At 39.4% G+C, this 54,773-nt stretch overlaps 2 protein-coding genes across 2 annotated transcripts; both read left to right on the forward strand.

The window, feature by feature from the left end:
• Positions 1-10,381: 10,381 nt before the first annotated feature.
• Positions 10,382-26,385, forward strand: LOC117419835 (protein mono-ADP-ribosyltransferase PARP12-like). Its single transcript, XM_058986398.1, has 12 exons — positions 10,382-11,148; positions 15,114-15,249; positions 15,950-16,217; positions 17,475-17,525; positions 18,004-18,130; positions 18,883-19,048; positions 19,688-19,808; positions 20,205-20,301; positions 20,787-20,877; positions 22,048-22,178; positions 22,713-22,864; positions 23,196-26,385. Exons 1-12 carry the CDS (start codon positions 10,862-10,864, stop codon positions 23,657-23,659), a joined length of 2,091 nt encoding a protein of 696 aa, XP_058842381.1. The 5' UTR covers positions 10,382-10,861; the 3' UTR covers positions 23,660-26,385.
• Positions 26,386-27,361: 976 nt separating this feature from the next.
• On the forward strand, positions 27,362-53,810 carry LOC131697457 (protein mono-ADP-ribosyltransferase PARP12-like). Its single transcript, XM_058986399.1, has 12 exons — positions 27,362-27,761; positions 33,024-33,156; positions 35,760-36,036; positions 37,385-37,477; positions 38,196-38,322; positions 39,903-40,071; positions 41,852-41,972; positions 42,354-42,450; positions 42,702-42,771; positions 46,065-46,195; positions 46,809-46,960; positions 47,721-53,810. The coding sequence occupies exons 1-12, from the start codon at positions 27,442-27,444 to the stop codon at positions 48,116-48,118; spliced, it is 2,088 nt and encodes a 695-aa protein (XP_058842382.1). The 5' UTR covers positions 27,362-27,441; the 3' UTR covers positions 48,119-53,810.
• The last annotated feature ends 963 nt before the right edge of the window (positions 53,811-54,773 follow it).

The raw sequence follows: 54,773 nt of genomic DNA on the forward strand, positions 1-54,773 counted from the left end.
TTTAATTGCTGACTCACAAACTGCTGGTGAACTGGTAATGCGATTTCTCTGGGGTTGTACTGACTTAAAAATATTAATCGATTTTTCAGAAATGGGCAGTATGTATGCTGCATAGGTGAACTTTGCCTGTTTTCAGCTATCCTACTAAAAGCCCAGCAAAACTATATTTTCCATTCCCCCTTTGTCTCTAGTTCACATTGCACCCCCCTTTTACTGAGTTACAATCCTTAGATCTTTAAAAAATGGGCAGTATGTATGCTGCATTGGCGGATTTTGCCTGTTTTCAGCTCCCCGCTCCATAATAAAAGCCGAGCAACATTTACAATGGCTTAAATCTGATGTAACCAAAAGCCTTATCTATTCAGAAACTGTGTCTAGTTCACATTTAACTTCATGAATTGCATTTGCAAGCTCTATAATCTAAAGCATTTACTTTTTTCCTTTATATTTTTGGTGTTCAATAGGCTCCTTTGAACCATGTGCTGTACCTTGTCCCTTTAGTTTCTTCCAATTTATAAATTCACAGAATAAAAAATATGAACTACATGCTGCAGTATGTGTGTGTGGACTCACCTTGCTCCCTGTATTCAAACTGGTTTTAGAGTTTCTTTGCTGACCATTTCCCTTCTTGTCACCTTACCTTCTCTCAGTCCTTCTTCCTCCCCTGTCACTGTACCTTCTCTCAGTCCTTCCTCCTCCCCTGTCACTGTACCTGCTCTCATTTTAAATGTGCACAATGGTGAAGTGTAATCCTGGTTTGTTTGCTGGCTGTTTAGCTACAGCTCCCGCTACAGTTTAGTCTCCTATAAATGACAAACGTGACAGATTAATAGAGAGTCAAAACTAAACACCAAAAACTCACGGTTTCTTTTTATAAAAGTACGTGCTTTACATGTCTTCCCGTAACCATAACAAAGGAACAGATTGCTTGGCCACATCCCCTGATATACCTTCATTCATGCCCTCTTCGGTAGCGAGTGCAATCACGTCTCCTCCAATCCATGACTGACACATCGCCTACCGCATTAAGGCGATGACTTCTGGTATTGTGGCCCCGCCCCCTTCGGCCGACTTCCAACTGACCCTGGAACGAACTGTCAAACCATCCAGTCACTGTTCCTGTTATACCATTCCCTCACAGGTCAGGACGGAGATTGTTGACTAGGATTCATTCGCTCTCTGTCACAATGCCTGACTTATCTTATTAACTTTTTCCTTTCTTTTGTCTCTTTCTCCCATATTTCTGTTCTTGACTCTTCCCTCTCTTTCTGAACTGCTCCGTATTCCTCAGGGTAACACACGGCTGTTGACTCAAGGATGTGGTAAACACTACCACCACTCAAACCCTCAAATCTGGCAACAATACGTGAAGATAATATTCTTGAAATAGTAAAATACAAATATATATAAGAACAAAAAATACTTTAATATGAAAATGCATGGGTAGAAAGACACAAATGTGCACTTTAAAATGTAATCAGTCTGAAAAATTGGAAAAAAGCTATATTGCAAATTCTTTAGCACAGAGATCTGTACTTCAAATATATTTATTAAACGTATATTGTAACAGCGCAGTTTAAAATAATGAATGAATGTGTGTAGATACAGATACCAATTAAGAAATAATAATAAGATACATATTATATTTTAAAAGAATTGTCATGTATATTACCTGATACTGATTGCAAAAAAAAATCTTCCGCTATTCCGGAAGTTAGTATCAACAACTGGAAGTGAAATTGTTGCTCGCTTCACACAGCCGCTTTCCCTCACTGAAGCACTTCCACTTCCTGTCCAGCCCCAGTCTATCCTCCCCCATTTTTTTTACAGCTATACTTTTTGTAGTTGTGTGTCTTTCTATGTCTTTCCTACTTTTCCTACTTTTCCTGAAAAGGAAGTGACATTTTTTCAGATCTGAACTTCGGCACCTGCTTTCCTTACATTAGCTTAATATCATATTGCAGGATCTGCAGCCAAACCTGCTCAATATGTCACCCTTATTATCGCCACATTGAAATGACCCGGCCTGAATGGAATTGATGTCAATGGGCAGGTGGCACTAGCAAGTTTTTTTGTTTTTTTTTTAAACTAGACATGGTCCAGGAAATTAAACAGAATATTAATTATTAAACATAGTCATAATTAATAAACACACAATCCATGAAATTGATTTATGTAGTAGGATACAGTGGGATACAGGCTGCATGAGCTTAAACAGTCACATTGCTGCAGGGTTTCAGTCTGGGTGTGGATTAACCAGGGCAGACAGCCTCTGTTCTATTCAACTGGAGTTAAAGAAAACCTTTTATTATTATTATTATTATTGATCAACCTTGATCCTTATCTAGGGTCACAAGATTTTTTTCAATTAGTTGAAGCTTCAGCAAGTCCTGAAGCAATTAAATTAAGTATATATTGTGGTGAACCTGGCTTCCTGCAGGCAGGCGCTTCTGACAGGTAGAGGTGGGACGTGAACCCGAGACGTCCCGCTCTGAAGCACAACGTCGATACCGCTGTACAAAAGAGCCGGCTAATGTCTTTTTAGATTGCATCCCTGACCCCTGTCCCCATGCATGCTACCATATTAACATGATCATAATTAAACATTGGGTGTATATAAGTATATATTTTAAATGAGTTATGAAAATGGCTGTGTTAATCAAAACACAACAGGCACTAAATTTAAAGGCTAACTTGGACCCCATTTGCCTTTTCTCATATGTGAACGCTCCATATGTGAATTATTACACACATAAGCACAATTATTCAACAAGTAATCCATAAAAGTTTATTTTATTTTTGTATTATAAATGCCAAGTGCTTTCAGCTTGCTGAGCATACTGCTACAGTTTTGTGAATAGAAAATAGCAAAACCGGTCCTGCATTGGGTCGGGTTCGGGTCGGAATCGGTGTTAATTTAGTCAGCGTTTTTTATTTTAGTCATAGTCTTAGACTAGTCGATGACAACCTGTGGACTTTCAGTCTAGTCTAGTCTGAAGATTTCATTTAATCATTATCTTAGTCTAGTCAACTAACACAGGTTAGTGTGAGTCACTGTTTTAGCCGCATTCCTCATTCTTTTGTTTGTCAACCTTTCTTTTACAAATTGTTTGGTTTGTTTTGTTCATCAGAGAAGTACTGCCAAACAGTTTTTCTTCTCCCACTTGTTAGCACAATGCTTCATGATTTGATTTGGTGTTGATGTGCTCCATCAGTCGGAAAGCTTGAGTGCGACAGGCACGCAGTCCCGTGTCGTCCCCGCCAATATTAAATCAGTTCAGCCAATCAGCGAAATCAGTAAATATTTTTTAAACCAATTACCATTTCTGGTCTTCCTCCACACTACTGTGTGTGTCACACAGCCAGTCTCTCAGAATGTGTTACTAATTTATTAACTGCCAGTGCACACGGGGCACGGAGCTTGCCTGCTGTGTGTATTACTCAATCAAATCAATAGTTTGTTTTTTTTCTCGCTCCGTTTGCTTTGTGTGTGGATGTGGTTGAGTGAGAGGGTGGGTCGCTGTCGTCTCAGGCGCCGCCTCAATGTAACCGACAAATGGCGCAGGCTATGACCGGGCAGCTGCAGCTGTCGGCAGAGGTGAGAACATCTGCGACATTGGAGCGATGTCTGGTTCACCAGGGGGAGCATGACAAGAGTCTGGGCAAAGAACCGTGCCTGGTGATGCTGCAACCTGGGATGTCTGGTAATCCTAAAAAGGAAGGAATTCTTTTTTCTGTAAAAACGGGAAAATACAGGCTCCTCTGTGTGAAAAACACAGGTGGTGACACAAATTTCAATTTTCTTGGGCTAGTTGATCAACCTTGACCCTTAACTTGAACTCCATGAATTTTGGTAACCAGATGTTGATTATCATATTGGCTAATAAACATTTAAGAGATAACTAGAGTGGAGTGTGTGTCACAGGCAGGGTTGTGTGATGACGTTAAAAACCTTATAATAATACCAATTATATGCTTAATGCATATAATCAAACTCTTGTTTGAGTTATTATATGACAAATGTTTCATCTTTTCATATGCAATTTGGGTGATACTTGTGATTATGGCAATGCCACGGTAGCAAACCATGCCATGTGTTACTGTTTCAGGACCACAGTGCAATATTTCTACCAAAGCTATTGTGTTGCCATTGCTGGTAATGCTGAGGTCTGCTTGTGGTTCTTCTATAAAAGTCTCCCATAGTAAAAGCATGTCAAAGTGTAATTAAACACAGTGAAAGCATGGTTAAGCACAGGTAAGCATTGCAGAGCACAGAGAGGCATGCTAAAGCATATTAAAAAAAAAAAAAAAAAAACATGGTAAACTAGCCCTTACCCATAGTTAAAGCAAAGTGTAATAAAGCACAGTCCTAAGTTGAGCGTCCTGAACTCTCTTCACACAACAAAGCAAACTGGCAGACAAACCCACATCTGGACCTCCTGGACAGCGATTGTGACGTAAAAGAAAATGAATCACAAAATACACTACAAAACAAAGATGTTGCAAACATTAAAATCATCATACAAACTCAACTGACTCCTCCGAGAATTCTATGTCGCAGTGAGAAAGTCAGACGGACAGTTCTGTGCCAAAAAAAATGTAATAACTATGCGCTATGGACTTAAAAAACATGACTTTCTTGACTGATTCATAAAACAAATATGGACTGCAGACCTCAGCTCATAGCGGAAAACTCCAGGGGACAATGCCCTCAGTCAGCAGCTTCAGGCATTATAGTCCCCTGTTGGTAACTATAGTTCTTCCCTTGGGGACCATAGTTTCCCACTATTAGCCTCCTCTCCAGTCCATATTTACTATATATTGCCCCCTAGAGGTCAGCTTCTTACATTACATTACATTCCAATGAGAAATCCAGTCTATATTTATATTATGCCACTTTAAAAATCTCACCAGCACCTGTTGTCCACAAGGTCTTCTTGTCAGATTGGCCTTTTGTAATTCCAGTAACGTTGTAAATCATCTCTATCGATCGCCATTGCATTTTCTTTTTGGCACACCAGCATCTCTGAAGTCAAAATCTGAAGTTCTGCAAAACCAATAGATTGTTTTGAGTGAGCATTATTTTTTGAAGCATTAAGGTTTACATTACTGTTTCATTTAATTTGGGTGAGAGTTGTCTGCATGCCACGTTACATCTGGGGATGTATGGAGTCTGTCTGTCTGTCTGAAAGCCACTCTTCTTTTATCAAAATGCAGCTGCACGAATATTGATTGGTACAAAAAGGACTGAGCATATTGCACATCTTTTGGAAAAATTGCACTGCTGCTTCATAGTTTCATATTACATTTAAGATCTTACTCTTGACTGATAAGGCTGTTGGGGGAATATTTCTCTGAATTGCTGCATCCCTTTATCCCTTATTTAGGTGTGTCACTCTGGGAAGTCATTTTTCTACTAGCACTTCCTCCCTCTGGGATTCCCCACCTCCAGTTGTCAGAAACTCTGACACTGGAAGAATTTAAGTCTCTATTAAAAACCTACTGTTTTTTCCAAGCTTCTGGAAAATAGACATTTTTTTTATTTTAATTGTCAGTATTTTTATTGCAATTAATGTTTGATATTGTAGTTGAATTTGTGCTTGTTTTGTAAAGCGCTTTGCGGTGACTTGCCATGAAAGGCACTATATAAAAATAAATTGATTGATTGATCTAGAGAATCCTTTGACAAAGTGTGACGAGATATGTTAAGGCCCTTCGTTATAACAAGCTATGGGGTGTATCACAATCTGTGGTTCTGTGGAGGGTGTCTGCCTGTCCGATCGCATGTTTGCATGTCACACTGCCATTCTTTACATATATCTAGAGAACCACTTATCTAATGACGATGATTCTTGAAAAGGACATTCTTTAGCATAAGGTATACACAGTATCACAATCTGGAGTATATATAGGGACCCTGTCTGTCTGTCTGTGTCTGTACAAAGCATTTTTTCAGTTGAGATAAAACCATGTCTGGACATGCTTCAGCACAAGCTACAGTGTGAAGGCATCTGTTCCTCTGTCGGTCTGTCAAACTAACATTTTTGAGCATACAGTGGACATTTGATTTAGAGCAAGACTACTGGTGGTGATTGTATTGACCAGTTTAACTCATTCAAACCTTTAAGTTACTAATATCTGGGTATACAGAATAGATAGCTGTCTCCTCTTTAAAAATGTGCTGAATACCTTAATGAGCAAGACGTCTCACAAGTAGAATGGTACCCTGAAATATGATTAATTTACTAACAATCCTGAATGACTGGGTGGAGCATTTGTTCTCTATTTTACCCTAACATGATATTCCTGGGTGGTGACTACCAAGACTGGTACAATATTCAATGCAGTTCTGTCCTTGGCAGGCCTTAGCCAGTAACCCATTTTTTAGGGTAAAATGAAGAGAAAATGTCACACCGAGTCATTTTGTAAGTGGATCATATTTGGGGTACCACAACACTTGTGGGAGAGACTGTTCATTAAAATGGTATATTTTACACTTATGCCTATTTAATGTAAATAAATAAACATTGAGACTACACCACCCACTCGATATATCGCGGGTGTCGGGGTCCAATACAAATCCGCTATATTATATCGAGGGCCGCGATATAACCAGCCATAAAAAAAAACAGGCTAACAAATACTGCACAACCACTCCCCTCGTTTTATCGGAGGCGTCGGGGTCCAATATAAATCTTCTACGCATCCTCCTTTTCCTAAAAATTTTTTGCTTTGTGTTATTGTGCAGTGCGTGTGTATATGATAACAGTAGAAAGTTGTAGAACAGTAGAGTTGTTTTTTGGCCAGAGCGCTACCCTTTCACAGTCATATTGCACGTTTAGCAACTGCATTGTTGTGTACACGGAATGTACACATTCCAAATAAATGATTTAACACTGCCCTCTAGTGAGAACTTTTTAAATTACATTTAATGTGTACAAAACTCCAATAACACAAAAAGGTGACATAACCTGGGATTCCAAAAACTGTTTCCCACCCTCATTAACATGATAACATTTGATGCCTCTATGCAAAGTGGAGGAAGCTGGTTTGGTAAATCAATGAAATGTATAGAAAGAAAGCTGAAACGTTTTAGCTCTGAAAGTATTGAAGCTACCACTACAGACAAGTTTGAAATCAGTAACTTTACTGATCTCCAGAAGAAGATTGTGAAAGTTTTTTTCCAAAAAATGTGTCAAACAGCCATCTTGGTTCATGCACAAACACCATTTTAGAAAAAGTAAATTGTACTGATTCAGGCATGATGGTTTTCAGGTTTGGAGTTAATCAAGTAAACCGTTATAAACTGAAGTAGTTTTAAATTTAAGAAAATGTAGTTCTGGCGGCCATCTTGTTTTACAAAAGAACGCAATTTTTCCTTATTTGAATTCCATTGCCCCCAGGATGATGCTTACCAAGTTCAGAGTTAGTTGGTTGAACGGTTTGTAAACAGAAGCAGTTTGATGTTTGGTGCGCGTTTTGGTGAATTTGGCGGCAGCCATTTTAATAGTAAAATTTATTGCAGCAACTTCTGCTTTGCAAACTTGAAGAGGGTGTGGTTGCTGATGACGTATGCAAAGTTTCAGATCAATCGGTTCACAGCTTCCTCAGAAGAAGATTTTGAAAGGTCAGGCCGTCATCTTGGTTGACGCAGGACCGCAATTTTTTTTTGTATCTGAACTGTAATCTACACGGGATGATACCTGCCAAGCTTCATGTTGATTGGTTACACTGCGTGCAAACAGGAGCTGTTTGAAGTTGATAAAAGAGGAGGAAGAAGAAGAAGAAGAAGAAGAAGAAGAAGAAGAAGAAGAAGAAGAAGAAAAGTCCTAACAATAACAATAGGCTCCCCAGCCATTCTGACTTGGAAGCCTAATAATACCATAAAGCAAGAACTATGTAAGAGTGATACAAGGATAAGGATGGGTTTAATGCCTTATATATAAACATGCAGAAAGGGTTAAGTAATGCTAGTGATGCACAGATTACACAAGACATTTGCAAGATTTGAACTAAGAAAAAAATGGCTGCAGGGATTATACATGTTTTGTGCAATGCATGCATAAAATACTTTCTTTATCTTTTATCTTGGATGAGCTGTGTGGTCCAGTGGTTAAAGAAAAGGGCTTGTAACCAGGAGGTCCCCGGTTTCAAATCCCACATCAGCCACTGCCTCATTGTGTGACCCTGAGCAAGTCACTTAACCTCCTTGTGTTCCGTCTTTCAGGTGAGACGTAATTGTAAGTGACTCTTCAGCTGATGCATAGTTCACACACTCTAGTCTCTGTAAGTCGCCTTGGATAAAGGTGTCTGCTAAATAAACAAATAATAATCATACTTGCATATGGAGTTGTGATCCATCACTATTAAACACTTGGTGGTGGATGTTTCAGTACCATTATCAGAAGAGTATGTCTGCTTTGGTTTTGTTTGGCTCAGTTAAGTGTTGTTCTTAAATACACACAACACGTAATTTACTTATAACATAGATTCGCTCAACATAAATCAGCATAACAAATCTAAATAGTCAGGGATATCAAGTAAGCAAATGGTTTGAATGTGTTTCAGTGGTACACCATGGGCTGAATGGCCTCCTCTCGTTTGTAAACTTTCTTAACAAATGCCCCACCTACACTCATTCTACAAGTCTTCTGTCCCAGTAAGTGTTGGATGGTAATCCTTTCTATTAGTACAGTTTTCCTTCTCTCATTTACACCCATATGTGTTTTTTTCATACCTTCACAGTTCTATGTACAAAGGTAGCACAATGTGAATATGTCATACCTTGGCAATTCTCCTGTATTGAAGGTACCAGAATTTGATGGGTGCTTCTGTGATGTCACAATATCACACCTTTTCCACCTGGAGCTGCGTTAGTGACAGGTTATCATTAAGTGGGGTGGAGTTTCTAAAATATTTGCAGTCACTATGGATGCATTTTTCTCTTTTGCTTTTTTTATTTCAAAGAAATGTACACTTTAACGTTCGTTAACAGCAGCTGCCTGTATTTACTATAAAAGGAATTTGTTACATGCGGAGTAAAATGCAACATACTTCCACATCCAAGGACTTAGGTATTAGCTTTTGGCGAGATAATGTCATAGTTTTGTTAGGAATGTATGTCAAAAACTACCAAGCCTATTTATAATGTCAAGCTGTTTAGAATGTCAGGCATTTCCATCTGTGGACGATTAGAAGTATGCACTGCAACACAGTATCAATCTAGACAGTTATTAAAAGGCACAGGTTGATACATTTAACATGTGGCATTCTATCAGTATCTGGACTGCCTATGGGTTGTCAGAAGTATCAACTACAACAAAGTATCAATCTAGGCAGTATGTAGGTCACACAGGTTGATACAATTAACTTGTGTCATTCTATCACTCTTGCAGTTAACCCTTTTATGGCCAGTGTAGATGTTTCCAAGTGGGAAGGACTGCACAGTAAATGCACATACATTTACACGTTACTTGTACTTTCCACACAATGTCTGTAATCTCTCACTAGATGTAATCATTAGTATTTTACAATGTATTATGGCTTGGAGTATTATTTGTTTCCATTATATTTGCATAGTCCAACTGTTTAAACACTATTATAGCCTACAGTTTAAACTGATTGGATAAGGACTATTTGACCAATACAATACGATAATATTCATGTTAAGTTGCTGAAGGGCATTGGACTCTTAAAACCCATAAGTGAAATACCTGATATAGGTCTTTATTGTTGTTTTTTTTTGTTTGTTTTTTGTTTGTTTTTTTGCGTGTGATAGGTCAATAAAATATGTTGAATTCCGCCTTCTATCATGTTGACGTTTGATAAACCCCTACGCAGAATGTGGGGCGTTATCGAAAACCAAATCGGCCCAGAATGGGACATTAACTGAAAAGCAAAGCGTCCCAGAATTTGGGACGTAGCTTGAGAACGAGCAGTCTATATGTGAAACTACTGTGAATACATTAGAGAAAAACTAATGCATCCTGTAGCAAAACTGTAATAGTGGGCAAGATATATATTTGCAATTAAAATAAATCATGCAAACGACTATAGATATATGCTATTTGAAAGAAAAAAGTTGATCACCACTAAATGCCAATTCTTACATTTGTGCATAACATGAAAATGTATATAAACTAATAGTCACCCATCGTACAGCAAAACACCACATTATATTTAATTGAAAGGTTCTGGAAAGCAAAAATTTCTCTCCTCTCTCCGATCACGGTGTTGCATTGCCTCCAACTTGGAGTCCAAGCGTTCCCACTCGTGTTGACGTCATATTCCTCGGACAGACAAGGACCAATTAAAACGCGAGAATTTTATGCGGTTCCATCCCCAAAACCCAATACGTCTTGCATTTATACCCTTCTCCAAAAACCGTCTCTGAGTCATACTTCGAGGTCGAGGTGAATACTAGGCAAGCGCAGTACGCAAAATATGAAGCCTAACACATACACTTAGGAAACCTTTACTGAACTATAATATAGGGCCTATTTATTGAATTGTAAATTATTGTTGCAGCCTAATTTTAAAAAAAGTACAGATTTCGAAACGACACTCTACATTGCTGGGTTAATAGTATTTTCTATCGTCTTATTTACCCCTTACATCGTATTGTTAACCCCGATTTTATTCTCGCATAACGCAGTTGGATGAAAAGCCCACACCACGAGTGAGTGATGTATCTATCGACTGAGCCATATAGCTGAGGGAGGCAATTGCGCATGATATTTAATACAGGGCATAAGTTTCAGTTTCGTTTCATCAGAAAAAGGTTCGTGTTTACTCCATAGGGCAGAGTGACCAAGGGAGGTACTGTTGGCAATCAGATTGTTTCGAACAGTGTAGGCTAAACATGACTGCTTCCACGGTTACGAAAATTCTGTGCTCCAATAATGGGGCTCTGGACTACAACGAATTAGTCGCCAATATCGGGTCTTGTGGTATCTTTGGTTCAAACAGTCATTTGGAACAAAGTCTGCGAGACCGGCAGAAGTTCGCAGTAGTTCAAATCAACGGTGGCAACAAAATTATTGCTAAAACCTCCGTCAGGCTCTGTAAAGCAAAGGAATGCGAGAACTGCAATAATTTGCATCTTTGCAAATTTTATCTGTTTGGGGAGTGCCAATATAACAGGGGCAGGTAAGTGACATTTTGTTTACCAGCAAAATGGATACAAGATATCGCCATGCATAGTAAATAATAAATATCTAAAGATCTTGGATTGGTTTTTGTGTTTTTTTTTTTTTTTTTTTTAATTAAATGCACAAGTTGTCGTTTTTTGTATGCATTTAAACGTCAGTAATCATGACATTTCGTCTTTTTTAATAAATAGTTTCAAATTTGACTGTGGAACAAAACGCTGCCCTACTCGAAAAGAAAGGGGGGGTTCAGTAGAACTTCATTTAAGCCGAGTTAGCTCCAATAAGAAAAGCGAATTGCTGTATAAAATAACCAAGTCAGAGCTTGTGAACTTCATTGGAAAATATAATTCATGTTTTCCAGTGTTCCAAAAAGTAATTTTTGATTGCAAAACGCAGTTGGTCGTCTGTTATTTTCTCGGACTGTCTTATCAGTCGTAGTTTAGTTCATCGCACATTTCACTTAAAACGAATTATCACAGTTAATTTGGTAATGAGCAGCAAACCTGAAAATGACGTTAAAAATTTAAATGACATACATTTTATAAATAGGAATAATAATGTACCCACGATACATCTCTGTTCATTGATGTCTGTATGCATTCATGGGATACATCGCTATGGTAAAGAAAATACTTAAGTTGTCGGGTTATTTCCAAAAAAGCGAGAGTGAATACTCAAGACACAGTACTAAAAATATACAGAGTATACAGGTGGGACTTTAAGCATTGGTGAGCACAGGTGGTCTGCTGGTTTCCAGCAGGTTAAGGAAAAGGTGCTGTTCCTGGCAAAAATACGTTAATTACAAAAATGTCTTTAACAATAAAATTATTATTATTATTTATTTCTTAGCAGACGCCCTTATCCAGGGCGACTTACAATTGTTACAAGATATCACATTATTTTGTACATTCAATTACATTATTTTTTACACATTATTTTTTACATACAATTATCCATTTATACAGCTGGGTTTTTACTAGAGCAATCTGGGTAAAGTACTTTGCTCAAGGGTACAGCAGCAGTGTCCTCCACCGGGGATTGAACCCACGACCCCCCGGTCAAGAGTCCAGAGCCCTAACCACTACTCCACACTGCTGCCCCTAAAATTCTTAAGTCAGCTGTCCAAAATTAATCTATTAGCTGTAAATTGTGTCTGATTTTACATGCTGGGTGCCCAGGCACAGGAAGAGACCACAGGGATGGTAATAAGACTCCTATTGCATACCAGTCTCACCCATTCCAGGTTTTACTGCCATCTTGATTAGCCACAGAGCATAGGTAATAAGCTCAGGCTCTATTTACAAAGCTTCTTAATTTAATAGTCGTGAATACGTTAATTGTATTGTCTTTACATATAAATATTAACCAAAATGTTCCTTTAGCACTCTGTGTACTGTTTTTAGTCAGAAAGCAGGCCACTTTGTTTACATTTGGTCGAGATAGTTTTAACTGTGTCACTTCCTGCTCCTTTGAACCCTGCTTGCGTGTCAGCCACTGTGTTATCCAGACAAGCAGGCAGCTGATTAAGCCCTTCCCACAAAGACTACAGTGCATTAAAAAAGAATAGCAATACTCTGTTGGAAATTCCAGCAACTGCTGGGGGCTGGTAACAAGCTAACTGTTGGGAAAAATCCCAAGCAACATTCACAGCAAATATATTTGTCAGTTTTCTGTTAAGATTATGGAAAACTACAACGCTGTATGTAATTCAATATGTTAATGTAATATTATTCAGCAGGTTTCATTGGACTTTATGAAGCAAAAATATTTGTTTACAAGTGATGCAAAACTTTTGGCCATAGCTGCAAGCAACAAAGAGTTGACTGTAGAATACTACATGAAAGGGATTCTTATGTAATCTTTCAATGGACCAGTTTAACCATCTCCCACACCCAGCACCAAGTCTCCTGAACAAGCCCTGACCAGCTTTGACTAGCCCTGAGCAGCCCTGACCAGCTTTGTCCAGCTTTGACTGGCCTTGACCATCCCTGACCAGCTCTGCCCAACCCTGACCTGCTTTGACTTGCCCCGACCAGCCCCGAGTGGCCCTGATCAGCTCTGCACAGCTCTGCCCAGCCCTGACCAGCTCTGCCTAGGCTTGAGCAGCCCTGAGCAGCTCTGCCCAACCCTGAACAGCTCCGCCCAACTCTGAGCAGCTCTGCACAACTCTGAGGAGCTTGGACCAGCTCCGAGCAGCCCTGACCAGTGACCAGCTATGCCCAGCACTGTGCAGCCCTGAGTGGCCCCGAGTAACTCTGAGCAGCTCTGCACAGCTCTGAGGAGCTCGGACCAGCTCTGAGGAGCTCGGACCAGCTCCGAGCAGCCCTGGCCAGTGACCAGCACTGCTCAGCTCTGCCCAGCACTGTGCAGCCCTGAGTGGCCCCGAGTAACTCTGAGCAGCTCTGCACAGCTCTGAGGAGCTCGGACCAGCTCCGAGCAGTCCTGGCCAGAGACCAGCACTGCTCAGCTCTGCCCAGCCCTGAGCAGCCTTGAGTGGCCCCCGAGTAACTCTGAGCAGCTCTGCACAGCTCTGAGGAGCTCGGACCAGCTCTGTGCAGCTCGGACCAGCTCCTAGTAGCCCTGACCAGTGCTAACAAGCTCTGACCAGCATACAGTTAGGATTGTGTACACTAAATGAAGTTAGCATGCACTAAATGAAACAAAACGAAGGATTGTTGTCTCCCAGGTATATTGAAAAATAAGAAACTAGGCTTTCAGTGAGTTGGCATCTTGACAAATCCACAATCATAGCAATCTCTATTTTGTAGTCAGTCTACAAAGGCTTAATTTTTTTTTTTTTTACAAAAATAGAATATCTTGCGTTATATTAAAGACAGGTATTGTAATGTATGGGTCATGTTGACCCACGTGGCGGTTCTAGGTAGAACTGTTTATAACTTTATAATTTTTGTGATTCTGGCTATCAAACGCCGTCAGTATATTTAATTAATATATTTAGGAAAAGTCAAAAACTGACACACATACGATTTACAACGGAAGAGTAATTAACATTTTAAATGCAAAATGGGTCACAGTTGACCCGCATGGCGGTTCTAGTGTTAATACGCTTTACCATACCCCTGTGTGCTTTGCAATGCTTTCACTGTGCTTTAATACACTTTGATGTGCTTTTACTATGGGAAACCTTTATAAGCGTTAGTTTAGCATGGCTTGTTAATATGCTTTACCATACGTACCTGTGCTTTACAGTGCTGTATTACACTTTACTGTGCTTTTATTATGGGAAGTTAGCCAGCTGCTCGTCATCGAGCTAACTAATACTAACTAACCCTATCTGTAGATTGTTAAGCTTGTGAAATTATTCATTATTCTGCAATGACTGTTTGGAGGTTTCATAGAGCTGTTCACCACATTGTACATTTATCACATAATTAAAAAAACTACAATATTACTCCCCAAAAGGTGCAGTACACTGCATGGCACAGTAAACATTCACTAAGATGCATTCTTTGTGTTGCTTCATGTCCTCGTGTGAAAGTTCAATAACCTGAGTAAAAGACTAGGCGTATCCAGGTACTGCAGGTACCCAGTAATGTTTCCTTTAAAATGTCCCCGTGGCAGATAGAAGCATGGCACTACATGGAACCATTCCAAATGACTCATGGGACAGACATGTTGAACAAGCACAGCTTGAAATGGAGGAGGGAAACTGACCTTCTTTGTGTTAGTTCCTAAAGCAGATGTTCCATGTGCAGAGGAAACCACTGCATACATGACATCCAAAATAAATAATGCACGTTCTACAGCACCGATGAGTGCTTCTCTGTTTTTGATAGGACGCAGGGTTTATTAGTTACAATGGTATAATTAATACATAAAAGAATATTGAAAAATGTGTGTTTTTTTTTTTTTTTTAAATATTACTTTAACACGAGAAACCAGTGCTGGTCTCAGGATGGGATTTCATACAAAATTGACGCAGCGTTTTTTTTCTGATTGCAGACGAAGATGCCGCTTCTGCCACGACTTGACCACGCAGCACAATGCTCAAGTCCTGAGAGACCACGACCTCCAGGATCTGGACAGGAAGGAACTCTGCCTGCTTCTGCTTCAGAACGACCAAACGCTGCTGCCACCGGTAACGTCTTCCCAAACTATAAGACTATCAGTCCAGTGAAACCAGTACAGGGACCAGCAAAATGTGGCCTTACTCTCTTGTAACAAATTAATACCATACAGGGACTCGTATTGCACAGCAGCTTCTTCCATTCCAGGTTTTAATCCAAGCTTGATTAGCCCCAGTGTCTGGGTACAGTAACAAGCTCAGGTGTGTATTATTATGCAATAGGAGTCTTATTTCCATCCCTGGGATACATAATAAAAGTTTTATTAGGCACAGTGGCTAGGTAGCCAGCTTAGGTGTGTCTTACTAAACTCTGATTTTCATCCCTGCTATAGTTTAGATTATTTAAGTAATTAGCCACTTTATTTTACATGTTACCACTATTGAAAGGTAGATATTATTTATTTTATAAAGATAATTTACTGTTTTAGTTTGTAATGTACAGAGTATTAATGAGGCGGTAAATGAGTACCCATAAGTTTACCACTGTTTTTTTGCATGGTATTTTTTGCTATTTTCCCCTGCTTTTCCCATGGTTATACTGGGCATTTACTACAGTTTTTCATGTGGTGTGTTATTTTTTTAAATATACTATACCATACCTCTCTGTGCTTTACAATGCTTACCTATGCTTTACCATTCTTTCAGTGTGCTTTATTACACTTTACTATGCAAGGGTGAACCAGGTCCAGTATTGACTCCCGTTTTCCTGCAGGTGTGTTATTCATTCAATAAAGGCAGCGGTCAGTATGGCTCCTGTCCCGACCAGGCGAACTGCACCCGGCTGCATATCTGCGAACAATACATCAGGGGGCACTGCAGACAGGGGGTCTCGTGCAGCAGGTCCCACAGCTTCCACGACCCCGCCATGCTGAGAATCCTGACGGACCGGGGGCTAACCGAACAGCTGATCAGCACTCTGCCGTCGGTCTATCTGAACATCCTCAACATGAAGAACAGCAGTTCAACTGCCAGTGATCAGGGTGAGACGCAGATCCGCACTGTGCTTGAAGGGTTCATTCAGCAAGGCCATTTGCACCAGTCCATTCCTATTAGGCCCTATTCACAACATTGGGAGATATTTAAGTACTTTTTTTATGAACTATATGAAATCAAGTTATCAAGCTGTTATGGACTTTTTTGGTTTCTTTTAAAAACAAACAAAATATCAACATTTTATTTAATAAAAAGACGGTGAAAAAAAACATTTTAAAATAGCTTAAATAAGTTAAAGCCCCTTGAATTGGGCCCTGTCAAGGGGGGTTGTGGGTGTCTGCTAACAAACGGGAGAAACACAGGAACTTTGAAATGCCACCCAGGAACACATGATTTATTTACAAATATTTACAGTTGCAAAAATAGGTTGCTGCCACTATGGTACTAGCAGTAGTAACAAAATAAGAACGAAAATACTAAATAAAATACAGTGGGAAAACAGAGCTACCATATAAAAGTTGCTCCCACTATAAAGAGAGGCCCTGCTTTAGGAACCTAATGCCCTCTTTGGTGAGGTATAAAATCTGCTAACTAAATACTATGCTGCTGTACGAGCAAGCGGCCCAGGTCACAAATGCGGTCGTCGCTCGTTTTCACTCATCTAAGAGTTCCTAAGAGGTTTCTGGGACAATGCTGCCTTTCATACTGCTGCTCAGCACGGGGGAAGGTGTCAGCGGCTCCCTTTTATAGTGAAAAGCTCTGCCGGGACATGCCCACCAGCCTGTCAAAGATCTGCAACCAACCAATCCTTGGCTCAGATTCCTTCTAAACAAACACAGTAGTCAGCGTGTCACAGACGGACTGTCTGTCTCTCTCCTGCAGACACACGCATGCGTCCAGGAAGCCAGTGACAAGACACCGTCCCCATTACAGGCCCAATAAAGAAAAACAGAACAAAAACAATTTTGGAACGCTTTGGAGTCCTTTTAAATTGACCCTCTGTGCTGTTAGTTTTGTTGTTATTGCATGCAATGTTGCTAATTTCCCTTTGGGACAAAAACCTTGATAAATCGGTCATTGTGTTGGTTTTCATCCAGTGAAATTGTCATTTTCTTAGCTAACATGCAGTTTCTGTGGTATTATTTTAATGAACCTAGTTATATTGCTACCCTTGCTAAAGCACCACGGTGGCACCTTTCACATGACATACTTGCCTGTGCAATGAAGGAGGACTGTATTAGCATACCTGGCTGGAGAATGATGCTTTATAAATAAATGAATATATAATATATCTTTTTTTACAGATAAAACTGAGATATGCATCTACTTTGTCAGGAAAGACTGCAAACATGGAGGTAAGAAATGTGTTCACCACTAAAAACAAACTTAGTGCCTTCTTTTAAATAATGTTTACAAAACAAGCTTAACCGGATAAATGTTCCTAGAAACTAGATCTCTTATTTTCAGTGAGGCAGTTTCAGCACGTACGCATTGTTTAAAAATAATAATAATAATAATAATAATAATAATAATAATAATAATAATAATAATAATAATAATAATATATTGTCCATCAAATCAGTACGAAGGTCACTCTTGAAATCAGGACTTAAAGGATGTGTTGCAATAAGAATACCTCTGTTAAGAAAGGGGAACAAGACTAAAAGGCTAAAATATGCACAAGAACACAGAAATTGGACTATGGAACAATGGTCAAAGGTGCTTTGGACTGTTGATGGATGGACAACGACATCTGTGCCTGTTGCAATTGGTTTATACAGTTTAGTGTAGCTGTTGCAAAAGTTTGGCATGTAATTTGGCCTCTCTTTGCAGCCCGGTGTTTCAAGGCCCATTTCGACATGCCCTACAAGTGGGAGGTGTGGGCGGGGCTGAGCTGGTCAGCTCTGCCCAACAATGAAAAGATTGAAAAGGAGTTCTGTGACCCGGCCAACACATGCAGGTATGTTCGGCTGGGAGACCCCAGCATCAGTGCACCAGTGCTGGGGGCTGAATCTCTAGTATTGTATTTCTCTCGCGCTTTGTGCAGGATTATAATCATTTAAATATACTGGCACAAGATATGCTGAGAGTAACAGTAGTTAGACCCACACCTAGAGTAACCACAGCACAGCACTGTTTAACACAGGTTCCACTCGCCTACACACCAATCTCAAACAAAGGATTTGTGGCTGGAGCCTAATTAACCATGAATCATTCAATTAAGGCTCCAGCCACATTCTCACATGTATTTATGGCAGAGAGGATTTTAACACCCTCCCTGCCAACCCTATATTTCCAACTATTTACATTTAAAGCTTTTGCCCTGCCACAGTCTGGAATCCAGACTCTAGATAATGTTAACCTAAGACACTACTTCAGGTTTAGCACAGAGAGAAGAGCAAGGGGGCATAAGTGGAAGTGGAGTAAAAGTAAGTTTACAATGGAAGGTAGGAAGCACTTTTTTACACAGATGCACGGAATAGCCTACCAGGTGACATAGTAGGATCTAAAACACTGGGAACATTTCAATTCTGTCTTACTAAATTAAATCACCTTAGAATGGCCTTTTCCCGTTCCCAAACTTTTCTTATGTGTCTTTCTTCTCATCCTTGCATAAGATTGGTCGACCTTGACAAGTTTTCTAATGCAGGAAATATTCCAAGCCTGGTGTCTAATCAGACCAGTACAGTAAACTCTCTATTGCTACTGCAGCAGCAGCTATCCACCTGTAGACTTCCTGACAATGACTCAGGGAGCAGCTAAAGTGCGGCGCCTCTCCACTGTCTCCTCCGTCACCAGACCTGACTTCATCCTGACCACAGCCTGGACCTGGTACTGGCAGGATGAGTTTTCACAGTGGATGGAATACGCAGCCTCAGTAAGTTCCAAACATGAACATTCTGGAACAGGTCCCTGCTTTGTGGCAATGGGAGCACAGGGGTATCCCCTATATCACGGTCAAGTAGCACATGCTGACTTTGCAATGTTTTAACCAATCTGAACTTGTATACGCAGCAGTGTGGAGTGTGGAGTAGTGGTTAGGGCTCTGGACTCTTGACCGGAGGGTTGTGGGTTCAATCCCCAGTGGAGGACACTGCTGTTGTACCCTTGAGCAAGGTACTTTACCTAGATTGCTCCAGTAAAAACCCAACTGTATAAATGGGGAATTGTATGTAAAAATAATGTGTGATATCTGTATGATGTGAAATAATGTATAATGTGATATCTTGTAACAATTGTAAGTCGCCCTGGATAAGGGCGTCTGCTAAGAAATAAATAATAATAATAATATCCTTTTGCTTTTCCCATGGTTATTCTATGCATTTTGCCCTAGTTTACATTGGTTTGCCATGTTTATTAATATGCTTTACTATACTTTGCTGGTGTTTACAACTCTTACCCATGCTTTCACTTTGTGTTAACTCCCATACCAGTATCCCGCTCCCTTTTAAAAAGAAAGCAGTGTATCTGACTGGCAAGCATAATTCAAGACAAAAGTTTGCTTTTCAATCAATAGAGTGACGTTCACCATGCTTCATCCATCACAAGTGAAGACCTGGAGAAGAAATACATGGAAGACAGCAGCTCAGTGCTTCAGTTCACAGCAGGCCATCAGGAGTATGTGATCTCATTTAAAGGTAATGTAACATCACTGTAAAGCATTCCAACCTCCTGCAGTACAAGGGAGAAATGTAAGCGTGCCTGAAAGTGAATGAACAACCACTGTACCCCGTCCGATTTGTAATGATTACCTCCATGACACATTCGAAAAACACTGGTGTTTGGTCAATAGCCCTGTAAATAACGCATCGAGGAAACTGTGATTTGTGTTTAGTTGACAACCCCTGATCATGGTGTGACCCAGACATTGGTTTGGATTAGCTGATCTGCCAATGGAATGACCTGATGGGTCGCATTGGTGTGGGTCGGTATTCAGACTACAGTGTTTTTATATCGGCTGCAGTCTGTTTTAGGCCCACCAGGGGAGCAGTAGTATTTTTTTATTTTTTATTTTAACAGCATTTGTTTTTCAGACATGATCCAGATCAACAAACGGTATAAGACCGTGAAACACGTCCGAAGGCGACCGGTGTTTGTCTCCAGAAGCGATGCAGAGGCCATAAAAAAACGGTAACGAGGAACTGCAAAACTTAATTGGAACACATTGAGAATATTATAGATTTTCCAATCTGTTAATTGCGTGGGCAGTTTGTCAATTTATCTTATGAACAATAATTATATACCCAGTCATTCAGCATTGTTAGTAAATTAATTATACTGACCTTGAGACGGATTGCTCATTAAAATCCTTAGCATATTTTAAAAGAGGAGTCAGTTCTCTATTCCAGGGTGTTTAGTAAGTAAGGGGTCTGAGGCAGGAAACATTGGCAATACAATTCCCACCCCTAGTCTTGCTGTAAATCGGCTGTCATTTCCAAACTTTTGAAAACTACTGTATATGTGGTAGGGGTGTAACAATTCATTAGTACACCACCCTGTGCACATGGGGAGGATGGAGGTCATTCCTGAGACAGAGAGCTCTGGTTTAGTATACACAGCTGTGGAGAAGGATATGTATGTTAATGACGTTATCTTTTTTTTATTATTATTTCTAGCAAAAGTGGACCCAATAGGTCGTTTACTCCCAATTTCAAAGCTGTTCCGACCTACTGGGATAAATCCCAGTTGCCCGAGACAGGATACAAGGTAAAGGATTTTAACTCTTCAATAAACAGCCTTTTATCTTGGGAGCCACATGTCTGCTGCCTTCTATTCCACATGCTGGAGTCTGCTGTTCTGAACTTGAAACGAATCAAGCTGTGGTCCTTCCCATGGCCTGGTATATAGACACACTTTACATAGAATAAAAATCCACTGAATCAGGTTTATAGATTGTCGGACATCAGTATTAAAAGATCCACTACTGTTTTTTACACCATTTGGGTTATAGAGAAAGTAGCATTAACTACATACAATAAATAGTGCTGGGACAATATCTGAGTATTTTAACAGAACCCTGCTTAAAATGAATTGAGGCGAACATGACCCCGTTCATACTGCATTCATTTATATAACAGCAATTGTAAGATATTGTGCAAAAATGATGTCTGAAATAAATAACACACATTCTACTGTACAGACAAGTGTTTACCCTCCTTTCTTTATCAGATGATGGGTTGCCACTGGCTTTCTTTTACTCCCAACCAGACCTCCTCTTTTTTTTATAGTACAAACTGTACTTTAGCTTTCCAAGTATTTAAAAATGAAAGAGTATTCAAATATCTGTTTACATTTTGAAGGAATATTCAAACATGAAAAACCATGTTCGTCCCAGCACTAAAAAAAATAAATACACTTCATCAATTGGGCTTATAAGTTGCATAACAGCGGTATTCAGACCGAACACTGTTTAAGGTCATTAGAATTGGTACATGAAATGGTAACACATTTTTTTGTGGTGTCTAAATGATTTAAACAGCTAAGCACCGACCATGCAGATCTTTTGCTTTTGTTAAAATAACATGCAGATACAATGGGATGTCTGTCACTGCCGTACTTGTGAATCTTAAATTCATCCTTAACTTTAAAACACTCACTAGTGCCGGATTCACAAGTACTGAAAAGAAACGGCAATCAATTCAATGCCAAGTGTTTTGACTAGAAGTCTTTTTGAATGAATGTCTTCCAGGTTTGCAGTGCAAAGTTTCTTTTAGAATTTCTAAACTTACTGTCGGTTCCCTTGTGGTGTGGAGATCTGCCACCTGAGTGTTTCTGTTTTACCTGTTGTTGATGTGATGCTTTACTCGGTCATTCCGAGGCACTGGATTGAAGTTCTATCGGATTTCAGCGCTCTGTTCCTGTGTAATGTTTTTGCAGAGGATTGAGGTGCTGGAGTCTACAGAGGAACATAACAAGGTGAAGAATCTCTTCAGGAAGACCATGTTTGGATTCACCATTAAGAAAATTGAAAGAATCCAAAACAAGTCTCTCTGGGAGATCTTTCAATGGTATGTTAAGGCTCTGCACAGTCTGTTTCCTAAATGAGATGTCCTGGGGACAGATAGTGCACATGTACAGAGGGTACTACACAGATGTGGGTCACAGAGTTAGGTAGAGTGGTGCATCAATTACTACCCCTCGTGAGGAATCTGTACATGACAAAGTGCTAGACTGTTTGGGTGAAATCTGCAAACTTGCATACTATCAGGTATGAAAATGTGGAGATCTAGTATAAATATAAAAAATCATATGTCACATATTTTAAATGGTCATTTGTATTTGGAAAGATTAAAACATAATGCCCCCCAAGAAAATAAGCTTCCCTGTTCTGCATGTTGTTTTGATCATGTACCAACCAAGATAAGTGAAGAGCTTACCCCAACCACTCTGCATCCATCCATCAGTCACTACAGAGGTTTCTAAGGACGAGGTTGTCTGATCTTGATACAGTATGCTGTGCCGTACAGGATGTTTCAGTTCACACAAGAACCTAAAAAGTATCGTTTTAAATAAGAAATCCTGCAAAACTTTTTTCGTTCCAGGCAAGCAGAGCAGATGAAAAAGCACAACCGAGGGAGGAATGTCAATGAGAAACTGCTGTTCCATGGCACAGACTCTGCTTACGTCGACGCTATCTGCAAGCAGAACTTTGACTGGAGGATCTGTGGAACACACGGAACCGCCTATGGAAAAGGTAATGAGGCTGACCGCTGTGCCATACTGAAAGCATGGCCAGCTTCCTCATTTACACCCAGGAACACAAGCGGATGTGAGTTACCGACCTCTGGAGGACAAAGGCCAGCCCTGTAGGTGTCTGCTTGAGCTCACTAGGCCCCTGGACAGCAGGGTCCACTGTAGCACGATGAAAAGAAACAGATGACTTTGCAATGCCAGAGTTGGTTTTTAAAGTCATCAAAGATACACATTTCCATTTTACTTTACGTTTTATAAAGCATTAGATGTGATGTCACATAACCTTCATATTATGCTGTGTGTGGTCTATATTAATAATTCTGTTTTCACAGGGAGCTACTTTGCACGGGATGCCAAGTATTCTCACAGCTACACCGGCTCCTCCTCCTCTTCCAGAACCATGTTTGTGACCCGGGTTCTGGTGGGCGAGTCCATCAAGGGAAACTCCGGATACCTGCGCCCTCCCTCCAAAGACGGCGGGGATACTAACTTCTACGATAGCTGCGTAGACGATACCCTCAACCCATCCATTTACGTGGTGTTTGAGAAACAGCAGGTGTACCCAGAGTATGTTATACAGTATCAGGAAGACAGTCCACTACAGGCTCCAACACCTAGTTATGTCATGCAGCCAACGCCAGCTCCACAGCCTAAGCCAGTCTATACATACGTGAACACCCCAAGAGTGTCAGTTCCTCCAGCCACCACTTCATTTACGTCTAAGCCAACTACATACCGCTATTCACAACCTCCTCCCCCACCACCAAAACCAAAAGATTCATGCACCATCTCTTAGTCATTTCTCCCTGTATGAATTAAAGAAAGAAACAAACATTTTGGAGAGCTTTGTATCATCAGGATCTTCATTGTATCCCTGATATGTTTCCTATTTTGTGTTCCCAATCATACTTGTTTTATTATTTACCAGTTGACTAACTATTCCAGCAAAAAAAAATTGTATTCGACCACTGGGTCTCATTATTAAAAGCTGGATTTGTGAAGTGAACTGTTTTGATAGAAACGTCTCTAGTGGGGTGTACAGCTGTGGTTTGATTCCCCTGTGTAACTAATTTAAACCACCTTACTGCAGAAATTCAGCTTTTAGGAGTCTTTTCAGAAGCAGGCCCCTGAGGTTGAAAAAATACATTAGTTAGTGAGCCTGGTAAATGTAAGAAATAGAGAATTACTTAATTAGTAGGATAGTAATTAGGGGAGGGGGTAAATGTATGCAATGTAGTTAATTGGTGATTTGATCACATCCATCAACACAAGGCTCTCAGGGCTGTCTGTACCCATGTCTTTACACACACATAGTTTGTCAGGACTCAGGTTTGCAGTTGTCTGCATCTGTGTGTTTTTTTTTTTGTTGTTGTTTTTTTTTAAATCATGCAGGTAATATAGCTGCGTTGTGTGAGGTGTAAGCTTTGTAAGGGTTCGGCCGTACTTCTGTCGCAGATGAATGCGATACATCAGGCACAGACAGCTATAAAAGCTGTGCAGCTTCGCTCCGACCATGCAGCAAATGTTATTAACATTATCTGACCTTATGCGATTTCAGGTCGCAGACGCATGAGAAAAGGCTGAACGACTTTCCAAAAAAGACGCATGTCACAAAGAGTGTGGATGACGTAATTCCACTGTATTGCACCTGTACTGTAGTAATACTGCTAGGTTTAAGGGTCTACTGGTTGATTGTTAATTCTTGCCAGAATTATGGTAGTTTATTTTTCAAATGACTGTCGCTAGATATATAGAGAAAAAGAAAGAAATGCGATCTTAAATCTTCCTACTACTCGCAGACTGTATTAAATATGTTAAAGAGAGCTCCCCTTTGTACTGTCTCCCCCAATTCCCTGTTCCCAAAGGGTGGGGGAAAAGAAAAAAAAGAAAATCAATAAAAATAATTGTTCCCAAAAAAGAGTTCCCCTTGATTTTAAGTTTGATATTAATTATGTTGATGCAGTTTTAAGAACTGTAATGAAAGCAGGATTTCACTTCCCACTTTTCTAGAGTTTTAGTGTTTTCTGGACATGCAATATTGAAGAGCAAGTTGAAATTTTGCTTTTGTGGATTCTACTGCTATGCCGGTTTGTTCTTCGTTCTTTTAGACAAAAAAAATATATGTTTGTGGCTTTTAGTGTTTTGTTTCTTATTAAAAAAAGTCAAAACTGTAATGAATTAAGAAAGGAAAAAAAAGTGTGTACCATTATATTAAGACTTTATACTTCATTGAACCCCCAACATTTTCAATGGGACCCCCAAAATTTACTGTGGAACCTTCAGTTTTTTTAGTGGAGTCCTGGACCCTTGATGGGAAAAGGTTTTGGAGAGCCGTGCATCAACATGGCCTCAGCTTACGTGAACCTTTCAGTTGAAGGTTTTCAGCCTTTTTGCAGCGACATAATGTGCTAATCTGAAGGAAATAGGGGTTGCAATGCAGTGTGTTGTGCTGTCTGTGTTTATTGTACAAGTATATAACAGTCTGTTCATTTTAGTTACGCTAGTTATAATTCACCTACCCGTTGAAAAGCACCTATAACATGTGTACATGTAACCTGTTCTTGTTTTTGTAAAGTCTTGCTTTGTAATACCTCTCTGTAAAATGTTTTAATGATTGTTTTAATCAATAATCTACAGATAATATATTTAGAAAAATACTCTGTAATCCAGGGCTCTATTTCACTTGACTTGGTAATTGTCAACTCTTCAGGTTCCAGTCCAATATGTATTTTATTTGACAGTAGTTATTGTACAGTTAACTATTCGAAAAGGCTTTTGCAAGTATTGACAGTGTCTAGGGTATTAATGAATTAGGCTAGGACCGCGTGACGTGTTGAAAGAATGAGAATTACAGTGAAGAGAGATCATTGGTAGTTCAGTACTGGGTGGATCATCATATCATTGTGTGAAAAACCACAATTGAAAAACCACGTGTGAATTGTATCATGTGCCTATACACATTTAGGGGAAAAAACGGTATTCCTTGTTATACAGCTACTGGTCTGTACTTTTAACATTTCATTTTCAGATTATTTATTTATATATATATATATATATATATATATATATATATATATATATATATATATATATATATATATATATATATACACACCTGTATTTCTCTTTGTGTTTTAATAAAACAAAATTTAAAATAACATTTTTAAAAAAACAGCCACAATTAAAAGATTTCTCTATCCATGGGCGGCACTTTGCAAATTTGACACAGTACATGTGGCGTGTTCATGAAAGGCTACATTTATATTGCAGCTTACCAGTACCTTTTAACTCCAGTGACCTCAGGAACAAATGAATCCTTTTCAGAAGCTGCAAGCCTTAGTTTAGGGTGCTAAATAAAATTGCAAAGCATCTGACAATCTAGCTGTTTGCTGCAAGGAGGCAGCATGTTCTAACACTGCTCATATTTACTGTATTAAACCTGTGTGCCCTTTCCATGACTTTTCTGTAAAAACTCTTTTAAAAAAATACGGAGTAATAAAGATAAGTGAAGATTATCGAGAATCATCGTGTTGCAGGTGTCCTTTATTGGAGTTACGTGAACCTTTGAATGTTGGACTTTACTACTCAGTCGCTCTACATATCAACCAGCCCTCTGTCAAAGTCTTTCAGATATGCAGAGAACTGGCCTATCTTGAAAAGGGGAGATACATCTCGTATACTGCATGCCTGTGGAAACGGTGCCCATCCAGTCCATCTTTCAATGCTTTAAACATGTTATACATGGTTTTCTGTGGGAAGAAAATCAGAATCCGATACATTAAGCTGTTGCGTTATAACACTATTCAAGAACTCACACAGCGATCACTCGTAAGACAGAACACAAATGCCTTCTCCTAAGGAAATCCTTTCAGGCTACGAAGGCTGAAAATAATAAGTCTGATAATTCACAATCAGACACTTATTAATTTTACTAATTATAAATCTTATACAATACATCTTTAATATATTTTGTGATGTTTTATTTTGCAAGTTACATTTTCTGTTATTAGTGTTGCACAGGCTTCAGAGCACAGGGCTTCATGTGTGGGCTTCAGTGTCCAGTGCATCTCATAGGATGGTAACCAGATTAAAAATTAAAAGAAAAATAGGAAATTGGCTCTGATTGTGTTGTAAAATTGGCATTCTCTGCAATACGTCGACTGTATATGAACGCATGAGAGGTCCGCAGCACATTCATTACTATTAAGTATTGACTAAGTTATTCTACTCCCAGTATTGGGGTGTAACACATTACTGTAATCTGATTACATTTTCAGTAATTTGTAACTGTAATTGAAACTAAATGTGGTAACAGATTACATTTTATGTTAAGAAAATAACGTAGTTACATTCTTAAAAAAAGGCTGTCAACTACAGCGTGATCACAGCACTTCGGTGTTCTATATAGAAGAATTTAACTACAGCTTGTGGTGCTGGTTAGCAATAACATGAAGGTAAAGCAAACCGTCCTGCACGCCAGCAGTGTCATTCCAAACAGTTTCAGTTTCGTTTCTCCTGAACTACAGCTGGCTGGCGAATCTCTCATACACAGAGCGAAGCAGGAGTCAAATTGACAGCATGTCTGAAGCCAACATTACCTTCCACACCACCAAGCAAATATGCTCCAATGGCGGGTGTTTGCAGTACAAACAACTTAAAAACATTTTCAGACGCCTCAACATTCCAGACACGTTTTTCTGCGAGATCTTGAAGAACGGCAGCAGGTTTGTTATAGTTCACGGTAGCGAGGATAAGCTCCCCGGGTGTGGGGTCAGCCCCGACAGCACAGTGATTGCTAAAACCTCCGTGCGGCTGTGCAAGGACTACCCCAAAGACTGTGGTGACTGTGAAGGGCTTCATCTCTGTAGGGATTTTGTTCAGGGGATCTGCAAGCAAAGGTAAGGGCTAACCTCGCTTCCCATCGGTTCTGGTGTGTGGAACAGGATCTAGCAAGAGGTTTAATTGCTCGGTAAAGGGATATCTGTCTAATTTTCTCCCTGAGATTCCAGTAAATCAAAATCCAGTTTCATTAAAGTAAAATATATATGTAATTTGTTTCGTGTATTCAGTTCCATAATGCAGGCGATATTATTACCCTTATAAAAAGTTTACCGTAGGGAAAGCACAGCAAAGTGTAATTAAGCATGGTAAAAGCATTGAGCACAGAGAGGTATGGCTAGCGAATTAAAAAACGTGGCAAACCATGATACATTATTATTTATTTCTTAGCAGACGCCCTTATCCAGGGCGACTTACAATTGTTACAAGATATCACATTATTTTTACATACAATTACCCATTTTACAGTTGGGTTTTTACTGGAGCAATCTAGGTAAAGTACCTTGCTCAAGGGTACAACAGCAGTGTCCACCACTGGGGATTGAACCCACAACCCTCCGTCCGTCCAGAGCCCTAACCACTACTCCACACTGCTGCACAGCATAACTATGGGAAAAACATACGACAACTGCAAAAGTACCATAATAAACTAATGGGTGTACTCCGTCCGTAGACGGAATTCCGTCAAAATGGCCTCTCACAGGTCCATTCCTATGATTCATGTAGAAATGGCAAAATCAATCTAGGGATGGAGGAAAGCTGTAATGTTTTCGCACGTACTTAATTAAGTTGTGACCTCTTAGTATATTTTTCTCCTGTTGAACTGTAACTTAATTGAGACCATATGGCACCTAACCCATAGAGCACAGGGGAGGCAAACGATATATTTTGCCAGTCTACTTTTTCTGCTCCGTGTAAACACTATTTTTCTATGGTTTGTTATGGTTTTGCCTATAAACAGTTTAAAATGTTAAAAAAAAACAAAAAAAAACAAAAAAACAAACAAACAATTAAAGTCATTCATAAGACGCCATCAGTCGAAAATTAAAAAAATAAATAAATAAAAACCCACAATAAAATGCCGCCAACACAAACATTGGATCATGATTAATTAAATATAGGCTAGATAATTGTTAGTTTAGTTTGTTTTATTCTCTATTAATTAAATGATATTCAGAGGTTATGTATGTATTTTTCTAAACAACGTTAGTTGGTTCGTGTTGTTGCAGGGCCATAAACAGGTTAGTTCAACAACAACTCTAAATAAAATGTTACTGCTATTAAGCACTGGCAATATTCTGAAGCCTTGGTATTGCAAAATAACACAAGCCCGGTTTTACTTTAGAAATGTTTTGTTTTGTTTTTTTTTTAACATTAAAAACTTGTTCTTTATTACAATTTATTTTCAGCTTTCACATTGAAACTTGTTGCGTACTACTCATTAAGGCAAACCAAGTAGGAATTTGCTTAAGACGTTTTTCAAGGCACGTAAGCTTATGTGTGTATAAATAATTACAATAGTTTAATCTTACTTTAAAGGCACGCACCTGAATTGTAAGGTAATTAAAATGTTTGCTTATACTCTCCCTGCCGTTCTGCGCACTGTCAGCCCTGCTTAAAGATATACATAATGTACCCGATCCGAAGCAAGTGTAAAACTTGCCTAAATATTAAAGTAAAAAATATAAATATTTTAAAACTAGCAAGAAATGACTTGTTGCACTAGCAGCGGTTACATTATTGTTGTGCCCTCTGACTCAATGGATCATATTTAGAAGCAAACATAAAGGGAAAGACACAATTTCTTAGAGGAATAAGACCATTTTAATGTTATAAAACAAGAAACAACTCTTGACTGGTCCTTCCTGCAGCTAAGTTTATACTGTTGAAATTGTTTTATTCAGCAAAAAAAAAAGTCTTCACATTTGCTTCAGAGTGAAGTCTTTTTTTTTTTGACATGGCAAGTATTTTGAACTCCCTTATTGGGGAATAATTACCTTCTAAAGAACAGGACTTGCTTTTCTTTGTTCAACACTTTCCTTTAATAAACTACATGTGGGAATTCTAGGTGTATCTCTGTGCAGAGACTTGCATGTATTTGTATTTAATGTGTGCTCAGTAAGTACATATTGTACTTTTTATGCAGAAACATCTGGCCATTTTTGTAGGTATTACAATATAGCTAAGCGATTACAATACTGCTTTTTTTGTTTGGGGATTTTTTTAGTTTCTGTTTGCACTGTTTTTTGTCAAGTGAAACGGTTTTTGCAATTATTGTGCGCAGTGTGTTTGTTTCTGTAGGTTGTATGCATATGTGTTTTGTATTTGTAGTGTCTATGTGCAACTACTGTTACAAACTGCAAAAAATGCTTGCCTTGCTTCACTCGGCACCATACATTTTCAGACTTGGCTACTTTGCTCTGCTCAAACCCCGGGGAGATATTTGATGTATTCAGAGTTTTAATTGCTTTAAATCATGTTTGTAATGTAAATATTAACTGTGACGTCAGGCCTTTTGCTCGTCCACCCGAAGTTGAGGCCCACCCAAGTTTCCATTCCTAGCTACGCCCCTGGACTGCATGCGATTTGATTGCATGCAGTCACGCAATCGGATTGCAATTGCATAGTGTATCATGGCTATAGAGCTTCTTAATTGTACCCCCCCCCCCCCAAAATAAATAAATAAATATTTGCTTCTCTACACTCAGCAGCAGTTACTGGTCCAGAGCTTATCTATATCTGTTATTATACAGTTAAATAAACTCTTAATGCAAAAAACAAAAAACTGTTTTTTACAGCTTAGTTATCAACATAGAAACTGATGTAAAACTCAGGCAAACTGTATGAACCCTGTAATTACGATATCTAATTGAGTTAGGCAGAGATTGTATCTGATTTTTGCGGGTGAGGTTTTATAAAATTAACATGAATTGGGCATACATGTAAAAGGTTTGATCAGTAACATTTCAAAAACTGTGTATGTTAACTAGCCTCATGTGAGATTTATCAGGTTGATCCATCTGGTCAAATGACAAGTTGTAAGTGAATTAATTTCTGAATTTCTTTTTCTGCAAAGTCAAGTTCAAATTTGCTTCTGAAAGTGGTCCAAAATGTCTCAGAATGCATCTGAGAGCATGTAGAACCCCAGAGCTTGGGTGGGGGGGGGGGGGGGGGTTTCAACAACAACTCTAAATAAAATGTTACTGCTATTCAGCACTGGCAATAATCTGAAGCCTTGGTATTGCAAAATAACAGAATCCCGGTTTTACTTTAGAACTTTTTATATATTTTTTTTACAAACTGTCAGCTGCAATTATGTGACTTTCCAGTTGTTACTTTGTTGTCCCAGCAGCAGCTGCAAGATTTACGTCACAGCAGAGCATAGACTGCAACTCCCAGAGTGCATTACAAAACAACTGCAACTCCCAGAGTGCATTACAAAACTGCAACTCCCAGAGTGCATTGCAAAATAACTGCAACTCCCAGAGTGCATTGCAAAACAGAGCGGGTGAATTTATTTTGAATGGTCCAGGTCAAGTTGTGATTAGGCGCAGTACTGATTAGTTGAGATGAGCTGGACAGGGAGAGAGGAAAGTGAGACAGCTGGACAGGATGCCTGAGAGAGAGCTGGACAGGGAGACACATAGAGATGGAACGGGAGACAGAGAGAGAGTTGGCCAGGGAGACATAGATAGAGGTGGAAAGGGAGCCTGAGAGTACTGTGAGTACCACCACTTCTTTTTTTTTTCCATTTCAAGCACTGGTCCAGAGCTTATCTATAAAAGTGAGTATAATTTCAGGCAAAATGATCATTGGCCACTTTCACCCATGTAAACTATTATAGTGCACTCAAAAAACGATTTTATTTTATGTATTTATTTATTAAAAAAATTCAGGATAGACCTGTGTTTTTAATAAATTAATAATAAATAAATAAATACAGTCATATCAACTTAAAATAATAATAATAACTGTTGAATAAGAAGATATACAAAAGTAATAAACATGAGGAATTACATGACTTCCACCTTACACTTAATTTTTTAAGGGCGTGGTATTGTAAAACCTGCCAAATGCGTAGTGTAAGCATATGTAATGTAACAGCAATACCTGCCCAAGTTACCTTGTTAAACAGTGAGAAGCAGACATGAGTTCAAAAAGGAGTGGTTCTCATCCTAGACACAGTCTTCTGCTCATAACCTACAAAGCTTTACATGATCTGGCTCCTTCTTACCTGAATGATCTTCTAATTCCATATGTTCCCAGGCGGCCTCTCCGATCCCAGGATGCCAGGCTGCTCACTATTCTCAAAATTTTAAAAACTATTATTGGTAGCAGAGCTTTCAGTTACAGGGCCCCTAAATTATGGAAAGATTTTCCCATTTCTGTAAGGGAATCACCAACGGTTGCAGACTGAAGACACATTTTTATAATCTATATTTTTTATCTTAATTTTCTTTTATCGTCTATGGTTTTATTGTTTCGCTGATCTTGTTTTTATATGTATGTTTAATCTACATATTTATGCATTTAATTTCATTGCATTCTTTTGTTCTATTGATCTTGTTTTTATTTGCTTCTCTTTTATCTATTTATTGATACATTTACTGACCTGCTCATGTATTTTCATTTACTGTGATTATTGTATTTCCTGCTTGTGTTTTCTGTTTTAGCCATGTAAAGCGCTTTGAGGCATTGCTTTTGTGAAAGGCGCTATATTAAATAAAGTCTGATTGAGTGCATCCAGTAAAGGCTCTCCGCGTGGAGTGCAGGATGCACCCTATAGCCTGGAGATTGCAGGTTCGAATCCAGGCTATGTCACTGCCGACCGTGTCCTGGGGTTCCTAGGGGGCGGCACACAATTGGCTGAGCGCCGCCCGGGTAGAGAGGGCTTAGGTCGGCAGGGGAATCCATGGTTCACCGTACACCAGTGACTCCTGTGGCCGATAGGGCGGCTGCGGTTCTGCAGTGGAGCCATCAGATCTGTGTTGTCCTCCAGCACTATGGGTGTGGTGGCCTCGCTGTGGATCGCGTGTTCCAGCCGCCGTTTCCCGAGTCGCCAGGGGGTTGCAGCGGTGAACCGGGATACAAATAACAATTGGGCATTCCAAATTGGGGAGAAAACCGGGGTAAAAACCATTGGCAATGACTAAATTAAAAAAATAAATAAATAAAAATAAATAAATAAATAAAGGTTGATTGATTGAATAAATAAATGAAATAAACACAGTATAACTTATTTATTTCAGTTTCTTAAATCATTGAGCAATGTTACTTGTATTTTAATAATGCAAACATATATTTACATTTTTCTCCAACAGCAGATGCAGATATTCACATGACCTTCGTTCAGGTCACAACAATCAGGTGCTGAAAGCCAATCAGCTTCAGGGTCTGGAGGAGGCGGAGCTATTCCTGTTACTGACTCAGAATGACCCTTCCCTTCTGCCCAAGGTGAGAACCTCCCATCTCCTGATCAATCGAGCTTCCACATTTTTTATTCATTTTTTGCAGCCTTTGTAATTTCACTGGCTTCAGACTTGTAGGACTCGAGTCGCATTTTCCGTGACTCAGACTCGAGTCATGGCCGCAAAAGACTCAGACTTGACCTTGTGTGACTCGGGCTCGGACTTGAATATTTTGGCTCTGTGACTCTTGAGATATTATTGACGAGTTCTCTTTTATTTTCTATTACACAAGTACTATTACAGTTACTAGGAAACTGTGCACAATAAAAACCCACCCAACAAAACATTATCCAATCACTGGTTAGCCCTGTTGTCTTTGCAGCCAATCATCGTAAGAATAAAAAATTGGAAGCAAGTTAGGTTGTAGAGTAAACACACACCCACACAAATCCAACTGGTTGTAAACACACACCCACACAAACCAACTGGTTGTAAACCCAACTGCAACTTTCGCAGTCCACGTTTTTTTCTCATTTGCCTTTAGTTTTATAAGGAATAAATAATGTCAGCATGGTAAACAAGTAAGTAATTATTTGACTTTTAACGAGCCTTTCTCTTTACTACTTTAAACACTGCAGAAATCCATTTCTAAAACTGCATTCTTGAAAAATACGTAATTTGATTTTGCTGAGCTCCCTGAATCTCTGGAATATAATGTATTTGTTTGCACTGAAAACAATAGAACATTGGTCACCTTAATAATTTTACTGAAAACAAAAATGAATGAAAAAAGAATAATCATATGTTATAATCATACTTTTAGAGCGTCTTAATTCATATCAGAAAGTCGCAATTAAATATTCTGTGTTTTGCTTCTAATCTCCACTCGTTCCCAGCACACGCCATCACTGTTTGCAAGTAACGTCAATGGTAAATTCAGTGTAAAACTAGGTACTAAAGTTTCAAATTGAAAATTGCCTACTTTCAAACAGTTAGATATATCAGACTGATTGAAAAATAAGAACGACAGAATAACTTATACCACTTCATTTACCAAAATAAAAGTAATTTATTATGGATGCAGGAAAAACACATTAACAGTACGCTGTGCAGCGTCGGCCTAGAAATCTGTCTGTGTGTTACTTCATGTTTTCATTTCATTTCATCAAAGAGGAAATACAGAAAAATAATGTGTTTGTGTAAAAGAGAAAAGATAAAAAAGACATTATCTGAAATCTAATGAACTGAAGCACAATCTCGTAAGTGCATCATTGTATTACAGACTTAATAAAAGTGCAAATGCAATGAAAGTGAAACATAACGTTTCTGTTTTGCAAAACAAATAATACTAAATGTACTATTGAAGAACACAGTATATATACATTTCCGGCAATGTCTAAATCAGATTGGCAGGTGAAAGTAACTTTCATTTCTTACCGGTGTAGTGTTATTTTCCGGTACGTGTTAAAAAGTGGTACTCAGCACACTGCACTACACAACTTCCGCTAAGAAAGCAGGAAAGCACCCATTCAAATCTGGTACATTATGCTGTTTTCGTGCTTCACATCTTTTTAAATTGGATTTATCATATTTTCCAGTCTTTTACGTTGTTGTTAATGTAATTTATCGTATTTTTCTACCATTATAAAAATAGTGTATTATGCGAATATTTATCATATGCAATACATTGGGTTTTAAACAAGTAAAAAAAAAAAAAAAAAGAAGCACAGTTTTGCGGTGGCCTTCTCGTGAATTGTTTTTTTTTTCTTTTTAGAGAAATTGATTGTCTATTTCCAGCTTAAGTTTACAAAAAAATAATGTTTGATTAATGGTAAATGTACCTCTTTTTGACAATAGGAAAACACCCATCAGATCGTACCTGTACCAAAATTTAAATCAAGAGAAGTAATGTTAAAACTTTACAATGCATTAGTAAGACCTCATCTGGAATATTGTGGTCAGTTCTGGTCACCTCGCTACAAAAAGGATATTGCTGCTCTAGAAAGAGTGCAAAGAAGAGTGACCAGAATTATTCCGGGTTTAAAAGGCATGTCATATGCAGACAGGCTGAAAGAACTGAATCTATTCAGTCTTGAACAAAGAAGACGACACGGCGATGTGATTCAAGCATATTATTATTATTACTGAGAACAAAAATGCTGAAGCAGTGTGTAGATAAAAAATGCTGAACATTGCGCTGACATTTTTACTGCTGTACCAAGGCCGTAAACTGACAATAAAAATATGTTGTAAAACTATCAAATGCAACTGATTCGTCATGTAAATGTGACCTTTCCTTAAACCTAAAGAGCTACAGCTATGGATCCTGGGATACGTATTTCTTTGTGGAGTTTAATCAGAGATAACACCCTTCCCAGTACTACAATCCCACAATTCACTGCAGAGATCACACGTTCCTATGAAAGGTGAATTTTAGTTAGTTTGATCATGACAGGAAGAGGTATTAAACAACCCTGTCAGATTGTTATTGGTTGATACTCAATAATTGTGCAAGCCAGGGAAACCGAGGGGCCGCATTGTTTTGTGTTGAATAATGAACACGTTTTATTCTTCCATTTAGTTTCTTAAAGGTAATTACTCAGACAATGCAAGTAGCGGCACACCCCTACTAAATACTTCTCTTTTTAGTTCCCGGTGTGTGCCCATTACAATAAGGGCCGTGGAGAGCATGGGAGCTGCACCTTCAAAACAAGCTGCAAGAAACTCCACATGTGCCAGCACTTCCTGCAGGGGGACTGCAGATTCATGAGCAGCTGCAAGAGGTCCCACAAGATCACTGCACATGCTGAGGGGATCCTGCTGGGCCGGGGGCTGAGTGATGACTTTATCTACCACCTACCGTCAATATACATCAACAGCAACAACATTAACTACAGAGCCAGCTGCAGAGAAGAGGCTGCACAGGGTGGGGTATTCATTCCTAAATCCATTCTGCAACCACATGGGAAAGAGGAGCACAGCTCCCTAGTGCCACAATCACTCACCGATTAGATTGTTATTCATAAATCCAGAAAGGTTTCCCGTTGTGCACTTCTATTAATTAAGTCTCAAGTGTCCAGTTTTGAAAGTTCTAGTTATCAGAGTGTATTTGTATTTTAAAACATGGTAGATGGTGCTACACTTCCCCTGTTGACTGGCATGCTTACACCCAGTAAAATGCTTTGACCCAGAAGACACTGTGTAAGGCTTGTGAATGAAGGTAAACATGGAATTAACTACTTTGTTATGCTGTAAGGCTAAGACCAGATCATGTTTCAAATCTGAACAATGTTTACCATTCACGTGTTCCAAATACCCACATTACATTCTACACTGAACGCTATTGTTTAGATACAATACGTGCCACTAGTATTTACAGAGTTAGGCAATTGATCAGATTACATGGACAGAACCCTCAGAATGACACACCGATGATCCATGAAGATCCTGGAGGTATTAGAGGCTTCTCTGGCTGTGTCGCCTCTATGCCTGGCACTTATAATACAGTGGGCTCAGCATATACAGAGGCTGTGTGGTCCAGTGGTTAAAGAAAAGGGCTTGTAACCAGGTGGTACCAGGTTCAATTCCCGCGTCACTCCCTGACTCATTGTGTGATCCTGAGTGAGTCACTTAACCTCCTTACACTCTGTTGTTGTTCTAAGTGACTCTGCAGCTGATGCATAGTTCACACACCCTAGTCTCTGTAAGTCACCTTGGATGAAGGCATCTGCTAAATAAACAAATAATACGTGACTACAGTTTGTTTCTGTTATATTATTAATTATCAGTATAAATTAGTTATTCAGCTGTTACTCCATTCAAGTGCAACCAACCACAAACTACTCTCTTTTAAAAGGTCACTGTGGTTAATTGTTTACCATATTTCCCTTCCCATACATTTCTGCACATGTCATATCTCCAGTCCTTTTAAACCTAAGTTACCTTAGCAACCCTACTTATGCCAAAGTCACCTCCAACAAACTGGTTTAACATAACCAACACACCTTTACTACGACTGCTGTGAAATGACCCAGGAAGTGCAAGTGTAGCACATAATGAGAATAAGGCATAGAAACTGAGAACTTTCTTTAAACTGAAGTAGTACCATATTTTAAACTGATAATGCATGTTTGCTAAAACGTGTTTTTTTCAAAACTGCACAGCTGACAGTTATGTATCTTATGGAAGTAAAAACATTAAATAAATATATTGGTACAATCGCCTGAATTAAATTAACGTTAATGATTCAGCTTGTTTGGTTTTGCTTTCCAAAGTAGTCGCAACAGAATCTTCTGCCAGTGCCAACAGTGACGTGGACACCAAGGAAATCTGTCTCTTTCACCTCAGAAAAAACTGCGGGTTTAAAGGTCAGTCCAGAGTAACGGCTGGAAATTGGGTGTAGGAACTTCTACTAGTCCTGCACTCCTGGGTTTCAGAACTATGAAGTATATATCATTGAAATGATCAGGCCCCTGTTGTATACATTGCTCCTCCGCTAACAGGAGCCTGATTGCTAAGATGAGGAGTTCTGAAACCCAGGAGTGGGTGCAGGACTAGTGTGAGTTTCCAATCCTGTATGTGTACTGTGCTTTAGCAGGGGCATTCCCTTTTGTAATGTACTGTACTGATTGATTTGTGTTCAAATATTAGGTTATAGTTCATAGTATATTTTCAATTTCCAGGCTTCTGTAAAGCAGGAGATAATCTCCATGGTTACCAGAAGCGTCTACTCAGTGTGCTCCTAGCAGCCATGACGGCTATTAAAAACTACTTAAAAAAACGTAAGGGATGGGATGTGATTTACAAGCACCTTTGAGACTTGCTGGATTTGAGAAGATAAAATGTCAGTAGAGACTCTTCTAGGATCAAATTGATCTGTGCAGAAACAACATCGTGGCATGTAAAATACTGTAAGACTGGAAATACCTTCTATTTAACACCCTGTGATCCTGTATATAGATTCGCTGTAGTTCTTCCCCTCTCTATTAAAAACAGGATTCCAGATGCCATGTATGCATTTTCCATACATGTGCATACAACATATATGGGATTTAACACATTGATGTTCTTCTACACTTATTCCAGACAAGTGTCTCCGAGTTCACTTCCATCTGCCCTACAAGTGGGAGATGTTGAATGGGTCAGCCTGGACCGACCTCCCAGACATGGAGGAGATTGAAAAGGCTTTCTGTAACCCAGCAAACACAATCAGGTAGGTCATGACTCATGACTGGGCTGAGGCATGGAGACTGAAGTGCTCCCTCCAACCTAAAGAGAAAGGGCGGTCTACACAGTACAGTGACTGAACCACTCCTTCACCCCCTAAGAGAAAGGATGCTCCCTCCAGTCCAGGGCAGGCTTGAGGCATGGACACTGAACTGCTCCCTCACCCCCTAAGAGAAAGGGTGCTCCCTCTAGTCCAGGGCAGGCTTGAGGCATGGACACTGAACTGCTCCCTCACCCCCTAAGAGAAAGGGTGCTCCCTCCAGTCCAGGGCAGGCTTGAGGCATGGACACTGAACTGCTCCCTCACCCCCTAAGAGAAAGGGTGCTCCCTCCAGTCCAGGGCAGGCTTGAGGCATGGACACTGAACTGCTCCCTCACCCCCTAAGAGAAAGGGTGCTCCCTCCAGTTCAGGGCAGACTTTATCTCAACTGTATCTCAGTAATTTTGCAGTTTTCCATGGTTATACTATGCATTTACCATAGTTTGCAATGTTTGTTTTTTAAAATATGCTTTACAATACCCCTCTGTGCTTGAAAATGTTTGCCTGTGTTTTATCATGTTTTATTACAATCTGCAGTGTTTTTACTATGAGGAAGTTTTAGAAGGGGTGTATAGTGTGGACCTTCTGTGTTTAAGTGGTCGATATTTTCATGCTTGGGGTCAATTCCTGTTTTTCACTTTCAATTCCATTTCCAAATCCTTTTCAAATTCAATTTCCCATTCCAATTGTAATTCCTGGAATTGATGCATCTCTCTGGAATTGCCCAGCAGTACTGCGCTGGAGTTTCGGTGTGTTTGAGGCATCCTGCTAAAAACAACTAACAGCACAGATGAGAATCACAGGAGGGAAATGAACACAAACAAGAATTAGCCTCCATGGTTTTATCTGTGGTTCTAGGATAAACAACAGTTTAATTTTTTTTAATCGGTTAAAAAAAATGAAACATAGCTGGAGCACAATAGTATATGTTTAAAATCAATCAAATTATTTTTATATAGCGCCTTTCATGGCAAAGCCTGTAAAAACATCAAACAATAAAAGATGGATCAATAATAGACCGAGTCTGTATGTTTACTAATAAGAGTTGTGTATGTAGCTTAAAGCAGAAACAACATAGTGTAGCATGCACGGGGGAAGGCAGCAGCAGGGCTGGTAGGTGACGTAATCCACACAAAGACATAAGCCCGATATACGCTCCTTACAAAGGAGCCGGCTCTTTTGTACAGCGGTATCGGCGCTATGCTTTAGCGCAAGAGGTCCCGGGTTCGTGCCCGCCCTCCGCCTGTGTGTGGATTGCCTTTCTCTATGTGATGCGCCTGCCTGCGTTAACCGAGATCGCTAAAATATTTAACATCAAACTCCTGGCTCCTGATCATTTCAATATACTTCATTGAAGGTAGATGCCAGGTGGGTGCAGGGCTAGCGTGAGTTTTGAGACATGACTATTGTGTTTTTAAAAAATAAACCGCGACAATACGCAAGTCCACAGGGGGCCACAACAGGAAGCATGTTCAATTCATAGGATGTAAGCAAACCCGAATGGAGCACTTGTCCTTGCTGTTGCAGCGGTGGATCTCCGGCGGTTGATTTCCTGACCATGCGGCGCGGATCGGCAAGTGTGCGCCGGCTCTCCACTGTCTCCTCCGTCACCAAACCACCTCACTTTATCCTGACCACGGACTGGGCCTGGTACTGGAGGAATGAACACGGCAAATGGGTTGAATACGGCAATCAAGTGAGTGGGGACAGACTGATGCCAGTTGCAAAGAACACAGTACTTTTGTTTTGGAAAATTTCTAGATTCACAAATCTTAAACGACCTGTGCTGAAATCTTTATTTTTCAAGTAATTACCTTTTTAAGAAGTATTTGTCAACAGGCATTAAATAAATCAATTTATTAATTTGTTGATTTTAAAAATGAAAAAAGCTGTCCTTCCCTCACCTTTACAATTGAGCACCGATCAGTGGCAGTTAACCTCGGTATTGAGTGTTTTAAAAGCTGATTGGAAGGGAGTATTCCTCTCATCCGGGTCGCTGACATTTTTACTGCCGTACCGAGGCCAACTCATTTGTCATGTAAATGTTACCTTTCCTTGAACCTAACTGAAGAGCTACAGCTGTGGAAACTAGGATATGTATTTCTTTGTCGAGTTCAGTCATAGATTTCATCTCACCTAGGACTGCAATTCCACAATTCACTGCAAATCTTTAAATGTGTATATAAACATTGTCAGTTCAGAAAATGGTCAGTCATAAATGTTCATCGCTTGGCCCACATTTAAACATTTCAGCTCTAGACTACTGTAATGAGACCCTTACATAAAGGGTACATAAGGACCTTTTTATTTGATTGTGTTACATGTTCCCATGTGTTGCTACAACTGTTTACATAAGGTGTGTGTACTGTTTGAATTTTTTTTTTTTTTACATTTTGACCACTTTTTTAAACTTAAAAAATGGCATTTCCTGCCTCAAGATGGCTTCACATGTATCCACTTGGACCTATTAGAACTACATTTGCCATCATCCTCCTGCTCACATATGTAACTGAGATGGATTTACCAGTGAGCAGGAGGATGATGGGAAGTGTAGTTCTGAGAGGTCTATGCAGGTCCATAAGCCATCTTGAGGCAGGGAATGCAATTTAAAAGTTTTAAAAAGTGGTCAAAATGTAAAAAAAATAATAATAATTCAAACAATACACACACCTTACGTAAACAGTTGTAGCAACACAAGGGAACATGTAACATGATCAAATAAAAAGGTCCTTATGTACCCTTTAATGTCTTTTATTTTTTTAAGTGGGAGTTATCAAGTACAAGTTATCAACTGTTGTATTCTTATTGTTGTTTTAGATTCACTTTGTTCATTTTCTGTTTCAATTATAAAATCCTAGATTGCATTTCATACCCGTGTTAGTTTATTAAATAGCTATATTACAAGGTGATTCTTCTGTGCCTGCAGTCTACCAAAGATCCAAAGAGCCTGACTTGAGAGCTGTTAGGGTTATCTGAAGACTTCTGGTGAAGAAGGCGCTAGTCAAAACATTTGCCTTCTTTTCATAGAACCTTACAATTTGAGTGTTATGGATGAGGTTAATATACCCAAGTAGTTTACGATCTACTCTAACACTTACTTATCAAGTGCCTTGGAGAAGGTCCTGTGTTGGCCGATCAGCATTTAGTCACAGCGTCCCCTATGGCATGTAATAGTCAGGACCAGTGTATCTGGGATATGATAGTGCATCAGATAAATAACAGCTAAATGTAGAACAATCACTAAGATTACATTTACTTCAGGTTCCGAGAACTACTGAAGTGCAGATGTTTCTGATCCCAGATTGAATGTATAATGTTGTTTTTAGAGTGATATTGTTTTTAATGATGTGAAATTAGTGCTGTCTGTTGCTGGTCATCTTGCCAGGACACCCTTGTAAATGAGGCCTCAGTCTCAAAGGGTTTATTCCTGGTTAAAGAAAGAATGCATCACTTCCTCTGTTGTTAATCCTATGTAGATGAGCACACTCCAGGTCTCGTGCATCTCCTCCGAGGCCCTGGAGAAGGCATTCCTGGCTGATGGCAGCGGTGTGCTTGCCTTCAGTGTAGAGCAACACCACTACATCGTGAACTTCAAAGGTACTGCATCACATTGCTTCTTAACAAGTTGCATTACAACAGGTATCTGTCACTGTAAAAACGAATGTAATGTAGCACTAAAAAGAAACTTTGTAATAAATGAGATTTTGATTTTATTAACTAGATTTCTATTTAGTACCAAGTGTAACAGGGGCGGAGCCTCCCACCCACCCCCCCGCGGCAAGCGAGCGCCTTAATCGCTATGCAAAAGAGACAGACTTCCAGCTTTTAACCTCATCTCATCGACAGGGGACAGAATCCGTAATGGCAGTGTACCACACAACATGCCCGTTACATGCCCATTACACTTCATTTCAGAGCTGATTTCACATTTTCTTGCCATTTTAGTAGCGCTGTTTCTGTATTGCTTCTGTCTTTAAGACATGCGCCAGGAGAACTGCCAGTATCAAACCCAGAGAGAGGTGCGGAGGAGACCCAGGTTTGTTTCTGCCCAAGACATGGAGAACAAAATAAAGAGGTACGACCTGCAGAAACCTTCATGTTAGTAGTTCACAGGCTTGACTGCATTGCAGTGGTTATAGAACAGGCTGCTGCAGTTCTCTTTGGTGATACACAGTTGCCACACAAGCATTGCCTTGGTTACAGCGCAGCAAGGTTCTCCCAGGCAATGCCAGTGTAAGACACTGTAAAATCACAACAATAAAAGGTGTATCAAGTTTTTATAAATCAGGTGGAAATCAAATGAAACTTTGTGTTTCTGAATTAAAGGGAGTCCTTGGAGGCTAAAGCGATGCCGAGACACTGGGACCAGTCTGCTCTGCCTTCGATTGGATTCCAGGTATAACTCTTTACTTCAGGGCCTGCACTGTAGCAGGGTCTTCCCTTTTAAAGTAATTGAAGTTAACAAAATAATCCCCCAAATATTAGCCATTGTGCACTTCCATTAGCTATGTATGTCCCAATGTGCAGTTTTGAAAGAAACACATAGCACACTTGTATTTTAATTGAAAACATGGCATCTGGTACTACTGTAGGTTAAAGGAAGCTCATTTTCGTTGCCTTATGCGTGGGTTATCTGTTTGCACTTGTACTCCCTGGGTCATTTCACTGCAGCAGTGTTTTATAGGTAACAGCATGTTATTGGCTGAAAACATGTCAGTCAATAGGGGAAGCAGCTGATTGGCTATTGACAGGAAAGAAGCCAGTGAAAGGTGGGAACAATTTCACTCTGTAGGTCAGGGGTGTCCAATCCTGGTCCTGGAGGGTCGGTGTCCCTCCTGGTTTTTGTTCCAACTGTACCCTGAATTACTTAATTGGACCAATTATTACCAATTATTGTTCTAATTAAGTAATTTAGGGTACAGTTGGGAAAATAAAACAGGAGGGGCACCGGCCCTCCAGGACCAGGATTGGACACACATGCTCGAAGTGAAATGACCCAGGAAGTACAAGACAGTCTAAAAGCATGGCTTCCAAATAGAGTTAAAATTAAAGTACATATTTGCTGTGACATGTGTTTCTTTCATAACTGCACCTTTTATACCTATAAATTGAGTAGATGTGCATGGCAGAGACATTTTATGGAACTATTGTGTTAGTTACAATTGCTTTAAAGAATGTGCAACCATTTCTCTGTACAGAAAAACAGTTTCCAAGATCCCCTTTGCAATTCACAAAATTACACCTTTTAGCAATAAAAAACTAGCCTGCATGATTCATATTCCCTTCCCCTAAACTTCTTCTCAGTCTTTCATTGACCATCCTTACCTCAGCTAAGACACTGAAGTATTTATACATTCTCTCTTTTACAACAGGGATGGAAATAAGACTTGTAATGCATTGCAGTTTCACCTTTTCCAGGTTTTACTGCAAGCTTGATTAAATAAGCAGTTCTGTATATATACCCTGTATTTTGATACGTGTAATAACTTGTACTATAAAAGGTCCTTTGCAAGTTACATCACAATGAGCTCTATGAGCTTTATAATGCTTACTTGTGCTTTACCATGCTTTCAATTTGCTTTATTAAACATTGCTATGCTTTTACTGTGTGAAACTTTTGTAAGGGTTAGTTTACCATGGTTTGTTGTGTAATATGCTTTACCACACCTCTCTGTGCTTTACAGTGCTTCCATATACTTTACCATACCTCACTGTGCTTTACAGTGCTTCCCTATGCTTTACCATACCTCACTGTGCTTTACAGTGCTTCCCTATGCTTTACCAGACCTCTCTGTGCTTTACAGTGCTTCCCTATGCTTTACCAGACCTCTCTGTGCTTTACAGTGCTTCCCTATGCTTTACCAGACCTCTCTGTGCTTTACAGTGCTTCTCTATGCTTTACCAGACCTCTCTGTGTTTTACAGTGCTTCCCTATGCTTTACCAGACCTCTCTGTGCTTTACAGTGCTTCCCTATGCTTTACCAGACCTCTCTGTGCTTTACAGTGCTTCCCTATGCTTTACCAGACCTCTCTGTGCTTTAGAATGCTTCCCTATGCTTTACCATACCTCACTGTGCTTTACAGTGCTTCCCTATGCTTTACCATACCTCTCTGTGCTTTACAGTGCTTCCCTATGCTTTACCAGACCTCTCTGTGCTTTACAGTGCTTCCCTATGCTTTACCAGACCTCTCTGTGCTTTACAGTGCTTCCCTATGCTTTACCAGACCTCTCTGTGCTTTACAGTGCTTCCCTATGCTTTACCATACCTCTGTGCTTTACAATGCTTCCCTATGCTTTACCAGACCTCTCTGTGCTTTACAGTGCTTCCCTATGCTTTACCAGACCTCTCTGTGCTTTACAGTGCTTCCGTATGCTTTACCAGACCTCTCTGTGCTTTACAATGCTTCCCTATGCTTTACCAGACATCTCTGTGCTTTACAGTGCTTCCCTATGCTTTACCAGACCTCTCTGTGCTTTACAGTGCTTCCCTATGCTTTACCATACCTCTGTGCTTTACAATGCTTCCCTATGCTTTACCAGACCTCTCTGTGCTTTACAGTGCTTCCCTATGCTTTACCAGACCTCTCTGTGCTTTACAGTGCTTCCCTATGCTTTTAACATACCTCTATGCTTTACAATGCTTCCCTATGCTTTACCATGCTGTCACCGAGCTTTATTACAATTTGCTAGGCCTTTACTTTGGAATACTTTGCATAGGGCAAAAGCAAAAGACAGAAAGCACAGTATACTCAGCACAGTGGTGAAAAAGGCACCATGAGGTCTGGTTACTATTCAGTTCCAGTCTTATGTAGATAATACATCCCTTGTCATTCAGTTTTTAAAGTACCTTCGGCAGTACTACAAATCTCTGTTTGTGTTACACCCAGTGTGTTTTGCACAAAGGCCTAAGCCATTAACAAACACAAACCGGCTGTGTGCTGGCAAGTGATTACGCTCAGTGATCTATTAATAGTTAGTCAGCAGCTTTTGTGGGTGTTTTTAGTCAACAGTTTCATAGAAACATTCAAACAAAAAACATTAAGTCTTTTTGACACCACGGTCCAAAGCGTTTCCTCCAGTCTTTAATTAACTCCTATTTTTTGAAAGAGGTAAAACACCTGGTTATATATTTCCAGTTGTATATTTCGTTATTTATTTCCAGGTTTCTTCAGCACTCTCCTGTACCAGTACTGAAATTGACTATGTTAAACAGACAACCCCATGTTACACTAAAACTGTTTTTTTTATTATTTATATAAATGTATCTAGCGAAGTCATGGATTTTCTTGGTGTAAATCAAGGACAGTGCTCAGCTGATGCACTATTGCACTACTATGATTGTAGATACAAATTGTCTTAATCCCAAGTTGTTACTTCTTATCTCATCTCATATTGTATTCTAGTAGTATTTCCTCTTACTGTAAACTATACTGTACTTAAATATTGTTCTTGCACTGTAACCTTGTATTGACCTGTAAGTCGCCTTGGATAAAGGTGTCTGCCAAATAACCTAATAATAATAAATCAGTATTTTCACTTGACTGTGTGGGCCACGTTTTGCGTAATAAAGAAAAGCCCCCAAAAAAGGTAAATATAGCTGTCCCCCTTGTGGAGGTGTACAGTGGCATTTCAACGCTCTGGAAGATGACCCACTAACCCTGTTTTTGTTTCCCTCTCTTTCACTCCAGAGGGTTCCACTTTCCCCTGATAAGGAAGAATTCAGGCAGGTGCAAGGCAGCTTCCAGCGGACCCTGCCCAGCGTCACCATTGAGAAAATCGAAAGGATTCAAAACCCGTCTCTGTGGGAGGTGTTCCAGTGGTACGTCAGAGCTGCAACACAACAGATACAGACAACGCAGTCTCTAAACTAAGAATGACAGCCAATAAACCCACACAACTGAGTCTCCTTTTCATATATACAGCCATGCCTGTATTAAGCATCCCCACATTTTCATTAAAGCACTTCTCACTTCTGATGAAATACAGGTTTAAAATTCTAATGGGGATATGCACTCTAGCATTCTTCTTGTAGTTGCAGAAAGCTGTGGTAAAGTGATTTATAGTAGAAACAGTCAGAGTAGATGCCGCAGGTAAGTCATATAATGTGCTGATTAATGTCTAAGAACAGGAATGAGAATCCGAACAATTCAACAAAAGTAAAATAACCTTACCAAATATCTGCTTGAAATCTGTGCTAAAAATATATATTTTAGATTATGTATTTTTGCAAAATGCGTAATCACAGATTATAATAATGCAATGAAGCATAGCAGCAAGTAGTTACACTTGGAACTCCGTTCCTGAAACTGAAACTATGCACGGGCATCTCGATCACTTTGCTCAGGATGTATGGTAGATTTTTTCGGGGGGGTGGGGTGGGGGTTCAGTGCACTAAAATGCTAGCTGCTTGAAAAGAATCTCTCTTGCTCCAGGCAGAAGGAGCAGATGAAGATGAGAAGCGGTGGGAGCAGCGTGGACGAGCGCTTCCTGTTCCACGGCACAGACAAGGCCATTGTGGACACCATCTGTGAGGAGAACTTTGACTGGAGAATCTGCGGGGTGCACGGTACTCTGTATGGGAATGGTAAGGGAAACTAAACAGTAAGGGACAGGGTTAATGACAGTTTGGACAGTAGTGTGCACATGTATTAGAACACCTCAAGCTTTGTCATTTATATCCTTTATATACCTACCTGCATGAATTTCTATTTCCAATCAGTAATCAGTGATATAGAAACAATAGGCACTCGTGTGAAAATGTTAAACCACTTTGTGCTTTAATTAGGCACTTAAACAACCTAAACAAAGTCTCATGCATTTTATCATTACTGGCTCTGTGTTCCTTGTTTCTTACTATTTGAAGTGAATTGCATGTGTGGCCTATTAAAGTCATCAATTACATTAGACAATCACTAATTTGCCTATTTTGACAATTTTCCAAGACTCAAGTACAGTGGTAGGATTTCATATGCACAACAAATCAAAACAGAAGCAATGGGGTGATCCAATACATTTGCACACTGCTGTATATAATAGTTATAAAGTATATTACATCTCCCTTCCAGTCCTGTGTGGTTTTACCATCATAAGAAATCATGTGATATTGTGACCTTTCAATTCTGCTGAGCCCACCTGCTGAATGGTACAGAAGTGTATTTAACAGAGTGGAATGGTAACGATATCACAGGACTTCCATGAAGCTAAAACATTAAATAAACCCCACAGGGTTGCAAGCCAAATGGCAACCATGGGATTGAGCAAAGAAGGAACAATGATACAAAAATCTAAATTATTAGAGAAACAGAACTCAACAGAACTTTTAAAACACATCTCTGTTTTCACAGGGAGCTACTTCGCACGGGATGCCAAGTATTCCCATCACTACACCGGCTCCTCCTCTTCCAGAGCCATGTTTGTGACCCGGGTTCTGGTGGGTGACTTTGTACAAGGAGACCCTGAATACTTGCGCCCTCCCTCCAGAGACGGCACCACCTCCAACTTCTACGATAGCTGTGTCGACAACCCCCACGACCCCTCCATCTTCGTGGTGTTTGAGAAGGACCAGGTGTACCCCGAGTATCTCATACAGTACAGGCCAAAAAGCAATCAGGGTGCACAGAACCAGCCAGCCTTCTCTGCAACAACCCCACCGCCTGCATTCAGCACCCCTGCATCTAACCCACAGCCACCCCTGCCCCCACCCGCCTCCTCATCGAAGGAGTCGCAGTGCACCATCCTGTAGGCAACGCACCACTTATCACAAAGTTCAACAACGTCCTCCCGTGTATTAGCTAAAAAACGGCAAATTAAATTAGTGGTAGGGGTTCTGTTTAGTAGAGCTGCCAGAACCGATTATTCGAGTCAAGCTCTCCACAGTGAGATGTTGGTGTTGACTGGGTCAGTTTATCGTTCCAAGTAAAACAAGTGAAGAAACAGCTGCTTGGGTTTGTGTGGATCGCTGTTCTCCACTGAGTCGAGGAAAAGCAGCAGTCATCACAAACCCTCGCCATATTGTCAGCACCTGATTTCTATGGAGAGTTCAGACCAAGTAATCGAATAATCGGTTTATTGAGCTTTTAAAGTAGCTTTTAAATGCCTTTTTTCAACTTTCACTTAACTTTATAAGGAGTAGTTTTGAGTTCTGTTTCTCCACTGTAGCAGAATCATTCTCTATGCCTGTAGAATCCAAGTTGGAGGTTCCTTTTGAATCCTCCGATTCCAAAGAAATCACAGACCAGGCTTGTTACATTCTGGTAGTGAATAAGTGTCAACATTGGAGCAATGTAACTCAACAGCTGCCCCAAAGGTACAGGAATGGTGACATTTGAACACAATTGTGACATTTCAGCACACACAATATTGCTTTTGAGAGTCAGAGTAGTTTATCCTGGCAAGTTAGAATACTGGTCAGAGCAGCTACTGGTCGAAACCAGGGTATTGCCACAACTATTGCACTGCCACCTAATTATTCTACAATTTTCAACAGGGGCAGGTTAATTTCTCCTACTCGCGATGCCCTTCCTACTCCTGCTTATGACTGATTTAATTGAAATGACAATTGATTTTCAGCTTCATTACCAAGCCAATTAGTCACATTTCAATAGTCTGGACTTCCATTTAACTGGAAAACAACAAGGAAGCGCACAGGGCAGCAGTGTGGAGTAGTGGTTAGGGCTCTGGACTCTTGACCGTAGGGTCGTGGGTTCAATCCCCGGTGGGGACACTGCTGCTGTACCCTTGAGCAAGGTACTTTACCTAGATTGCTCCAGTAAAAACCCAACTGTATAAATGGGTAATTGTATGTAAAAAATAATGTGATATCTTGTAAGTCGCCCTGGATAAGGGCGTCTGCTAAGAAAGAAATTATTATTATTATTATTATTATTATTAGGTAGTCGCAACAATTGGAAAAAAGAAAAGAACAATACATTCTTAGACACCCAAGTTGAGCTTTTACTCAATTATATTTTAGCACATAAAACTCTTATTTTCGGCAAAAGCTCCGGAGCCACTGCTAAATTTAAAATGCGGAAGGATATAACCACAAAAATAAATGCAACAACTTCCATAAAAAGGCCAAATAAAGATTCTGGGGCCTAAAGTTGTGATGCACCCCCTAGTCTCTGTAAGTCGCTTTGGATAAAAGCATCTGCTAAATGACTACATATAATAATAATTATAATACAGCGTGCCTATAGGAAAAAAAATAACAATCACTAATTGTTTTCAATATCACAGTATATTCTATGATGCAGTATTAATAATCATATTCTTTACATGCACTATCTGAATGTTTATGTATGTTTGTGAAAAATCTGAAGAAAAATGTTAAATATTAATATGCATTTGTTACATGTTTTTGAATGTAACTTTTGTTTATTATGTATTTAATATATTCTAAAATTAGCCAGCCTCCACTTGTTCGAATTTTCTGAACCAGGCACTGTTCTCCAAGATAAATGAGTCGTGGCATGAGCCAGGATACTTGGCAACTGCATCTGTGATAATACATTGAGCATCACATAACACTTGCACAGTTAAAGAGTGATGATGTTTTCATTCCTTGCATGTGGGGCTATTGCAACATTATTATTATTATTATTATTATTTATTTCTTAGCAGACACCCTTATCCAGGGCGACTTACAATATACCACATTATTCTTACATACAATTACATTATTATTATTTTTTACATACAATGACCCATTTATACAGTTGGGTTTTTACTGGAGCAATCTAGGTAAAGTACCTTGCTCAAGGGTACAGCAGCAGTGTCCCCCACTGGGGATTGAACCCACAACCCTCCGGTCAAGAGTCCAGAGCCCTGACCACTACTCCGCAACATGTGTGCAATCTATTAAAACCAAGCACTTTTGGGAAAAGTGCATCTGTGACCAGTCAGTATCTTTGTCAGTATCTATCCCCAGCTGTTGCTGGATGGTACCAGTTGCATGAAAATGAATGTATCCTTTCCAGGGGCAGGTATAGCGTGACTGCGGGCTGTTTGTGATTCTAAATCAAACTTAAGCAGAGCACACAACTGTTACAGTGGCTATATCAAAGCTGTACCTACACATAACTTGTTTTCTAATTAGATCTAGAAATGTCTGACGGGGACGAAATATTCTGGGTTTAGTGTAGGGTCGTTTTTTCCTCATCCCTTCCCTCTGCAGTCGAAGAATTGGAAGCGCTTTGATATTCTCCTTTGTAGATTACTGCTCAGTAGCCATGTCAGACGTCAGCGGTCACTAATTACTGTAATGCCAGTCACACACACACACACGCACACACACAAGGCAACAGGAGGCTGTGTGGTCCAGTGGTTAAAGAAAAGGGCTTGTAACCAGGAGGTCCCTGGTTCAAATCCCACCTCAGCCACTGACTCACTGTGTGACCCTGAGCAAGTCACTTAACCTCCTTGTGCTCCGTCTTTCGGGTGAGACGTAATTGTAAGTGACTCTGCAGCTGATGCATAGTTCACACACCCTAGTCTCTGTAAGTTGCCTTGGATAAAGGCGTCTGCTAAATAAACAATAATAATAATAATAACATGTCTGTTGTTAACCAGAGCTGTCAGCAGGGTGTAGTACCCCACTACCACCAGCAGATGGCAGGACAGTGCTGTTCTCCCCAGCTCACTTCTCTACATGTATTCTCTATTCACTCTTCTCAGCTGTATAATGTGTCAATGACTATAATGACAGTTTCATGAGGGATTTGTCTTCCCCTTAACTTGTTTTATAGTGATTACAGCATTTAGTTTATATTGAGTATGTTACCTGTAGAAACCCCAACTACTGCAAGTAGAACTATGCTCTTACTAGCTGTCCCAAAAAGGTCTTAATTAGACTTCAGCCCAGACCAAAAACTGGTTTGATTTTGCAGCTGAGCGCAGAAGAGGCTACATTATACTAGTACTAAACACTTTAGCAAATAGTGCAGAATGGCATTTTTACATAGTAACCATGACCCTATGTGCACTCTATTATGAGTTATAAGGCAGCTTTGCATTTGACCTTAAGGAGAGGTCAAAGGTCACAGGCAGTTACATTTTTTGATAGAGCATACATGGGTTACTATATGTGTTCCATAGTAACCATGGCCCTATCTGCACTCTAGAAGGAGTTATTAGCCAGTTTTGTAAGTTGATGATGTCATCCAACGTGGCCGCCATGTTTTTTATTGTAGCAACTTCCCTTTAACACCCTTTAAAGACAACCACACTACGATCATATGTGCCATTGGGTTTGTTTCAATTGGACTAACAGTTTGGGAGAAGATCTTTGTAGTTTGTGATTATGACGTCTGTACCGTGTGATTTTGACGTCATGCAGCATGGCCGCCATACCACACAATCAGCTTCTTACGAACACCAGTTAATCTTAGACTATCCCTCAACAAGTTTACCAACTTTCAGCACTCTGCGATAAGCGGTTTTCGAAAAACAAATTTTTACATTTAGGTAAAATGTTTTTTTTTCAATCAAATATGGCTGCCAAACCATGTGACTTGCATGACATATGTTCATTAGCACTTTCTATCTTCCAATAAGCATCTACCAACCTACCGAATCTGGTGAGTTTTCGAGCAAGTTTTGGTGGAAAGAAAAAAACAATAATAATAATAATAATAATAATAATAATAATAATAATAATAATAATAATAATAAACACAGCAACAACAATAGGCTTCCCAGCCTATGGCCTGGAAGCCTAATAACATAAGTATAAACAAATATATATTCAGACAATGCTGGTTCGTTTAGTTCCTGAATAAGTCACCTTGATCCACTTGATCAAGGTCCTTTCAGACTCCTGCCAAAGTGGTTCTGGTTTTATAGTTGAATCTAATCACTTAGATTCCTCACTGTGGTTTGTAATGAAGTCAATATGACGTTGTACGTTTACTGTTGCATGTGGTCTGCAAATGCGGTTTCTGAAACAATTAAGCTAAGGGCATTTTCTTAATGTCATATACCAGGAAATTGTGCTATATTGTGAAATTCTTAAGTACTGCCATACGATGTTAGTCACTAACTGTGCTAGTAAACCGTGCTTTCCTCAAACCAAATCTGTTATTGTTTAACGTTTTAATGCCTTAATCTGGAAATCTGATTTAAGCTCTACAGCTCTGGCCAAAGGCTTTGCATATCCTAGAATTTTAGGATTGAGACATCATTCAGAAAAAAAACTCAAAAAATGCTAATTCAAAACTATTCATACCCTGACAAGGGAAATTAAATTAATAGCTAGTTGAGGCACCTTTAGCAATAATAACCTCTTTTAAATTATTAGGATATTTGTTAATGAGCTTTTGGCATGATTGTTTAGTGATTTTTGACAATTCTTCAACGCAAAATTGTTCCAGTTCATTCAAATTCCGAGGACTTCTCTTGTGCACAGCCGCCTTCAACTCATACCAAAGATTCGCAATCGGATTTAAATCGGGACTTTGACTAGGTCATTCCAGAACCTTGATTTTACTCTTCTTTAACCATTCTGAAGTAGATTCTGATGTGTGCTTTGGATCTTGTTGTGTTGGAACGTCCAGTTGCGCTTTAAACCAAGTTTTGCAGTGGAGGGTTTCAGATAATTGTCCAATATCTTTTGGTATGCAATGGAATCCATTTTACCATGTATTGGAACTAAATTCCCTGTGCCATTAGAGGAAAAACAGCCCTGAGGTGCTCCTTTCTTTGTACACCTCTCCAAACGTAATGACTATCGGTGTGACCAAATAGCTCGATTTTTGTTTCATCACTGCACAAACCTTTGCACAGAACTCATATCCATCATTCAAATGCCATTTTGCAAACTTTAAGTGATTGTCCTTGTGACGTTTTTCTAAGAGTGTCTTTTTCCTTGGCCTGCGACCATTAAGACCTTCACCATGCAATACTCAACCTATGGTTGAAATGGAAACCCCAGTCCCACTTGCAGCCAGTTCACTTTGAATATCTTTGGCAGTCAATCTCAGATTGTTATTAACCTTCCACAATTCTTCTGCTTATTCTTGGTGAAAGAATCTTCTTTTTTCCAGACTGAGGGATCGTTGTGACAGCACCCTGAATCTTGTACTTCTTGATAATAGAAGCAACAGTTGAAATTGGGATACTCAAATGCTAGGAAATCTTCTTGTATCCCTCTCCAGCTTTATGACAATAAACCATTTTCTGCCTAAGGTCTTCAGATAGCTCTTTATTTTTCCCCATACTGACTTATTGGTAATGGCTGAAATCATCCTATGCCTGGCCCTTTTATACTCATCTACAATCCAGCATTTTCTAGAATTTTCTAGAACTAGGTTCTGCATTATCATATTGAAATTTATAGCACCTTGTTGACAATACTATCATAGCATCAAAGGGTATGAATACTTTTGAAATTGCATTTTTGCAAAAAAATTGCTGAAATAAATAACTGTAGACATCTATTTCTTGTAATTTGTTTTCCTTCATCCACAAAAGCAAAACTTTTGCTAAAAAAGATTTTCCCTCAATATATATATATATATATATATATATATATATATATATATATATATATATATATATATATATATATATACTGTATATTTTTTTCGAGAAATTTCTAGAAATTATAAATTTCCTTTGGGATATGTAAACTTTTGACTTCAACTGTGTGTGCATATATATATATATATACTGTATATATATATATATATATATATATATATATATATATATATATATATATATATATAATACATTTTTATTTAAGTGAAAAATAGGTAAAACAATAATAACATTGAAATACAAACATTGTAGGAATTCTCAAGTAGGCATACCTGTAATAAAAAAATCTAAATTATCACAATTTGGTTTTCCATTTTTTCAATTTTACCCCCCTCCCCTAACCTTCCCCATGTCACCTTCTATATGCACAGTCTTATTATTTATTAGAAACAAAACCAGGACAGCATGAGCCAGAGAAAAATTAAATATCCACCTCCTAATCAGAGGGCAGTACTAGTAAGTGTAAGAGGTTTGAGAGAAAGGGTTGCCACCTAGAATGAAATGTATCAACTGATCCTCTCAGGGTGAATTACATTTTTTCTAGTTTTAAAAATAACAATATGTATCCAATCCAACAAGAACTAGAGGAGGTGAGGGGGATCTCCAGCCAAGCAAGATCCTCTGGCCAGCCAGAAGCATAACAGATGCCATCACATCCGCCTGTCCACAATTTAGATATTGTATTTAACATCACGCATTCAAAGGAACTACACAATGATGTCACAAAAGTCTACCGGAAGCCATAATAGTATTTCGTGTTTTTCATTGTGTTAGTTTTTTCATTAAGAATATGGAAAACTACAAAGTGGTGTGTTATTGAATATGTTAACGTAACATTATTGAGCCGGTTTCATTCAACT

The sequence above is a fragment of the Acipenser ruthenus genome, chromosome 14, assembly GCF_902713425.1.
Source record: "Acipenser ruthenus chromosome 14, fAciRut3.2 maternal haplotype, whole genome shotgun sequence".
NCBI lineage: Eukaryota > Metazoa > Chordata > Actinopteri > Acipenseriformes > Acipenseridae > Acipenser > Acipenser ruthenus.

Excerpts from the sequence above, each read along its gene's own strand:
- LOC131697457 (XM_058986399.1), top strand. The coding sequence starts at position 27,442 with ATGTCTGAAGCCAACATTACCTTCCACACCACCAAGCAAATATGCTCC. Across the intron at positions 42,451-42,701 it reads ATGGAGAACAAAATAAAGAG|GGAGTCCTTGGAGGCTAAAG; the intron begins GTACGACCTGCA and ends TCTGAATTAAAG. Across the intron at positions 46,196-46,808 it reads CTGTGGGAGGTGTTCCAGTG|GCAGAAGGAGCAGATGAAGA; the intron begins GTACGTCAGAGC and ends CTCTTGCTCCAG.
- LOC117419835 (XM_058986398.1), top strand. The coding sequence starts at position 10,862 with ATGACTGCTTCCACGGTTACGAAAATTCTGTGCTCCAATAATGGGGCT. Across the intron at positions 15,250-15,949 it reads ACCAAACGCTGCTGCCACCG|GTGTGTTATTCATTCAATAA; the intron begins GTAACGTCTTCC and ends GTTTTCCTGCAG. Across the intron at positions 19,809-20,204 it reads GTATGTGATCTCATTTAAAG|ACATGATCCAGATCAACAAA; the intron begins GTAATGTAACAT and ends TTTGTTTTTCAG.